The sequence below is a fragment of the Salmo salar genome, chromosome 17 (genome assembly GCF_965601325.2).
Source record: "Salmo salar chromosome 17, fSalSal1, whole genome shotgun sequence".
Classification (NCBI taxonomy): domain Eukaryota; kingdom Metazoa; phylum Chordata; class Actinopteri; order Salmoniformes; family Salmonidae; genus Salmo; species Salmo salar.
The window spans coordinates 60,183,295-60,255,383 of record NC_138307.1 but is presented as its reverse complement, the minus strand read 5'-3'; the positions used below and the strand labels follow the sequence as shown (position 1 = coordinate 60,255,383).

The window sequence follows — 72,089 nt, the reverse complement described above, 5'->3', positions numbered from 1 at the left end:
ATAGCCCACCTAGCCTGGCGAGGGTTCAGTCTCCTCGCTGCCCGAATATACTCCAGATTTCGGTGGTCAGTCCAAATGAGGAAAGGGTGTCTAGCCCCCTCAAGCCAATGTCTCCACGCTTTCAGAGCCCCGACAACAGCTAACAACTCCCTATCCCCCACGTCATAGTTTCGCTCCGCCGGGCTGAGCTTCTTCGAAAAGAAAGCACAGGGGCGGAGTTTTGGTGGGTTACCCGAGCGCTGAGATAGCACAGCCCCTATTCCAGCCTCGGATGCATCCACCTCAACTATGAACGCTAAGGAGGGATCAGGATGCGCCAGCACTGGAGCCGTGGTAAACAGAGCCTTCAGGTTACCAAAAGCTCTGTCCGCCTCAACCGACCACCGCAACCGCACCGGTCCCCCCTTCAGTAAGGAGGTAATGGGAGCCGCCACCTGGCCAAAGCCCCGGATAAACCTCCGGTAGTAGTTGGAAAACCCTAAAAACCGCTGCACCTCCTTTACCGTGGTTGGAGTCGGCCAATTACGCACGGCTGAAATGCGGTCAGTCTCCATCTCCACCCCTGACGCGGACAAACGGTACCCAAGGAAGGAGACGGATTGTTGAAAGAACAGACATTTCTCCGCCTTGACGTAAAGGTCATGCTCCAACAGTCGACCAAGCACCGTACGCACAAGGGACACATGCTCAGCGCGGGTGGTGGAGTATATGAGAATATCATCTATATACACCACTACACCCCACCCGTGCAGGTCCCTGAAGATCTCATCCACAAATGATTGGAAGACGGATGGCGCATTCATTAACCCATACGGCATGACAAGGTACTCATAGTGCCCAGATGTAGTGCTAAATGCCGTCTTCCACTCATCCCCTCCCCTGATACGCACCAGATTGTACGCGCTCCTGAGGTCCAATTTTGTGAAGAAGCGCGCCCCGAGCAATGACTCTGTCATACTGGCGATCAGAGGTAGCGGGTAACTGTATTTCACAGTAATCTGGTTCAAACCTCGATAGTCAATGCACGGGCGTAAACCTCCATCCTTCTTCTTCACAAAAAAGAAGCTCGAGGAGACAGGTGAAATGGAGGGCCGAATGTATCCCTGTCCCAGAGATTCAGCGACATATGTTTCCATAGCCGTCGTCTCCTCCTGTGACAGAGGATACACGTGACTCCTGGGAAGTGCAGCACCCTCCAGGAGATTTATCGCACAATCCCCTGGTCGATGGGGTGGTAATTGAGTCGCCTTCCTTTTACAGAAGGCGATTGCCAAATCGGCATACTCGGGGGGAATGTGCATGGTGGAAACCTGGTTTGGACTCTCCACCGTAGTGGCACCTAAGGAAACACCTAAACACCTCCCTGAACACTGACAGGACCATCCCTTGAGAACCCTCTGTTGCCACGAAATAATAGGATCATGAGAAGCCAACCAGGGAAGCCCCAATACAACGGGAAACGCAGGAGCGTCAATCAGAAAGAGACTAATACTCTCTTCATGACTCTCCTGCGTCACCATAGCAATGGGAACTGTGACCTCCCTAATCAGCCCAGACCCCAAAGGACGACTATCTAGGGCATGAATAGGGAAGGGAACATCAACGGGAACAATAGGAATCCCTAATCTATTGGCCAAAGACCGATCTATAAAGTTCCCAGCTGCGCCTGAATCTACTAGCGCCTTATGCTGGGAATGCGGGGAAAACCCCGGAAATCTTATAGATAACCACATGTGAGCAACAGGGGAGTCTGGGTGAGTCGTGTGCCTACTCACCTGAGATGAACCACCAGTGTTCCGCCTACCACCTCGACTACCTGGAAAACCTCCCCAGCACCGACCAGCAGTGTGTCCTCTGCGGTCACCTCGGGTGCATGGAACGGTTTCCCCTCCGGTCTCCCTAGTACCAGCCCCGCCTAACTCCATTGGTGTTGGGTCTAAGGGACTGGAGGATGGAACCAATGGACCCCGATCCGGACGTCCGCGGGAGGCCAGCAGGTTATCCAGCTGGATAGATAAGTCCATCAGCTGGTCCAGGTGGATGGTGGTGTCCCTGCAGGCTAGCTCCCTACGAACGTCCTCTCGCAAACCAAACCTGTAGTGATCGATCAGGGCCCGCTCATTCCATCCTGCACCAGCCGCCAGAGTTCTAAAATCCAGTGCAAACTCCCGAGCGCTCCTCATCTCCTGCTTTAAATGGAACAAGCGCTCTCCCGCCGCTTTTCCTTCTGCTGGATGATCAAACACTGCCCGAAAGCGGCGGGAGAAGTCCTCGTAGTTTTCCCGAGTCGGGTCTTCCACCTCCCAGATAGCGTTGGCCCACTCTAGGGCTTTACCAGTCAAACAGGAGATGAGGGCGCTCACTCTCTCGCGTCCGGAGGGCGGCGGCTGGACAGCCGCCAGGTAGACCTCTAGCTGGAGTAGGAACCCCTGACACCCGGCAGCTGCTCCGTCGAATCCCACCGGATCCAGACGGCGGTTGGATAGGATCCAGAGTTGTGCCGGGCGGTGGTGTGGCTGGGTCGACGGGACAGCCTTTCCTCTCCACTCTCTCCATGGTCAGCAGCACGCAATCCATGGCCGTCATTAGATCCTGGATCATTTTAGCCTGCAGCTGAACGTGCTCCTCTAGATGACTAGGAGAACTGGCTGCTCCTGCTGACTCCATTTGCTGGTCGGTGATTCTGTAACGGATTTTCTTAGAGAAGTGGAGGAGTCAGGCGCAGGACACAGGGATGAAGGTAAACAAAACGTCTTTACTAAAATGTATCAATCCATCTTCTCATAAAAAATACATAGTTAGGAGAAACACCTCCAACTACACAAAACAAACAAACAATCACCGACAAGACAAACAGGAAATGCAGAGGTTTAAATAATGAACATAATTAGGGAAACTCAAAACAGGTGTACACAATAAAGACAAAACCAAACGAACAGTGAAACATCGATCGGTGGCAACTAGTAAGCCGGTGACGTCGACCGCCGAACGTCGCCCGAAGAAGGAGAGGGGTCGACTTCGGCGGGAGTCGTGACAATCCCAGGTTCCCAGAACATTTCTTTATCAAAAGAACACATTTTTTATTAAAACTCAGAAAATAAAACTTTGAACATTCCATGTGTGTATAAACGTGACTCTAGGAAACATTCCAAAGAGAGACAATGAAACACTTGTTTTCCCAGAGAAAGAAACACAAACACTTGGTCAGCATTCATTATACTACACCGATTCAGAAACCCAAAAGTTAACTTTTAAACAATAAACAGTAAACAATAAACAAACCCATAACCCCTTTCCAGCAATCTAATCATTTCAACCTGTTGCATAAATTTGGTAAAAACAAACCTGTTGTTTAACAAATCTAAAACCTTTCAAAAGTTGGTGCTGTCTCATCAGTGTAAGAATCAAAACTAACTTTTTTCCACTCATAATATACAATGTTTTCATAACCCAAAGGTCAATGCTGTTCAGCTCGTACATTAATGATCTACCTTCTGTCTGTACAGGGTCTGAAGTTCCAATGTCTGCAGATGATACAGTGATAAATGCATGCAAATAACAAACAACAAGCTACACAAGAACTCACTACTGTAATAGTTAAGATGACAAAGTTGCTCAGAGACTCATCTTTGCATCTCAATAAAAATTGAAAAAACACACAGTCTGCATGTTCCTCACAAAGAAAACAACTGATGCCCCTAAGACAGATGTCTATGTATCAGGGGAAAAGCTCCAGGTGGTATCTGATTTTAAGTACCACGGCACCATACTTGATTCCAACCTCTCTTTTAAAAAGCAAATGAAAAAGGTAACTCAAATAACCAATTCAACCTAGCTAATTTCCAAAACATATGAAATTGTTTGACTACATAGTTAACAAAACTATACTTCAAATCTAAGATACTCCCCCACTTAACATACTACTTTACTAGTTTGGCCCAAGCTTGCTGTACAACATTAAAACCCATTCAGTATGTCAAACAGGCTCTCAAAGTGCTTGATAGGAAGCCCAATAGCTATAGAAAGCATAAACTCCTAAGTTGGAAAAAAAATCTTGTGCAATACACTGACACATATCTTGTATTCAAGATTCTAAATGTCCAGGCTCCCCCTCCACTCAGTACTTTTGTTAAACAGAAAACCCAAACCTTATGGCAGCAGATCCACAAGGTCCGCCATGAGATATGACTGTATAGTTCTCTTAAGGAAAAACACCTTTAATCAATCTGCTTTCAGTGTGAGAGCTTCCCATGTCTGGAATACCCTGCCATTAGACACACACACAACTGTGATTAATGTGCACTGTCCCTGTAAAATAAAATTAACTCAACCTGCAATTCACTTTACTGACCTGACATTGTTCCATGTAATGGAAACAGATTATAATGTTAGAATACATTAACTTCCTGTTCAAATTCACTGGTGTTACCTAAACATTCAAACCAAGAATCAATAACCAGAAACTATCACAAAATGTTTCCTTATTCACACCTGAATCCCTTACAGCCAAACATAGCCCAACATAGCCCAGCGCACATAACCAACTCTCCTATCCTTACCAGCAGGCAAAAATATAACCCCTACTCAAACAACGTTCTGCCTTACCTCTATCGTAAAATTAAAACCAAACTTTACAACTTTCTCTTCTCTTTTGGCTTCACACTTATGAAATGTCCAAGACTTTAAAAATAACATGTAAAGAGCCAAATGTATAAAATACATCAGTTAATCCATAAGAATAAAAAACACATTTCGGTGGGCTCAACTTTATCGCAATTACCTCTCCGCTATTATTATAATTCATTAGATTTAGGTAACTGTCTCTTCCTTGATTCAGTTATTTAAATACGACTCCTATTCGCAATATGTTATTTCAGCAGGCCATTTAGGCAACAGACAACGAATTATATCAAAATTATATCAAAACTATTTATGTTGAATGAATTCGTCTTTCAATTTGAACCAAACAAGCTATTAAAATGTTAAGTTTATATATTAAACAAACACTAGCGACCGTGTCTTTCCAGGCAAAACATATCAATAGTTGAATTACAATCAGAAACCCAGATTTCATTGGCCGGGAAACAAACCCAGACCTCCCGCGTGGCAGGCGAGAATTCTACCACTGAACCACCAATGCTATTTAAATGACTAAGACTCCCCGCAAATAAACCAATTTACAATTGTCTGTAGTCGTAAAATCAGGCACTTACTACCGAGACAATTCCCAGAAAATAACCCTAATTTAAAGGTCCAAGCGTTACTCCGGCAATGATTCTCACATGCCAAATTAATAGATTAGCAGTCAACGAGTAAAATCGACATTCATAGACTAGGAAACAGATCTTGCGCCTTATAATAAAAGTAGATTATGTTTTCTCATGCAACGTATTTCAATTACTTTACTACATCATATTAATCACGCAATGATAATTCGTTTGATGGATACCCTAGGCTTTGTACGACATTATAAATTACATCGAGATTCCATCTTAAAGACAAAACTCTCGTTAGTCTAACCACACTGTCCGATTTCAAAAAGGCTTTACAGCGAAAGCAAAACATTAGATTATGTCAGCAGAGTACCCAGCCAGAAATAATCAGACACCCATTTTTCAAGCTAGCATATAATGTCACAAAAAACAAAACCACAGCTAAATGCAGCACTAACCTTTGATGATCTTCATCAGATGACAACCCTAGGACATTATGTTATACAATGCATGCATGTTTTGTTCAATCAAGTTCATATTTATATCAAAAAACAGCTTTTTTACATTAGCATGTGACGTTCAGAACTAGCATACCCCCCGCAAACATCCGGTGAATTTACTAAATTACTCACGATAAACGTTCACAAAAAACATAACAATTATTTTAAGAATTATAGATACAGAACTCCTCTATGCACTCGATATGTCCGATTTTAAAATAGCTTTTTGGTGAAAGCACATTTTGCAATATTCTAAGTACATAGCCCAGCCATCACGGGCTAGCTATTTAGACACCCGGCATGTTTAGCCTTCACCAAAATCAGATTTACTATTATAAAAGTTTGATTACCTTTTGTTGTCTTCGTCAGAATGCACTCCCAGGACTGCTACTTCAATAACAAATGTTGGTTTGGTCCCAAATAATCCATCGTTATATCCGAATAGCGGCGTTTTGTTCGTGCGTTCCAGAAACTATCCGAAATGGTATATCAGGGTCGTGCGCATGGCGCAATTCGTGACAAAAAAATTCTAAATATTACATTACCGTACTTCGAAGCATGTCAACTGCTGTTTAAAATCAATTTTTATGCAATTTATCTCGTAAAAAAGCGATAATATTCCGACCGGGAATCTCCTTTTCGGCAAACAGAGGAAAAATCACAAAGACGGGGGCAGCCAGGGCACGCGCCTAAGCCCACAGTCCCTTGATCGGCCACTTGACAAAGGCGATAATGTGTTTCAGCCTGGGGCTGGGATGACGACATTCTGTTTTTTCCCGGGCTCTGAGAGCCTATGGAAGACATAGGAAGTGTCACGTTAGAGCAGAGATCCTTTGTAAAAGATAGAGATGGCAAAGAAGTTCAAGAAATGGTCAGACAGGCCACTTCCTGTAAAGGAATCTCTCAGGTTTTGACCTGCCATTTGAGTTCTGTTATACTCACAGACACCATTCAAACAGTTTTAGAAACTTTGGAGTGTTTTCTATCCAAAGCCAATAATTATATGCATATTCTAGTTACTGGGCAGGAGTAGTAACCAGATTAAATCGGGTACGTTTTTTATCCAGCCGTGAAAATACTGCCCCCTAGCCATAACAGGTTAAAATGCTGTAAAATAGTCATATGTTTGAAAAATGGAAGTTTTCGGATTTTAGAGGAGTTTGTATTTCGCGCCACGCCCATCATTGGATATTGGAGCAGGTGTTCCGCTAGCGGAACGTCTAGATGTAAGAGGTTAATTCGCTCTAACTTTATGGAAAACGGTTTATTCAATAAATCCAGCAACTCTTCTCATACTGGCAGGAAAAAATAAAACAGTTTCAGACCTTAAGGGGAGTTTTATTTCAACTGTTGTACCCAAACGGAGATAATCCAACATGCATTTATAGTTACATCGTTAAGGTAAGATAACCAAAAGTGGACACACTCCAATCAGTTTCTAGAGCACAATTTCCCAGACATTGTAGACAGTTTAATAATGCTTAAAACCTCATCTTTATCAAATTATCCATTAAAGATACCAACTAAAAACCTACGTACGTCTACGAATGTGTGGTTTAAATTGTATCTAATTATATTCTCAGCATTACTTTATCAAATCTCTAGTAATCGATTATACACACATACAATTGATCATATTTTCATATACTCACAGAATCCATATAAAACGTTAGAAATTCTTAGGCACTCACACAGAACTTTAAGGATCACCCACACAGGATTGGTCAGATGCTCACACAGAACTGGTCAGATGTCCACACATAACATCAGAACATAATTGAAAGGTGACCCACACAGAGTCAACCTACCGCGCACACACACAGAGATTACCTAGTGGTCCTAGTGGTCCCAAAACAAAATACTCACACAGAGTAACCCAGGGCATACCTGGCTAGCATATTTAAAATAATTGGAATTCACCACCTCTGAGGGTCACTTAGACAGTCACACAGACACTTTCAGAACGAGGTCTTTCTTCCAATAGGGTTTCACCAAGTACCGTGTTTCACACAGAACACACAGTCACCCTGGCCTCTCACCCCCACAGACCGCACCAATCCCCACTGTGATCAATTCAGTGTCAGGACGGCTCTAGGTCGCCCGCAACGACCAGTGGCAGAGTATCTTTGAGTCCGCAAACTCTCAGATTACTCTCCTCTAACTCGGCCCTGCTTACGCCTCCAAGGTGCCCCCCTCACAAAGGAATACACACTCAGTGCTCACGTAACAGAGGCTTTTCTAAAAACTCAACTTCAAGTGTGGTTTGCTCACCTCTTTCTAAAAAAAACCTAAGTTCGAGATGTGCTATCCACTCGGCTTGCTGCCTCTCAGATCAAAGGTGGGTCAATCTGCTTCGTTCCCGAAGTGTGGTTTCCTCGAAATCCCAAGTTTGAGGGATCCCTCGTGCACGATTTGCCCAGATCGTCGGGAGCGGTAACCAAGTGAAGATTCACATCCCATCCCCGTCGCCAAATGTGGTGGCTAATTTCTGCATTACTAAAGTTACACACTTCACACACCAGTCAGAGTTATACTTAAACTACATCTTTAATAATAAGAGCTTTGCAATAGCACTTGACTTTCAATGATGCGCCATTGAAAAGTGACAACAAAGAAGTACTAAGATCTTTTATAGCCAAGATACACCCCACTCAACGTACATGACGAACAACAGATACATAGAATGGTCACAAGGTTAAGATTTGTATGAAAGATATCTATAAAACATAGCAGACTGCAACTGCTGTGTCAACAGTTTTCATTGTATAGACCAGTGTCTGGTCCTCCTACTCTAAACTGGAACCGTCTCTCCCTGGTACGGTATAGAACAGAACCATTAGCTCATGTTCTCTGGAATGCTCTTTAGACTTTATTACCCAAAGACATCGTAAATCTCCTCTGTCAGTGCTATCTCGTAGAGGCCCATCCTTCGTAAAACACACACAATAGTCAACAGAATACTCTATTCTGTCAAATAAAACAGCCATTATAATACAATACAAGCATTATAACATAATCTTGCAATTTTCCACGACATTCCTCTGAACAGGGTATAATCGTAGGTGCCGGGGCACTGGTTCGTGTCAAGAACTGCAACGCTGCTGGGTTTTTCACTCTCAACAGTTTCCCGTGTGTATCAAGAATGGGCCACCACGCAAAGGACAAGCCTACATGACACAACTGTGGGGTGCATTGGAGTCAAAATGGGCCAGCGCCCCTGTGGAACGCTTTCGACACCTTGTACAGTCCATGCCCCGACAAATTGAGGCTGTTCTATAGGAAAAAGGGGTGCAACTCCATATTACAAAGGTGTTCCTAATGTTTTGTACACTCATATATTGTATTTAGTTCAGTGTACTTTAGTTCAGTTAGTGTTCCAGGTCAGTGGCCGTGTATAAATATATCCATACTAGCGTACTACATACTTAAACTATTACTACATACTTACACTATTTTCGGCATTTGATCTAGAAGAATTCACTACTCTTTTCTGACTCACATGTTTGGCAACAGCTGATAATCAGATAAATTGACGCGCTGTACCAAAATGAATGAATAACGGGAGTCAATGGAATATCGCATTAGATGACGCATATGGAGTAGGCCTGCTATTTTCCAAATTTCACATAGTATAAAACTATTACTATTTAGTATGCTAGTATTCGGACATGGCCAGTTTGGCCACTGTCTCTTCCCACTCAGCACGTCTCTTCCCACTCAGGAGTTTAGGATCTCCCGAGTGGCGCAGAGGTCTAAGGCACTGCATCTCAGCGCTAGAGGCATCACTACAGACCTTGGTTCGACTCCAGGCTGTATCACAACTTGCTGTGATTGGGAGTCCCATAGGGCGGTGCACAATTGACCCAGTGTCATCTGCGTTAGGGTTTGGCCGGGGTAGGCTGTCATTGTAAGAATTTGTTCTACACAGATTTGCCTAGTTACAAAGGTGAACTAAAAAAATAAACCTGCAGTCATACTCAACTAGTGAAGTCACTGTGAAATCTGAGGTATGTTTTTGTATGGCTCTATATCACTGTGTGAAACCCCAGACACTGTTGGGGTAGTGTTCACTCCAACAGTAGTAATCATCTGTAACAACGTTATGAGATGTTATCATCTTCTCCAGAAGAAATACTTTCAGGCTGTATCTTTTTAGAGATCTCTATGAACACCTTGGTAGATTGGTAAATGGCAGAGTCACCGAAGTGAGAGAATTGTTCACACACCACCAAGATTATCTGGCAATAATAACGTGCGATTAAAAAAATAAAAATACAATTCCTATATGGTATTTCCGCATGTCTTTGTAGACTTAGGGGCTGTTTGCCAGACACATTAAGCCTAGCCCTCCCCTCCCCTCCTAATACATTCCATTATACAATAGTAGTAGCTGACCCTGCTCTTCCATCTCTCCTCTTCTCCAGCTGGTCTCTCTGTCAGGCCCACAGTGTCTCTGCTCCCCCCGTCCTCTGAGCAGCTCTCTGGGGGCTCGGCCACACTGGCCTGCCTGCTGAGTGGCTACTCACCCCCAGGGGGCGATGGTGAGCTGGGAGGTGGACGGGGCGAAGGTGAAGGAGGGGGTCCTGACCACCACAGAAGAAGAGAAGGTGGTCGCTACAGCCGTAGCAGCACCCTGACCCTGAGCAAGGCACGCTGGGAAGAGGGGGAGGTGTACACCTGCAGGGTCGCCCATGATGACACCAATGATTCGTCTGCCTTCCGGTGAAATCCCTGTAGTGTCTAGAGACTGGAGAAGCCATTGTAGGGGGCTAGTGAGTCCCCACATGGTGCTAGTTCTGGAAACATTAGTATTTTGGAGCTGAATGTTACAGTATAATAGTGAATAATATCAGTAGTGCTGTGTGCTAAATGAACTATTTTGAGATTAAGTTGTATATGTCTTCTTGACTTCAAATAAAGTTCAAATAAAGCTTGTTTTGATTGAAAAATAACCCCAATAGTTGATTTTATCATGATTCCTGTGATCACTATCTTATGATTATGCAGCACATTTCATACTAATTTACATCAATCATCTTCTTCTATTATTTCAGCATTGTAGAATATAGCTACTCTCATGTTTTCAAACAGAATGAAAAAGGCATCTGATCCAACAAGAACTCTACAATCATTACTACAACTGAATGATCCTGTTATACTGTAGCTCCAATACAAGTGATAATAATTAGTGATATTTGATAATAAACCTCTAAGATCTGCTCTCAGAACTCACACTGCTAAACAGTTACTTTCCATAACATATATATATTTATTATGTTGAATTGCTAACATGGTGACAGTCCTGCTCTATTCTGGGACAAGCAGAACCAACAAGCCCTGTCTATCAAATCTCAGTTTCATTCTCACAGCTATCAGTCTAGCAGTTGAACAGTTTCACTGAGTGAAATACCCTGGACTGGGCCAGATGTGAGGGAGTGGACTGGTTTAATATCTATGGTGGATTCAGCATGTAATTAATGACAGATAAAATTGATATTATACTTTATGATAATAGTGTGTAGTGTATGTCTCTACATAAATGTCAAACACATCATGTCTCATTCACAGATCTAACAGCTCAAGAAAATGGTTAATACATGCTAGATGATCACATCAATAATTGGTTATCATCAATAACATCACTTTTCTTTTTACTTCTGTACATCTTACTCTACGTATGGACTGGTAATGTATTCCAAAACCACAAATAACTTTTATATACACTTTCAGTTCATGACCAATATAGCAAGTTACAGCCATGATGATGATGACGATGATGATAATGAAGATGAGGACGTTTATGACGATGTTGGAGAACGTGTGATTTGTATGATACTTTCTAACCATTTTCAAAGTTGACCTCCTCTACTGATCAGTCTTCCATGTCACTGTCTTCCCCTCAGCACCTGCAGTAAGTCCCAGCTGTAACAGTAGAGTGACTGCAGTCTGACTGAGTGAGGTTTTTGTACGGCTCTGTATCACTGTGTGAACACCCAGGCACTTAAGTAGTGGTCACTCTGACAGTAGTAATCTCCTGCATCTTCAGCCTGGACTCCACTGATGGTCAGAGTGAAGTCACTATGAGTTCCACTACCACTGAATCTAGATGGAGTCCCAGACTGAAGTGTTTTAGCATAGTAAATAAGGAGTTTAGGAGCTCCTCCAGGTTTCTGTTGATACCAGGCTAGACGGGGAATAGAGCTTCCTGCGCCATTCACATCACTGCTGGTTTTACAGTTCAGAGAGACTGTCTGTCCTGGGAGAACAGCTTTCACTGCAGGAGTCTGAGTCACAGTGACCTGTGCTCTGGATTCTGAAACAGATACATTTAAGATCTCATCATTATTTATGTAATAACAGTTGTTCATGTTGTCAACGTTTGGTCATGTCTCTCTTGAGTCAAATATGAGGCAAAATTAAGAATAAAGATTTCAATAAGAAAACATTTTTAGACCAACAATTTGTCAAATCTTACCTTGATTTAAGAACATCAATATCCACAGAAAGATCATGATCAAAGTCGTTGATGTTTTGAGTTCTGTTGTCATGAATGACAGCTCTCAGTCATGAAGTGTTAAACACAGAGATATAAACACTACCAGAGCACTGAAGCATGGGCTGCCAATGCAAAGTGTCTTATATGTAAATAGTCTTCCTGGACAGTCAGACCGATGTGATGTAGAAACCTGGTAGCTATGTAATCACTGACATGGTTTCTGATATAAGTGATGAATGGGAACTAATATTTTGATTATAGACACCTATAAATGGAGTAGATTGTAATCACTGTGTTATTAGACCAGATGGTATCTGCTTTCTGTCTCCCTCCAGTGGTCAGGGTCAGTAACTGCAGTATGTGTGTGGACTGCGTGATGCTGCTGACTGACTCTGATCTGAAGGGGAGATCTCCAGAGCTCTGACGACGCCAGTCTCCTGCTTCAGCTTATTTACATTACACCTTGCCAGCGTTATCAGAAAGCACAGCATTGATTTTCACTGCCTACACAGACGATACACAAGGATTTTCGCTACATGCATATATTATTAGACTGTACTAGTGATCTAAATACTTGGATGGCTCACAACTTCCTCCATCTAAATAAAGACTGAGGCACTTATTGTTGGAGCCAACGCCCAGAGAGAGAATCTAGCCACACATTTTAATTCACAGGCAATAAAGATAAAACACCAGGTAAAAAACCTAGGGTTTATTTTAGATTCTGAACTAAATTTCAAATCACACATTAGGAATGTGACCAAAATAGCTTTGTCTATCAAAGAAAGCCATTGGTCAACAGCAAAACAGTCAGAATGCTACAGCACAGGTATTGACCAAGACCAGACGGAGAGCACACATTACACCGGTTTTAAGGTCTCTGCACTGGCTGTCTGAGTTTGAAAATTCATTTTGAGATTAGTTTTAAAATCAATCCACGATGGTGCACCCCAATACATGTCAGACATGCTTTTAAGTTATGTACCCAGTAGGTCCTTCAGGTCCTCTGGTACTGGCCTTTTGACTATCCCAAAGCCTAGGACCAAGAGGCATGAAGAGGTAGCCTTTAGTTATTACACCCACAGCCTCTGGAATAGACTTCCAGAGAATGTGAGGGGGGCCGAAACTGTGGACATATTTAAACTGCATACTCATTTTGTGTTTGATCAAGTAGAATTCACTCATCTTTTCCGACTCATGTGTTTGGCAACAGCTGATAATCAGATAAATTGACGAGCTGTACCAAAATCAACGAATGGCTGGTCAACACAATCGTGCATTACCGGACGCATTCAGGTACTATGTTAGAAAATTCATATACTATAAAATGCAATTGAGATGGAAGGAAGTTCCATGCAATAAGGGCTATATATAATACGTTTTCTTGAATTTGTTCTGGATTTGGGGACTATGAAAAGACCCCTGGTGGCATATCTGGTGGGATAAGTGTGTGTGTCAGAGCTGTGTGTAAATTGACTATGCAAACAATTTGGGATTTTCAACACATGAATGTTTCTTATAAAAATAAAAAGTGATGCAGTCAGTCTCTCCTCAACTCTTAGCCAAGAGAGACTGACATGCATAGTATTAATATTAGCCCTCTGATTACAATTAAGAGCAAACGTGCCGCTCTGTTCTGGGCCAGTTGCAGCTTAACTAGGTCTTTCCTTGCCGCACTGGACCACACGACTGGACAATAATCAAGATTAGACAAAACTAGAGCCTGCAGAACTTGCTTTTTGGAGTGTGGTGTCAAAAAAGCAGAGCTTCTCTTTATTATGGCTAGACCTCTCCCCATCTTTGCAACCATTGAATCTATATGTTTTGACCATGACAGTTTACAATCTAAGGTAACACCAAGTAATTTAGTCTCCTCAACTTGTTCAACAGCCACACCATTCATTACCAGATTCAGCTGAGGTCTAGCACTTAAGGAATGATTTGTACCAAATAGAATGCTCTTAGTTTTAGAGATGTTCAGGACCAGTTTATTACTGGCCACCCATTCCAAAACAGACGGCAACTCTTTGTTAAGGGTTTCAGTGACTTCATTAGCTGTGTTTGCTGATGCGTATATGGTTGTATCATCAGCATACGTGGACACACATGCTTTGTTTAATGCCAGTGGCAGGTCATTGGTAAAAATAGAAAAGAGTAGAGGGCCTAGAGAGCTGTCTGGCGGTACACCACACTTTGCATGTTTGACATTAGAAACGCTTCCATTCAATAGTTCAAATAAAGCTTGTTTTAATTTAAATATAATCACAAGAGTTACTTTAATGATCATTCTGTTGATCACAATCTCATAAATAGGCAGCACATTTCATTCTAATTTAGATTAATCAGCTTTTATCATTTCAGCATTGTAGCGTATACAGTGAGGGGAAAAAAGTATTTGATCCCCTGCTGATTTTGTACATTTGCAAACTGACAAAGAAATTATCAGTTTATAATTTTAATGGTAGGTTTGTTTGAACAGTGAGAGACAGAATAACAACAACAAAAAAATCCACAAATCCACAAAAATGTTATAAAATTATTAGCATTTTAATGAGGGAAATAAGTATTTGACCCCCTCTCAATCAGAAGGATTTCTGGCTCCCAAGTGTCTTTTATACAGGTAACGAGCTGAGATTAGGAGCACACTCTTAAAGGGAGTGCTCCTAATCTCAGCTTGTTACCTGTATAAAAGACACCTGTCCACAGAAGCAATCAATCAATCAGATTCCATACTCTCCACCATGGCCAAGACCAAAGAGCTCACCAAGAATGTCAGGGACAAGATTGTAGACCTACACAAGGCTGGAATGGGCTACAAGACCATCGCCAAGCAGCTTGGTGAGAAGGTGACAACAGTTGGTGCGATTATTCGCAAATGGAAGAAACACAAAAAGAACTGTCAATCTCCCTCGGCCTGGGGCTCCATGCAAGATCTCACCTCATGGAGTTGCAATGATCATGAGAACGGTGAGGAATCAGCCCAGAACTACACGGGAGGATCTTGTCAATGATCTCAAGGCAGCTGGGACAATAGTCACCAAGAAAACAATTGGTAACACACTACGCCGTGAAGGACTGAAATCCTGCAGCGCCCGCAAGGTCCCCCTGCTCAAGAAAGCACATATACATGCCCGTCTGAAGTTTGCCAATGAACATCTGAATGATTCAGAGGACAACTGGGTGAAAGTGTTGTGGTCAGATGAGACCAAAATGGAGCTCTTTGGCATCAACTCAACTCGCCGTGTTTGGAGGAGGAGGAATGCTGCCTATGACCCCAAGAACACCATCCCCACCGTCAAACATGGAGGTGGAAACATTATGCTTTGGGGGTGTTTTTCTGCTAAGGGGACAGGACAACTTCACCGCATCAAAGGGACAATGGAATGTACCGTCAAATCTTGGGTGAGAACCTCCTTCCCTCAGCCAGGGCATTGAAAATGGGTCGTGGATGGGTATTCCAGCATGACAATGACCCAAAACACACGGCCAAGGCAACAAAGGAGTGGCTCAAGAAGAAGCACATTAAGGTACTGGAGTGGCCTAGCCAGTCTCCAGACCTTAATCCCATAGAAAATCTGTGGAGGGATCTGAAGGTTCGAGTTGCCAAACGTCAGCCTCGAAACCTTAATGACTTGGAGAAGATCTGCAAAGAGGAGTGGGACAAAATCCCTCCTGAGATGTGTGCAAACCTGGTGGCCAACTACAAGAAACATTTGACCTCTGTGATTGCCAACAAGGGTTTTGCCACCAAGTACTAAGTCATGTTTTGCAGAGGGGTCAAATACTTATTACCCTCATTAAAACGCAAATCATTTTATAACATTTTTGACATGCGTTTTTGTTGTTGTTATTCTGTCTCTCACTGTTCAAATAAACCTACCATTAAACTTATAGACTGATCATTTCTTTGTCAGTGGGCAACATACAAAATCAGCAGGGGATCAAATACTTTTTCCCCTCACTGTAAATTGTCCGGTGGCGATTTTTATGAATTGTTCAGCAGTCTAATGGCTTGGGGGTAGAAGCTGTTGAAGAGCCTTTTGGTCCTAGACTTGACGCTCTGGTACTGCTTGCTGTGCGGTAGCAGAGAAAACAGTCAATAACTTGGATGACTGGGGTCTCTGACAATTTTATGGGCTTTCCTCTGACACCGACTATTATATAGGTCTTGGATGGCAGGAAGCTCTGTGTTGTGTGTAGATTGATGAGGGAAATCATTTAATCAATTTTAAAATAAGACTGTAACGTAATATGATGTGGAATAACTCAAGGGGTCTGAATGCACTGTATTTATAATGTTTAATTCCTAATGTGATTTTATTATATTAGATGTTTTAGCAATGGTTTTCAACAATGTGTAATCTCTATTATTTTCCCCCTTGGTCTTCTCTACCTCCAACCCCCTGGGAACAGAGTGAACATCTGGTGACAGTGCTGCTCTATTCTGGAATAAGCAGAACCACCCAGCCCTGTCTATGCAAATCTCAGTTTCACTCTTACAGCTATCAGTTGAACAGTTTCACAGCCTGAAATACCCTGGACTGGGCCGGCTGTGAGGGAGTGGACTGGTTTTAACCTCTATGGTGGATTCAGGGAGGGAAACCATGTAATTAGTGAAAGATAAAACAGATATTATGCTTCATGATAATAGTGTGTAGCGTATGTCTCTACATAAATGTGTCTCATGTTTGAGCCCAGCATCATGTCTCATTCACAGATCTAACAGCTCAAGAAAAAGGTTAATACATGCTAGTTGATCACATCAATAATTGGTTGCATGAAGGGATTTGGTTTGAGGGGCTGATGATGATTCAACATATCATAACTCAAGGCGAGACCCAGACGCAGACACATTAACATTTTTACATTTTTTAGTCATTTAGCAGACGCTCTTATCCAGAGCGACTTACAATAGTGAATGCGTACATTTCATTTCATGCATTTTTTATTTTATTTATTTATTTAAAAAAAAATTGTACTGGCCCCCCGTGGGAATCAAACCCACAACACTGGCGTTGCACACACCATGCTGGCGTTGCCCGACACAGGAAGCAGATGGTTGGCGTCTTAGATGTTTAATAATCCAAAAAGGAGTAGGCAGGAGAATGGTTGTGAACAGGCAAAAGGTCAAAACCAGATCAGAGTCCAGGAGGTACAGAGTGGCAGGCAGGCTCGAGGTCAAGGCAGGCAGAATGGTCAGGCAGGCGGGTACAGAGTCCAGAAACAGGTAAGGGTCAAAACCGGGAGGACTAGAAAAAAGAGAAATAGAAAAAGCAGGAGAACGGAAAAAACGCTGGTTGACTTAGACAAACAAGACAAACAGGCACAGAGAGACAGGAAACACAGGGATAAATACACCGGGGATAATAAGCAACACCTGGAGGGGGTGGAGACAATCACAAGGACAGGTGAAACAGAACAGCGTGTGACACAAATCACTTTTCTTTTGACTTCTGTAGATCTTACTCTGCATATGGACTGATAATATGTTCCAAAACTTCAAATAACACTTTCAGTTCACAACCAATATAACAAGTTACAGCCATGATCTTGATGATGATAATAATGATGATGATGATGACGATGACAAAGACGTTGGAGAACATGTGATTTGTATGATACTTTCAACTGTTTTCAAAGTTGACCCCCTCAGAACCTGCAGTAGATCCCAGCTGTAGCAGTACAGTAACTGTACAGTCTGACTGAGGGAGGTTTTTGTATGGCTCTGTATCACTGTGTGAACACTCCACCACTGTGGTAACTCTGACAGTAGTAATCTCCTGCATCTTCAGCCTGGCCTCCACTGATGGTCAGAGTGAAGTCACTCCCAGATCCACTACCACTGAATCTAGATGGAGTCCCAGACTGAAGTGTTTTAGCATAGTAAATAAGGAGTTTAGGAGTTCCTCCAGCTTTTTGTTGGTACCAGTATAGTTGGTTATTGTTATAACTGATGGTTATAGTCCCAGACGGAAGGGTTTTAGCCCAGTATATTAGGAGTTTAGGAGCTCCTCCAGGTTTCTGTTGATACCAGTGCAAATTGTGTCCATTGCTGTAACTGTATACAGCACTGCTGGTCTTACAGCTGAGACTGACTGAGTGACCCAATGACACAGTTTTTACTGAAGGAGTCTGAGTCACAGTGACCTGGCCTCTGGACTCTGAAACAGAGATGCCATGTATATTTAGAATTTAATTGTTCATTAATTTGTCCAGTACAGTATAAAATAATGACTCTATATTGTCAGGGTAATTTTCTGTAAATGATATTACCTTGAAGGCAGAGAGCAAGTGTCCAGATGAAGATGGTGATAAAAGTCATGGTTGTTGTGGATTCTGTTGTCATGAGAGACAACTCTCAGTCATGAAGTGTTAAACTCACAGGGCTATAAACATGTGCTGCCAATGACATGTCCTCTATGCAAACAGACTTTCTTGGTCCCACAGGGAAACTGTAGAAACTTTAGGCTTGAACCTGGGATCTGTGAAGAGAGAGAGCAACAGATACATTAGTCATTTAGCAGACACTCTTCTTCAAAGCAATTTACAGTAGTGAGTGTATACATTTTTCATACTAGTCCCCCATAGTAATTGAACCCACAACCCTTGTGTTGGAAGCGCCATGCTCTACCAACTGAGCCACACAGGACCAGTTCATTTCTTCCTACATGGACAATCCCGGAACCAGAGGGTGGCTATTTAGTGTGCAGGTGATGTTTAGACTTGAGGGTCTTTGTACTCTGGTTTAAGGAGTTTATTACTAATTTATAACATCAATAAATATGGTTGAAATATTGCTTGAAATGCTCTATTCAGCAGGGGGACATGACTGGGGTATTTATTCTGAAACAATGTGAGACATTATTATTACACACATAATTATGCAGTCCATTCAATGTATTGCACATTCCTGCATGTAATGAAGTGTTTGCATTCAAAATAATCCAGATTTTTCAAAGCAGATGTGGAATAATCAATGATCAAATTGGTCAAATGTGTAGGATCTAGGGGAAAACGTTCAAGGTGGTTAATACTTTCAACAGATAATATAATTCCTAGACATGTATAAGTATGAATGGGAATGCTTTGGTGACAGTATATGGGTGGCCACCTCAGGAATGCTTTGGTGACAGTATGAGTTGCCATTTCAGGAATTCTTTGATAACAGTAAATGGGTTGACAGTGTCGTGTCTTTGGCTATGCCGGATTAAGTGATATGACATGCTAATTTATAAAATGATTTCTCTGTAATGAATATTACCTGATTAAGCTAATCATGTAAATGTAATTAACTAGAAAGTCGGGGCACCACGGAAGAACGTTTATAGAGCCGTTATCTTCCGAATAAACTCTTAAAATACTTTGTAATATTTTACATCGATAGCAGTCAATATTAACCCTTGTTTTATTTTCAGTCTCATAATGAAAGTTGTAAATTCTTGGTTATCTTCACGAACCCTGGCTAACAAGTTGAATCAGCAATACAAAATTGGGTTCAATTATTTATTTACTAAATACCTAACTAATCACACAGAATTACAAATACACAGAATACAATGATGTCATACAGTAAATGTCCTGGTGGACGGAACCTGTATGAAAGCTGGTTACACAAAGGAAAGGGGGTTGGGCTTGAATGAAAGAGCGGGAAGATTTAGGAACACAGAAACAGCAGCTATGCTATCGTAAATACATTATCTTATGCATTCTAAATTACCGCCCATTTGGAAAAGGAAAATGCAATAAATATTTACTCTGAGCTGCGCTTCGGTAGATTGGTCGTAGATGCTGGCCGGGTTGGCCAACAGACCTTCCTGTCCTCGCAAGAATGTCAATGGTGGTAAATTGGGTACGTGGTGGTATCTTCGTCCGTCTGTTAGACTGGATCCGTCGTCCGTCCTTTCCTAGCCCACGTTACAGCGGCCGCTGCTAACTCAACGGCTAGGAAGTACCACTTCTGTAGTGAATAAGCTCAAAGTTCATACCAGTTCATACCAGAGCTCACGCCGAGGTTGGCTTAGTTCTGTACTTGACATGTGTGTCCTTCTAACGTAGAGGCTGCAGACCTCCCGTACTGGAACAACACCTGGAGAGGGGGAGGGAGGTGTTTCATCGTTTATAACCCCTGTCTCTTCACAGGGTTGGGCCACTGATCGAGCAGGGCACTTTCCTTATGAAAACCCAAATCTCTCATTCGGAAGCTAAAATTACATTTCATCTCCTAACAAACATTTTCAATATCAAACATTTCAATTGCATAACAATTCCATGTGACTCTGATAACTAGAGGGCGTATACTTTCTCAGGTACAGTTTATGTTGTCCTGTCATCAGTCATAATGTCTCAGATGACAACCGAACTGACATACATACTCATTACGTTCCCAAGCATATTTCCAACTGGTTTTATTAACAAAATATGTGGTACCTTTCCCCATTTGTTTGATGTTCCCAGACTCTCTATATTTAACACAGGCTATTCAAGTCCTTCAGTAGATTCAGAGAGGGGAAGGGAGAAAGGTATTTATGGGGGGGGGGGTCATAAACCTTACCCACAGGCCAACGTCATGACAACAGATTAAGTTTCACTGATATATTTATCTCAGTTTATTTTAGTTCAGTCAGTGTTCCAAGTCACTGTCTCTTCCCCCTCAGCACCTGCAGTCACACTCAAATAGTACAGTCACTGAGAAATCTGAGGGAGACTTTTGTACGACTCTGTATCACTGTGTGAACACACATGGATTGCAGTTTAAACTCTGACAGTAGTAATCTCCTGCATCTTCAGCCTGGACTCCACTGATGGTCAGAGTGAAGTCACTCCCAGATCCACTGCCACTGAATCTAGATGGAATCCCAGACTGAAGGGTGCTTGTATAGTAAATGAGGAGTTTAGGAGCTCCTCCAGGTTTTTGTTGGTACCAAGCTAGACACTGTTTACCTGAACCACCACAATTCCCACCTGGATCAGTGCTAGTTTTACACCCCAGAGAGACCATCTGTCCTGGGAGAACAGCTTTCACAGCAGGAGTCTGAGTCAAAGTGTACTGCCCTCTGGATTCTGAAAAAAGACATCAAACAATTAGCAAGTACCTCATTTAATCGTTTAGCACGTCTTATTGTGTAAATCATATCATAATTTCACTATACCAAAATAATTTCACATAAAACTAAGCAAATACAATCATCACCTTGAAAGCAGTGTCCAGATGAAGATGGTGATAAAAATCATGGTTATTGTGGGTTCTGTTGTCATGAAGGACAGCTCTCAGTCATGAAGTGTTAAACTCACAGAGATATAAACACTCCCAGACCACTGAATCATGTGCTGCCAATAGAAAGTGTCCTCTCTATGCAAATGGTATTCCGAAGAACAACCAACACCATCAATGCTGAGAACAGGATTTGTTTCAACGGCTACCTTACTGTGTTATCTAAAAAATAACATATGCGTAAGCAAAAAGTAGGTGCTTGTGCTTCCAGAATTCTAATGGCTACTTACTGTGGTTCCAGACAATCTGTTGTGGATAAAAAAGGATTTTGTTTGTCTCCCCCGAGTGGTTAGAGCTGGTAACAACAGAAACCTCAGTGTTTCAGTGAACCTAGATGGAGATAAAAACCAATTGAGAGAAAGACATCCCACAGTAACCGAGATTATACAGTAGCATCACAGTCAGGCAATCAAACCCCACTCAAAGGAATTTAAATCTGAATTAGTTCATTTGAAAATAGGCCAAAAAGCACAGAGTTTGCTAAAACACAAATGTACATAAAATACACAAATATATGCATAATAGCAAGCCTTTTGTTTTGCAAATCTTAATGCAAAATCAAGATGTCCAGAATGTCATGTGATTTTGACCAATTCTCGTTAAAGGATTCACTCAAGCCAATCCCATTGAAAGGTTTTTTTTAAAGTTCAGTTCCCTTTGTCACAACACATGCACTTAGTGACATACATGACAAATGCATTCAGATAGTCCATTACTCTTAGATTTAAGCAGGTTAAATTAGTGTCTGATTTCAGACAAAAAAGTGGGATGGATTTTGAGTTTCTTAAAACCTCTTCGGGATAGGGGGCAGTATTTTCACGGCCGGATGTAAAACGTGCCCAAATGAAACTGCCTGCTACTCGGGCCCAGAAGGTAGGATATGCATGTTATTAGTAGATTTGGATAGAACACACTCTGACGTTTCTAAAACTGTTTGAATGATGTCTGTGAGTATAACAAAACTCACATGGCAGGCAAAAACCTGAGAAAAATCCAACCAGGAAGTGGGAAATCTGAGGTTGTAGTTTTTTTCAAGTGATTGCCTTTACAGTGTACAGTGACTTAGGATTCATTTTGCACTTCCTAAAGCTTCCACTAGATGTCAACAGTCTTTAGAACATTCTTTGAGGATTCTATGCTGAATTTGAAGGGAATAACAGCCCAAGGAAGTAGGTGTCCTTTTATAAGGCATGGGTTCATTCACGCGCGTCGCCTTTGGGAGCGAGCTGAGTTCATATTCATTCCTAAAGAGAACGGATAGGTCCGGTTGGAATTTTATTGAAGATATACGTTAAAAACAACCTAAAGATTGATTCTATACATCGATTGATATGTTTCTACAAACTGTAGTATAACTTTTTGACTTTTCGTCTGGACTAAGTAAGCACGCGCGTTGTGGATTTGGATAGTGAACCTAAAGCGCGAACAAAATGGATGTATTTGGACACAAAGATAAACTTTATCGAACATTTATTGTGGAGCTGGGATTCCTGTGAGTGCATTCTGATGAAGATCATCAAAGGTAAGTGAATATTTATAATGTAATTTCATAGTTTTATTGACTCCAAGATGGCGGGTTTCTGTTTGCTTGTTGTTGGTGTTTTCTGGGCTGTACTCAGATTATTGCAAATTGTGCTTTCACTGTGAACCTTTTTTGAAATCTGACAAAGCGGTTGCATTTAGGAGAAGGTTATCTATAATTCTGTGCATAACATTTGTATATTGATCAAAGTTTATGATGAGTATTTCTGTAATATGTGTGCTCATTGTGCCCATTCACCGGGAGGGTTAGAGGGAAAACATTTCTGAACATTACGCACCAATGTAAAATGGAGTTTTTGGATATAAATATGAACTTTATCGAGCAAAACATACATGTATTCTGTAACATGAAGTCCTGTGAGTGCCATCTGATGAAGATCATCAAAGGTTAGTGCTTAATTTTAGCTGTACTTCTGTTTTTTGTGACGTCTCTCCTTGCTGGGAAAATGGCTGTGTGGCTTTTCTTGTTTAGGTGGTGTCCTAACATAATCTAATGTTTTGTTTTCGCCGAAAAGCCTTTTTGAAATCGGACAATATGGTTAGATTAAGGAAAATCTTATCTTAAAAATGGTGTATAATACTTGTATGTGTGAGAAATTAGAATTATGACATTTTTGTTGTTTTGATTGCTCTGATTTTTCACTGGCTGTTGTCAAAATCAATCCCATTAACGGCATCCTATCTCGAAGGGGTCCTCAACAGGTTAACCTGTTGGGTCTAGGGGGCAGCATTTGCACGTCTGGATAAAAAAAATGTACCCGATTTAATCTGGTTACTAATCCTACCCAGTAACTAGAATATGCATATACTTATTATATATGGATAGAAAACACTCTAAAGTTTCCAAAACTGTTTGAATGGTGTCTGTGAGTATAACAGAACTCATTTGGCAGGCAAAACCCTGAGACATTTTCTGACAGGAAGTGGATACCTGATGTGTTGTATTGACTTTAAACCTATCCCATTGAAAAACACAGGGGTTTAGGAATATTTTGGCACTTCCTATTGCTTCCACTAGATGTCACCAGCCTTTACAAAGTGTTTTGAGTCTTCTGGAGGGAGATCTGACCGAACAAGAGCCATGGAACGATGATGTCCCATTAGACACCTGGCGCGCGAGTTCACGTTGGGTACCCTCGTTCCAATACGTTATAAAAGAGTATGCATTCGTCCACCTTGAATATTATTCATGTTCTGGTTAAAAAAGGCCCTAATGATTTATGCTATACAACGTTTGACATGTTTGAACGAACGGAAATATATTTTTTCCCCTCGTTCATGACGAGAAGTCCGGCTGGCTTACATCATGTGCTAACGAGACGGAGATTTTTGGACATAAATGATGAGCTTTTTTGAACAAAACTACATTCGTTATGGACCTGTGATACCTGGAAGTGACATCTGATGAAGAGAATCAAAGGTAATGGATTATTTACATAGTATTTTCGATTTTAGATCTCCCCAACATGACGTCTAGTCTGTATCGCAACGCGTATTTTTCTGGGCGCAGTGCTCAGATTATTGCAAAGTGTGATTTCCCAGTAAGGTTATTTTTAAATCTGGCAAGTTGATTGCGTTCAAGAGATGTAAATCTATAATTCTTTAAATGACAATATAATATTTTACCAATGTTTTCTAATTTTAATTATTTAATTTGTTACGCTGACTTGACTGCCGGTTATTGGAGGGAAACGATTTCCTCAACATCAATGCCATAGTAAAACGCTGTTTTTGGATATAAATATGAACTTGATAGAACTAAAAATGCATGCATTGTCTAACATAATGTCCTAGGAGTGTCATCTGATGGAGATTGTAAAAGGTTAGTGCATCATTTTAGCTGGTTTTATGGTTTTGGTGACCCTGTCTTTGACTTGACAAAACATTACACACAACTCTTGTAAATGTACTGTCCTAACATACTCTAAATTTATGCTTTCGCCGTAAAACCTTTTTGAAATCGTAAAACGTGGTTAGATTAAGGAGATGTTTATCTTTCAAATGGTGTAAAATAGTTGTATATTTGAAAAATTTGAATTTTGACATTTATTTGGATTCAAATTTGCCGCTCTTGAAATGCACCTGCTGTTGATGGAGTGCACCACGGGTGGCACGCTAGCGTCCCACCTAGCCCCAAGAGGTTAAAATCGATAAATGACAAAGTGGGCATAATTGAACTACCCAGTAATGATATAAATGAGTTGAAGGCGAGCCTCGAGATGAGTGACGAAAAAGCTGTGACAATGGAGAAAGAAACAAACAAGCTAAAAGGGACAGTCAATAAGATTGAAATGGACGTTAATGAAATTAAAAAGTAGAATATCTTTCAGTGAGAAGCCTTACTTGACATACAGACTAGAACTATGAGAGAAAATCTGGTACTTACTGGTATCCAAGAGAAAGAAGGAGAAACTCCTGAGGGTGTAGTGAGGGAGTTCCTCCTTACAGCGCTTCAGATCATGTAGCTCCCGTAGTCGATAAACTGTATATTGTTAACCAAATGTTCCGAGACACAAAGACTACTCCATGGCTAATAATAAACTACGCTACACCATTCTAGATAGGGGGAATGTTGGAAAATAATTAGTATTAGACTCTTTTTATAGTAGTTCATAAATTGATAAGACAGCATTAAAAGAAAGGATAACCAGCGAAATAATGCATTTTTAAATATAAGAAACTGGAACACAAAAGTACTCAATCAACATGGTAGAGATAAAACACAGCTAACAGAGGACATAGAAGGCACAGTATGTGGGTATGTGCAGATGTATTGTGATGGAAGGTGGGGTGTGTATTTTCGTGTTTGGAAAAGTGTTAATTGAGTGAAAAAGGATAAAGGTTGTAAATCCCAGAGCCCATGTGTGTTTGTGAGCAGAGGTTGTGCCAGAGAGCTTTCCATTTTGTGCATATATGAGATATACATTTGAAAATAAATTATAATATTGTTTATTTATTTATTCTTCTATCCTGATGGAATGAGCAACCCATACACTAAGGAAAAGTCCTTATCTGTTTTATGGGCCTGCTGTAAGTACCCTATTCACAGCCAAATCAGAAAGATGAATGTGGTCAGAGACCTACTAAAGCAACACCGCCCCCTCAAGATTCTGAGCCTGCCTGGCAGGGTTGGTCCTACAAAGCCAAAGCCCCTTGATGGGAGAGCATAATATACAAGGAAATTCTCAAAGCTGATAATGAGAACCTTTACGACCTTGTACCTAGCCGGTGGGGATTCCGGTGGGGTGCCCCCACCCAGGTAGTGGCAGTGCTGGCAACACTATCTGCAGTAACCCATGGGGAGGCTGTCACACTAGGACATTCAGAGAGGGGGCATATTTTTGTGGCCCTGGTGGCACAAAATAATCAAAGGCCTGACTGCACAGAGATGCTTGAGAAAATGGTCACAACAGGGGACTCTTGTGTGTGTGTGTGTTTCAGGGGACGAGGGTGTATCTGATCTCAGTTACCTAGGACTTGACAGTGGTTAATCAAATCTCCCAATTTTCTCCAGTTTTTGCTAAATTTTGCATGCCTTCTCAAACATCTGCCACTGTATATGCATTTGTAAATCAAGTCCTTTCTTGAGTTGGGCTCTCAAATGGAACAACTATTGAGCATCTGAGTTTATGGTTGTTTGTGGGGGAAAGGGGTTGAGTGTGTATGAGTGTTTGTGTGTGTGTATGTATCCCACAACTGTTGCTAGGGAGTAAAGATGTTAGGGACAATATAGGATGAATCACAATAATTGTTTGCTAAAATAATAATTTCTTGCCAAAAATTTAATTTTTGTAATGGCAATCCTGGTTACAAGTAATAATTCTTAGCATGAACTGCCTACATTATTACGAAAATTATTAGTTAATTATGGAAATTAAGATAAGCAGGATTTTTAATATTAATATATTTTTTTAATAGCTATATATAATACAAATCGATGTAAGGGCGATGGAAATTATTTTGGCGATTGATCTGCTTCTGTTCTGTGGGTGGCACTGTGTGCTCTTTTCGAAGGATGGGTCCCGGTCGCCAGTGGCGGGTCTAGACCATTTCAAGTGGAGGGGCCAAGCTGGGGCCAGGTGTACTGTTAGAGGGGCCTGTTACATTAGACGTTATTGTTGTCATATCATTTTCTTCACAGCATTGTAGGCATTAGCAGGCAAAAGACCATGTTCCACATTGCCACTGTCTGATAACGGATGTTAAAAAAGAATGATAGCAAAAATTAGTTATGTAAAAATTATTTCATCCACATTTAGGGGGGCCACAAAGGGGTCCAAAATTGTTGTCACAGGGGCATTGCCCCCCCCTCAGAACCGTTAGTGCCGGTCGCTAAGGGGGCCCTGGGACCCGGGGGAATGGGGGTGGTCTGCTGGTCACTGGGATGACAACCCAACTTAGAATGGGGAGGGGTTTTAGTGGGTGGAATAGTGGGGAACAATTGTAGGTTTACTTAGTAGCAATGCAAATATCATGGTATAGCTGATACTCAATCACTATGCTACTTTTTAATGGTGAGTTTACAAACATATGTTATGATAAATAGATTTCAAACGTGTGTCTCATTATGGTAAATGGTGAAATAAGTATAGCCAGTTGTAATTGTAATGGCTTAGCAGATAATAAGAAAAGACGATCAGTATTTACCTGGCTAAAAGAGAAGGAATATAATATCTGTTGTTTACAGGAAACACATTCAACAATTTTAAATAAAGTTCTGTGGAAAAAAGACTGGAGGGGCAAAATATATTTCTCCCATCGGCAAAGAAATTCAAAAGCAATCAATCAATCAAATGTCAGCTGATGTCACAAAGTCCTTTACAGAAACCCAGCCTAAAAACCTAAACAGCAAGCAATGCAGGTGTAGAAGCACGGTGGCTAGGAAAAACTCCCTAGAAAGGCCAAAACCTAGAAAGAAACCTAGAGAGGAACCAGGCTATGAGGGGTGGCCAGTCTTCTTCTGGCTGTGCCGGGTGGAGATTATAACAGAACATGGCCAAGATCATAGATGACCAGCATGGTCAGATAATAATAATCACAATGGTTGTAGAGGGTGCAACAGGTCAGCACCTCAGGAGTAAATGTCAAGTGGCTTTTCATAGCCGATCATTCAGAGTATCTCTACCACACATGCTGTCTCTAAAGAGTTGAATCAGCAGGTCTGGGACAAGGTAGCACGTCCGGTGAACAGGTCAGGGTTCCATAGCCGCAGGCAGAACAGTTGAACCTGGAGCAGCAGCACGACCAGGTGGACTGGGGACAGCAAGGAGTCATCAAGCAAGGTAGTCCTGAGGTATGGTCCTAAAGCTTAGGTCCTCCGAGAGAAAGAGAGAGCGAGAAAGAGAGAGAGAAAGAGAGAGAGAATTAGAGAGAGCATACTTAAATTCACACAGGACACCGGATAAGACAGGAGAAATACTCCAGATATAACAGTGATGATAGGAGTGATGATGTTAATTAACAGTAATTTTGATTCGAATGTCAAAATTGTCCAAACAGATCCTCAAGGTAGATGGATGATTGTAAATATGTTATTGGACCATAAACAGATATGGCTCATTAACTTGTTATGGATAGGGGGCAGTATTTTCACGGCCGGATAAAAAACGTACCCGATTTAATCTGGTTATTACTCCTGCCCAGAAACTAGAATATGCATATAATTAGTAGCTTTGGATAGAAAACACTCTAAAGTTTCTAAAAGTATTTGAATGGTGTCTGTGAGTATAACAGAACTCAAATGGCAGGCCAAAACCTGAGAAGATTCTGTACAGGAAGTACCCTGTCTGACCATTTCTTGGCCTTCTTTGTCATCTCTATCCAAAACAAAGGATCTCTCACAAGACTCCCATTTACTCAATAAATGTTTGTTTTGTTTGATGAAGTCCCTCTTTATATCCAAAAACCTCCGTTTTGTTCGCACGTTTTGTTCAGTAATCCACAGGCTGAAAGGCAGTCACAACAGGCAGACGAAAAATCAGAAAAGTATCAGTAAAGTTCGTAGAAACATGTCAAACAAAATGTAAACAATGTTTATAATCAATCCTCAGGTTGTTTTTAGTCATAATAATCAATAATATTTCAACTGGACAAAAGCTTCGTCAATATAAAAGGAAAACAAGAAAGGCGTGCTCTCGGTCATGCACATGAAAAACCTCTGGGACACTGCAGTGTCCACTCATTCAGAGTGGTCTTACTCTCTCATTTTTCAGAATACAAGCCTGAAACAATTTCTAAAGACTGTTGACATCTAGTGGAAGCCATAGGAAGTGCAATTTGAGTCCTAAGTCAATGGAATCTGTACAGGCTGAATGGAAAACTACAAACATAAAAAGATCCCACTTCCTGGATGGATTTTCTCAGATTTTCACCTGCCATTTCAGTTCTGTTATACTCACAGACATTATTTTAACTTTTTAGGGTATAGGGAGCAGTATTTTCGATTTCGGATGAAAAGCGTGCCCAGAGTAAACTGCCTAATACTCGGGCCCAGAGTCAAATATTTGCATATTATTAGTAGATTTGGATAGAAAACACTCTGAAGTTTCTAAAACTGTTTGAATGATGTCTGGGTATAACAGAACTCATATGGCAGGCAAAAACCTGAGAAAAATCCAACCAGGAAGTGGGAAATCTGATGCTTGTAGTCTTTTCAAGTCATTGCCTACCTAACACACAGTGACTTAGGGTTCATTTTGCACTTCCTAAGGATTCCACTAGATGTCAACAGTCTTTAGAACCTTGTTTCAGGCTTATGCAGTGAACAGAGAGCAAACAAGAAGGCCGGGAAGTTGGTGACTCAGAAAATGACATGAGTTCATTGGCACACATTCACGTGATGAGGTAGCTGTGTTCAATAACGTTTTTCAAGACATTGGAATCGTCCAGTTGGAATATTATTGACGTTTTATGTTTAAAAGTCCCTAAAGATTGATGCTATACAACGTTTGACATGTTTCTACGAACGTAAATCTAACTTTTTTGACTTTTTGTCATGACATTTTCGGCGCGCTTCCTACATTTGGAGTAGCTTACTGGACGTGCAAACAACAAGGAGGTATTTGGACATAAATTATGGACTTTATCGAACAAAACAACATTTATTGTTGACCTGGGATTCCTGGAAGTGCCTTCTGATGAAGTTCATCAAAGGTAAGTGAATATTTATAATGCTATTTATGATTTTAGATGACTTCAAAATGGCGGGTATCTGTATTGCCTGATGTTTTTTTCCTAGCGCCGTACTCAGATTATTGCCAAGTGTGCTTTCCCCGTGAAGCTTTTTTGAAATCTGTCACAGCGGTTGCATTAAGGAGATGTTTATCTATAATTCTTTGAATAACATTTTAATATTTTATCAACGTTTATGATAAGTATTTTTGTAAATTGTTGTGCTGATCCACCGGCAGTTTTGGAGGCAAAATATTTTCTGAACATCACGCGCCAATGTAAAATGGTTTTTTTGGATATAAATATGAACTTTATCGAACAAAACATACATCTATTGTGTAACATTGAGTCCTAGGAGTGTCATCTGTTGAAGATCGTCAAAGATTAGTGAATATTTTAGCTGTATTTTTGGTTTTTGTGATGCATGTCCTTGCTTGGAAAATGGCTGTGTGGTTTTTCTTGTGAAGTTTATGTCCTAACATAATCTAATTTTATGCTTTCGCCGTAAAGCCTTTTTGAAATCGGACAATGTGGTTAGATTAACGAGAAGTTTGTCTTTAAATGGTGTAAAATAGTTGATTGTTTGAGAAAATTAAATTATTAGATTTTTGCTGTTTTGTATTTCGCGCCATGCTATTTCACTGGCTGTTGAATAGTGTCCCCCGCAGGTGGGACGGTCACGTCCCACTAGCCCAGAGAAGTTAAACTAATAACACACCAATTATTGTATTTTTATTGTCTATATTGAGTACATCATTTAAACATTCACAGTGTAGGTAGGAAAAAGTATGTGAACCCCTAGGCTAATGACTTCTCCAAAAGCTAATTGGAGTCAGGAGTCAGCTAACCTGGTGTACAATCAATGAGACAAGATTGGAGATGTTGGTTAGAGCTGCCCTGCCCTATAATAAACACTCACAAAATTTGAGTTTTCTATTCACAAGAAGCATTGCCTGATGTGAACCATGTCTCGAACAAAAGAGATCTCAGAAGACCTAAGATTAAAAAGTGTTGACTTGCATACGACACGTAAAACACTAAACAACAATGGTGTTCATGGGAGGACACCACGGAGAAGACACTGCTGTCCAAAAAAACCATTGCTGCACGTTTGATGTTCGCAAAAGAGCACCTGGATGTTCCATAGCGCTACTGCGAAATATTATGTGGAGAGATGAAACTAAAGTTGAGTTGTTTGGAAGGAGAAATGTGTGGAGAAAAAAAGGCACAGAACACCAACATCAAAACCTCATCCCAAATGTAAAATATGGGAGTGTCATGATTTGGGGATGCACTGCTGCCTCAGTGCCTGGACAGCTTGCTATCATCAATGGAAAAATGAATACCCAAGTTTATCAAGACATTTTGCAGGAGAATGTAAGGCTATCTGTCCTCCAATTTAAGCTCAACAGAAGTTTGGTGATGCAACAGGGCAACTACCCAAAACACAGAAGTAAATCAACAACAGAAGGGCTTCAACAGAAGAAAATACGCCTTCTGGAGTGGCCGAGTCAGAGTCCTGACCTCAACCTGATTGAGATGCTGTGGCATGATCTCAAGAGACCGGTTCACACCAGACACCCCAAGAATATTGCTGAACAGAAAGAGTTTGTAAAGAGGAATGGTCCAAAATTCCTCCTGACCGTTGTGCAGGTCTGATCCGCAACGACAGAAAACATTTGGTTATTGCTTCCAAAGAAGGGTCAACTAGTTCACATACAAAGGGTTCACATACTTTTCCCACCCATGCAAGTGAATGTTTTCACGGTGTGTTCAATAAAGACATGAAAACGTATAATTGTTTGTGTGTTATTAGTTTAAGCAGACTGTGTTTGTCTATTGTTGTGACTTAGATGAAGATCAGATCAAAATGTATGACCAATTTATGCAGAAATCCAGGTAATTCCAAAGGGTTCACATACTTTTTCTTGACACTGTATATGTATATATTCAATTCCATCCCTTTACTTAGATTTGTGTGTATTAGGTAGTTGTTGTGGAATTGTTATATTACTTGTTAGATATTACTGCACTGCCGGAACTAGAAGAACAAGCATTTTGCTACACTCACAATAACATCTGCTAACCATGTGTATGTGACCAATAACATGTGATTTGATGATGTGATTTGATCATCTACAGACGGATTATCTAAATAAAGTTTTACCTCACTTTATAATGAGCATTTTTTATTTGGTATTTACATATTGGAGCATTATGAACATAATAACTATGTGATTACACTTTAAAAAATATTTAAAATAAAGAACTAAAATGGTATTTGACGAGTATTCATAAAGTATGAGTTTAGTCTAAAGAAATTAAAGTATTTAACTGGGTGGGAGGTTTATGTACATTATGAGCAGTAATAAGGATTGTATCACTGTGGGACACTTTTGGCAGCGGCACCAGATTTGATGTTGGAAAAATTGGATCACAAGCTCTCTTGATATTCATGTAAATGTAAATGTAAATGTCTCATTACAGTTTTAGTATTTCACTTTCTTAAACTCTGTCCCTATTAAAATATTACTATTTGAGATATATATATTTCCCCAAAAATATTGTTCTAAATTGCTGTTGACTGAGCCTTCTTTCAAATAACCGTTTATTGAATCAAAATGTTAAATTATAGTTCTTTATCTGTATGATTGCAGACTATATAACTCTTATTCTGGTATGATAACTATGGTAATGTATCTGTTACTGTAGTCATCATTGCACTGAATTTATGATAGCCACATTGTTAATGTGAAGACAAAGGGTCTCCGTTATGTTTGTATCAAGCCTATTAGATTCAGCTAATACTATAAATATGAGAATTCTGATCAGATACGTTCCTAAAAAAGATATCACAGTGTAATGCTGAAGTTAAACATGTCATAATGGTATGCTTTCTGCTTGTTTACTTTATACTTGTAATCTGTTTTATATCATATTACTGTTTGTGCTTTCTTCACATCTTTTAGCAATCTAACTTTGGTATTCATATACAGTTTTATAAGTCATTTCCAAAGTACATTGTTTTGATGTAGTTAATGTGTTGTGTTTCTTCCAGGTAACAGTTCCCCTACCCTGACTGTCCTGCCCCCTCTAGTGAGGAGCTGTCCAGTAAGAACACAGCCACACTGACATGTCTGGCCAACAAGGGCTTCCCCTCAGACTGGATTATGAGCTGGAAAGTGGACGAGACCAGCAAGAAGCAGGTCAGTCCTGTACAGCTGGAGCAGCACCCTGACTCTGACTGCCCAGGAGTGTATTTCAAAACACTGTCACACCCTGATCTGTTTCACCTGTCTTTGTGATTGTCTCCACCCACCTCCAGGTGTCTCCTGTTTTCCACATTAGTCCCCGGTGTATTTATCCCTGTGTTTCCTGTCTCTCTGTGCCAGTTCGTCTTGTTTTGCCAAGTCAACCAGCGTTTCTTCTAGCTCCTATTTTTTCCCAGTCTCTGTTTTCCCCTAGCCCTCCTGGTTTTGAACCTTGCCTGTCCTGACTGAATCCGCCTGCCTGACCACTCTGCCTGTTCTGACCTCAAGCCTGCCTATCCCCTTGTACTGTTTGGACTGACCTGTTCACTGAACCCCTGCCTGTCCTGACCTCGAGCCTGCCTATCGCCTGGTACTGTTTGGACTCTGACCTGGTTTTTGAACAATTGCTTGTCCCCGACCTGCCTTTTGCCAACCCCTTTGGTGTAATAAATATCAGAGATCAACCATCTGCCTCCTGAGTCAGCATTTGGGTCTCGCCTTGTGCCCTTATAAACACAGGTAATCTTTAGGGGTTTTGATCATTGCATCATCTCTATTCAGATTTCTTGATGGTTTTCCTTGAGTTACTCAACAGAGTCAACATGTAGTTAATGATCAGGAGAAACATTTAGTGATCAGTTATGATCTAAGGTCTGTACTGGATCATCTCCTCCCCTCAGCACCTGCAGTAGGTCCCAGCTGTAGCAGTACAGTCACTGTGCAGTCTGACTGAGGGAGGTTTTTGTACGGCTCTGTATCACTGTGTGAACACATATTTACTATTGGGATAGTGTAAACTCTGACAGTAGTAATCTCCTGCATCTTCAGCCTGGACTCCACTGATGGTCAGAGTGAAGTCACTATGAGTTCCACTACCACTGAATCTAGATGGAGTCGCAGACTGAAGTGTTTTAGCATAGTAAATAAGGAGTTTAGGAGTTCCTCCAGGTTTCTGTTGATACCAGGCTAGGAAGTTATTATCATACACATTACTGCTGGTTTTACAGTTCAGAGAGACTGACTGTCCTGGGAGAACAGCTCTCACTGCAGGAGTCTGAGTTACACTTATCTGTCCTCCGGATTCTGAAAAATGTATTAAAAACACAATGAATTATTAAATACATATTGTAATAAATAGTTCTGAATATACATATTAAAGCCATATATATTAACATTGTAACCTTGAAAGCAGAGTGCCAGTGTCCAGATGAAGATGGTGATAAAAGTCATGGTTGTTGTGGGTTCTGTTGTCATGAAGGACAGCTCTCAGTCATAAAGTATTAAACTCACAGGGATATAAACACTCCCAGACCACTGAAGCATGTGCTGACAATGCAAAGTGTTTTATGTAAATAATATTCCTGTTAAGGCCCCACAGTCATAACTGTTAACCATGTAACTATTTACAGATTATACAGACAGACTATTTTATACTGTTGTAAATACCTTATACTGTAAATCAGTGATCCAAGATGAAAATTTAATTATCTTCAGTAGATTATACTCCTAACCCAGGACTGTCAATCCCTATTGTATTATACTGGTACTTCAGTACTATCAATCCCTATTGTATTATACTAGTACTTCAGTACAATCAGTCCCTATTGTATTATACTAGTACTTCAGGACGATCAGTCCCTATTGTATTATACTAGTACTTCAGTACTATCAATCCCTATTGTATTATACTAGTACTTCAGGACGATCAGTCCCTATTGTATTATACTGGTACTTCAGTACTATCAATCCCTATTGTATTATACTAGTACTTCAGTACTATAAGTCTTTATTATATTATTCTAGTACTTCAGAACTATTAGGGTGGTACTGCGAGTGCTCTGTGTGTGAAGGTGCTCACTCTTGTGTGAAAGAGGTTTTGGTACGGCGAATTCACCAGAATGTATCACCGTGGTGGACTTTTGGAAGCGGCACAAAACTGGTGCTGAAAAGTAAGTACATTTTTTGTCTTCTATCATACAACAAAATGTAATCTTGCTATTGAACAACGTTATGAAAAGTTATGTTCGCCAGAGGAAATACTTTTAGGCTATATCTTTTTAGAAATGTCTGTGGACAGATTGGTAGAGGGCAGAGAAGTGAGAGAATTGTTCACATATCACCAAGTTTATTTGGCAATAAAGTTTTCTGACATACGATTTAAAAAGAGCACATTTTGATATACAGTATTGCTTAAATATCACATCACTGTTCTGTCAAGACATAGCAACTACTATTTCTATAATAAAAGCAACAATTTGTGTTGTCATCATAGTCGATGTTAACACTGACATGGTTTAAAGTTGAACGTCATCTATAGTTTTGAATAGTATTTTGAGGTCATTGTGGCTTGTGTCTCAGAGTAGACCTGACGAACTTGATATGGAGATTTACACAGTGAATAGTCAATCTGATTATTAAATCTGAATATGTGATATCTGTTTACTGCATGTCTCTGTAGAAATAGGGGCCGTTTGCCAGACACATTAAAACTAGTCCTGAACTAAAAAGTAAGCTCAATGGAAAATCTTAATTGAAAGTGCTTTTTAGTCTTGGATAAGGCTTCATCTGTGTCCTCGAAACCCCCTCCTAGTGTTTTGTTTCTCTTGATGGGCTATACTGTAGAGCATGAATGTAACATAGATTCCTTGTTTTGTTGTTGTCAGTTGTTCTCGGTACTGTATCTAATTGTTTATCCTGTGTGTATTGCCTCTCCTTACTCTCTCTCTCTCTCTCTCTCTCTCTCTCTCTCTCTCTCTCTCTCTCTCTCTCCTCTCTCTCTCTCTCTCTCTCTCTCTCTCTCTCTCTCCTCTCTCTCTCATATCCTCTCATCTCCTCTCCTAATATATTCCATTATGGAGTAGTACTAGCTGACCCTGCTCTCTCCTCTCTTCTCCAGCTGGTCCCTCTGTCAGGCCCACAGTGTCTCTGCTCCCCCCGTCCTCTGAGCAGCTCTCTGGGGGCTCGGCCACACTGGCCTGCCTGCTGAGTGGCTACTCCCCCCAGGGGGCGATGGTGAGCTGGGAGGTGGACGGAGCAGAGGTGAAGGAGGGGATCCTGACCACCACAGAAGAAGAGAAGGGTGGCCGCTACAGCCGCAGCAGCACCCTGACCCTAAGCAAGGCATCCTGGGAAGAGGGAGAGGTGTACACCTGTAGGGTCGCCCATGATGACACCAGTGATGCGGCAGACTTACGTAAAAGTCACTGTAGTGTCTAGAGACCGGAGAAGCCATTGTAAGGGGTTAGAGAGTCCCCACATAGTTCTGGAAACATTAGTATTTTAGAGCTGAATGTTACAGTATAATAGTGAATAATATCAGTAGTGCTGTATGATAAATGAACTATTTTGAGACTCAGTTGTTCATGTCTTCTTGCCTATGAATTAAAATAAAGCTTGTTTTGATTGAAAACTAACCCCAATAGTTCATTTAATCATCACTCCAGTGATCACTATCTCATGAATATGCAGCACATTTCATACTAATTTAGATCAATCAGGTTCTATCATTTCAGCATTGTAGCATATAGCTACTCTCATGTTTTCAAACAGAATAAAAAAGGCATCTGATCCAACAAGAACTCTGCAATCATTACTACAACTGAATGATCCTGTTATACTGTAGCACCAATACCAGTGATGATAATTAGTGATATTTGATAATAAACCTCTAAGATCTGCTCTCAGAACTCACACTGCCAAACAGTTACTTTCCATAACATATATATTTGTCATGTTTTATTCCTAATATGATTTTACTAAATTCAATGTTTTTGCTATGGTTTTCAACAATGGGGGGTCTTCTCTACCTCCAAGCCCCTGGGAGCAGAATGAACATCTGGTGACAGTGCTGCTCTATTCTGGGACATGCAGAACCACCGAGCCCAGTCTATGCAAATCTGTTTCACTCCCACAGCTCCCAGTCTAGTTTCAGTTTCACTGCCTGGACTGGGCCAGATGTGAGTGGGTGAACTAGTTTTACTGTAACCTCTGAGGTGGATTCAAGGAAGGGGACTTTCTTACACTGAATAAACCACCATTTAATAGATGACATAAGATTGGTATTACTAAGGACAGGCATTGACAGTTACTGACATGAGTCTAATGTCTGAGCTCCACATCTTTTTATTTCATACACGGAGGGAAGTGGAGGCTGAAATGTTTCACATTTTTTGGACTTCTGCGACTCGGTGGGGTTACTTTTTATATTTACACTGAGGTGTCATGACAATATAGCAATAATCATCTGTAATTTAATCAGGATACTGATGATGATGATAATGATAACAGAGAACATTTTGTCCGAATTATTGCTTTCTAATCACATTGTCAAATGCCAGAGTTGATCTCCTCTACAGTACGTCCCAGCTGTAGCAGTACAGTTGCTGTGCAGTCTGACTGAGGGAGGTTTTTGTCAGGTTATTTATCACTGTGTGAATACTGGACCATTGTGGTAACTCTGACAGTAGTAATCTCCTGCATATTCAGCCTGCAATCCACTGATGGTCAGAGTGAAGTCACTATGAGTTCCACTACCACTGAATCTAGATGGGGTCGCAGACTGAAGTGTTGTAGCATAGTAAATAAGGAGTTTAGGAGCTCCTCCAGGTTTATGTTGGTACCAGTATAGATGGTTATTGTTATACACATTACTGCTGGTTTTACAGTTAGAGAGACTGACTGTCCTGGGAGAACAGCTTTCACTGCAGGAGTCTGAGTCACAGCGTACTGTCCACTTGAAAATGAATTAAAAACACATTTAATTATTAACTACATATTGTAATAAATAGTTTGGAATATACATATTAAAGCCATATATATATTAATATTTTGTGCATCTTGAATGATTTCTTTCTACGATATAAAACAATATCTTAACACTGTAACCTTGAAAGCAGAGGGCAAGTGTCCAGATGAAGATGGTGAAAAAAGTCATGGTTGTTGTGGGTTCTGTTGTCATGAAGGACAGCTCTCAGTCATGAAGTGTTCAACTCCCAGAGATATAAACACTACCAGAGCACTGAAGCATGTGCTGCCAATGCAAAGTGTCTTATATGTAAATAGTCTTCCTGGACAGTCAGACTGATGTGATGTAGAAACCTGGTAGCTATGTAATCACTGAAATGGTTTCTGATATAGGTGCTGAATGGGGACTGATATATTGATTATAGACATCTACAAATGGAACGTATTGTTATTACTGTGTTATTAGACAAGATAGTATCTGCTTTCTGCCTTCCTCAGTTGGTCAGGGTGAGTAACTGCAGTCTGTGTGTGGACTGTGTGATGCTGCTGACTGACCGTTCTAAAGGGGAGATCTCCAGAGCTCTGATGTATCCAGTCTCCTGCTTCACCTGCTGATCTCTGGAACTACCACAGTGGTGTGAGGGAGGATGTCTGGGTAATGTTTAGGGGCTTTATTGTATGTGTTTGAATCATGTTGATTCAATTCTAGCTATTCAAAATACAATCCTGAGGGGTTTTAAAGCTGAGATCGCATAGGGTGAAACTGCCACTAGTCACCCCAGGCGCATATGTGATTGTTTTTGTTTGTTTTTATAAACGGGGCCAGGACCATCCTGCATCATGGTAAAAAATTATCTTTGAACATACTCTGCTGTTCTATCACTCATGCAATGATGTCCAAGGGAAAAAAACAGTGTTGGATGTTTGAAGTAAAGTCTTTGTTGTTGTAATGTTGCAAACAAACTTGAAAGTTTCACCGCTATGGATTCCAGCTTTAACCATTTCACATCATCTCTATTCAGATTGGTTGGTGGTTTTCCTTGAGTTACTCAACAGAGTCAACATGTAGTTAATGATCAGGAGAAACATTTAGTGATCAGTTATGATCTAAGGTCTTCTAGACATAGCTCTAGTTTGACTCTATTGTTGTTCAGCTCTACTACACACTGTGTCATTGTACTGGATCATCTCCTCCCCTCAGCACCTGCATTAGGTCTAGTATGGGAATTCTGCCCTATGTGCACATAAGAGACTACATGAAACTTTTTGATCAGTGGTTAGTTTGTTTAATAATAATTGCAACCTGGAGTATACACTTACAGTAATTTGCAAGCAAGACATTCAGTTCTAAAGATGGTGTTTTCCCTTTTTATCCCCTACTGAGGATCACCCCGCCCAGGGTGATGTCCCTTAACTTTAATACCATATAAGCTCATAATTATCAGTTGCTAATACAAAGTTGTCTCTGTTAGGCGGAGTTTAGCTTATGTTGTCATTGGCAGTTAGTTTCCCAATCCTTCTTATTGCTATCATGTGCTAGCAGAAGTAAGACTGGAACATAGCATCAACAGGAACTGGCTTAGTTCTCTTTATCCATCTGTTACCAACAGTATAGTTCAACACACAGGCATATGAATTAGACAATTGACCTCTTAATGCACTTGTAATGTGTTTAACACTGATCCTTAATCGCAAGCTAAAGCAAAACATCAAGCATTGTACTTTTGTAATTACAGGTGTTCCTAAGTAACAGTTCATGCATACTATGTCTTTTCATTTAACATTTAACATTTAAGTCATTTAGCAGACGCTCTTATCCAGAGCGACTTACAAATTGGTGCATTCACCTTATGATATCCAGTGGAACAACCACTTTACAATAGTGCATCTAAATCTTTTAAAGGGGGGGGGGGGGGTTAGAAGGATTACTTTATCCTATCCTAGGTATTCCTTAAAGAGGTGGGGTTTCAGGTGTCTCCGGAAGGTGGTGATTGACTCCGCTGTCCTGGCGTCGTGAGGGAGCTTGTTCCACCATTGGGGTGCCAGAGCAGCGAACAGTTTTGACTGGGCTGAGCGGGAACTGTGCTTCCTCAGAGGTAGGGAGGCGAGCAGGCCAGAGGTGGATGAACGCAGTGCCCTTGTTTGAGTGTAGGGCCTGATCAGAGCCTGAAGGTACGGAGGTGCCGTTCCCCTCACAGCTCCGTAGGCAAGCACCATGGTCTTGTAGCGGATGCGAGCTTCGACTGGAAGCCAGTGGAGAGAGCGGAGGAGCGGGGTGACGTGAGAGTTTTCCATGCACAAGCGTCTTCCTGTAATGTACATATATGATAAAAATCCTTACACTCCCCCCTTTGGAGGTACAACCTCCAATACCATTGATTACACCTTTAGTTATTGTGGCTCGCATGGGAATGTGGAACAAATACAACAATCATTCTTTTGGCACATAGCACACAAGCTTCATTACAACACACAGGACAATCGTCACACTAGCACAATAATAAGGGTCAGCATGGTGGAAATGACCATCGACTCACGTCTTCCCTTTGAACACCATCTGCAGTTGCAACTCTTAGGACAACGTTTACAAACCAAAAAGGGCCGTCAGATCAATTTGGGCCCTCTACTCAGGGTTTGGATCAATATTATCAAAACGTAATTTGGTAATGGATGTAGGTCAAATAGATTAGGATCAGTTTCACTCTCAGGATCAGAGTTCACCCTCTCCATTCACCAGGGAATGCTGAGAATAGTGTCAACATCTTTATTACACAACTTCTTTCCCATGTCACAATTAGCATAACAATCAAAACAACCCATGATACATGAATTGCTTCATTCATATAGTTATTAACATACTAAGAACTTACTCAAATCAATTGGTCAGTTTTCAAAAAATCATTCCGTTTCCAAATCATAATAAAAATCAAATTAATTATCCAACCCAAAATTAGAATGACAATGCTTCAGTGATTTACATTGGTCCTAGCACTCAAAGTTAAAACCCTCAACTTAGTACACATCAACACTGGCAGAATGTACATTTATATCAACATATGGTATTAACTTTCTCATCACGATTATAACTACAGATCAGTATCTTAATCAAATCAAATCAAATGTATTTATATAGCCCTTCGTACATCAGCTGATATCTCAAAGTGCTGTACAGAAACCCAGCCTAAAACCCCAAACAGCAAGCAATGCATGTGAAAGAAGCACGGTGGCTAGGAAAAACTCCCTAGGAAAAACTCCCTAGAAAGGCCAAAAACCTAGGAAGAAACCTAGAGAGGAACCAGGCTTTGAGGGGTGGCCAGTCCTCTTCTGGCTGTGCCGGGTGGATATTATAACAGAACATGGTCAAGATGTTAAAATGTTCATAAATGACCAGCATGGTCAAATAATAATAATCATAGTAGTTGTCGAGGGTGCAACAAGCACGTCCGGTGAACAGGTCAGGGTTCCATAGCCGCAGGCAGAACAGATGAAACTGGAGCAGCAGCACTTCCAGGTGGACTGGGGACAGCAAGGCGTCATCATGCCAGGTAGTCCTGAGGCATGGTCTTAGGGCGCAGGTCCTCCGAGAGAAAGAAAGAAAGAGAGAAGAGAGAATTAGAGAGAGCATATTTAAATTCACACAGGACACCGGATAAGACAAGAGAAATACTCCAGATGTAACAGACTGACCCTAGCCCCCCGACACATAAACTACTGCAGCATAAATACTGGAGGCTGAGACAGGAGGGGTCAGGAGACACTGTGGCCCCATCCGATGAAACCCCCGGACAGGGCCAAACAGGCAGGATATAACCCCACCCACTTTGCCAAAGCACAGCCCCCACACCACTAGAGGGATGTCTCCAACCACCAACTTACCGTCCTAAGACAAGGCCGAGTATAGCCCACAAAGATCTGCGCCACGGCACAACCCAAGAGGGAGGGGCGCCAACCCAGATAGGAAGACCACGTCAGTGACTCAGCCCACTCAAGTGACACACCCCTCCCATGGACGGCATGGAAGAACACCAGTTCGCCAGTGACTCAGCCCCTGTAATAGGGTTAGAGGCAGAGAATCCCAGTGGAGAGAGGGGAACCGGCAAGGCAGAGACAGCAAGGGCGGTTCGTTGCTCCACCCTTTCCGTTCACCTTCACACTCCTGGGCCAGACTATACTTAATCATAGGACCTACTGAAGAGATAAGTCTTCAGTAAAGACTTAAAGGTTGAGACTGAGTCTGCGTCTCTCACATGGGTAGGCAGACCATTCCATAAAAATGGAGCTCTATAGGAGAAAGCCCTACCTCCAGCCGTTTGCTTAGAAATTCTAGGGACAATTAGGAGGCCTGCGTCTTGTGACCGTAGCGTACGTGTAGGTATGTACGGCAGGATCAAATCGGAAAGATAGGTAGGAGCAAGCCCATGTAATGCTTTGTAGGTTAGCAGTAAAACCTTGAAATCAGCCCTTGCCTTAACAGGAAGCTAGTGTAGGGAGGCTAGCACTGGAGTAATATGATCACATTTTTTGGTTCTAGTCAGGATTCTAGCAGCCGTATTTAGCACTAACTGAAGTTTATTTAGTGCTTTATCCGGGTAGCCGGAAAGTAGAGCATTGCAGTAGTCCAGCCTAGAAGTAACAAAAGCATGGATGAATTTTTCTGCGTCATTTTTGGACAGAAAGTTTCAGATTTTTTGCAATGTTACGTAGATGGAAAAAAGCTGTCCTTGAAATAGTCTTGATATGTTCTTCAAAAGAGAGATCAGGGTCCAGAGTAACGCCGAGGTCCTTCACAGTTTTATTTGAGACGACTGTACAACCATCCAGATTAATTGTCAGATTCAACAGAAGATCTCTTTGTTTCTTGGGACCTAGAACAAGCATCTCTGTTTTGTCCGAGTTTAAAAGTAGAAAGTTTGCAGCCATCCACGTCTTTATTGCTGAAACACAGGCTTCTGGCTTCTAATGTACAGCTGTGTGTCGTCCGCATAGCAGTGAAATTTAACATTATGTTTTCGAATGACATCCCCAAGAGGTAAAATATATAGTGAAAACAATAGTGGTCCTAAAACGGAACCTTGAGGAACACCGAAATTTACAATTGATTTCTCAGAGGACAAACCATTCACAGAGACAAACTGATATCTTTCCGACAGATAAGATCTAAACCAGGCCAGAACTTGTCCATGTAGACCAATTTGGGTTTACAATCTCTCCAAAAGAATGTGGTGATCGATGGTATCAAAAGCGGCACTAAGATCTAGGAGCACGAGGACAGATGCAGAGCCTCGGTCTGACGTCATTAAAAGGTCATTTACCACCTTCACAAGTGCAGTCTCAGAGCTATGATGGGGTCTAAAACCAGACTGAAGCGTTTCGTATACATTGTTTGTCTTCAGGAAGGCAGTGAGTTGCTGTGCAACAGCTTTTTCTAACATTTTTGAGAGGAATGGAAGATTCGATATAGGCCGATAGTTTTTTATAATTTCTGGGTCAAGATTCGGCTTTTTCAAGAGAGGCTTTATTACTGCCACTTTTAGTGAGCTTGGTACACATCCGGTGGATAGAGAGCCGTTTATTATGTTCAACATAGGAGGGCCAAGCACAGGAAGCAGCTCTTTCAGTAGTTTAGTTGGAATAGGGTCCAGTATGCAGCTTGAGGGTTTGGAGGCCATGATTATTTTCATCATTGTGTCTAGAGATATAATACTAAAACACTTTAGTATCCCCCTTGATCCTAGGTCCTGGCAGAGTTGTGTAGACTCAGGACAATGGAGCTTTGGAGGAATACCCAGATTTAAAGAGGAGTCCGTAATTTGCTTTCTAATGATCATGATCTTTTCCTCAAAGAAGTTCATAAATGTATTACTGCTGAAGTGAAAGCCATCCTCCATTTGCGAATGCTGCTTTTTAGTTAGCTTTGCGACACTATCAAAAAGAAATTTCGGATTGTTCTTATTTTCCTCAATTAAGTTGGAAAAATAGGATGATCGAGCAGCAGTGAGGGCTCTTCGATACTGCACGGTACTGTCTTTCCAAGCTAGTCGGAAGACTTCCAGTTTGGTGTGGCGCCATTTCCGTTCCAATTTTCTGGAAGCTTGCTTCAGAGCTCGTGTATTTTCTGTATATAATGGATTCTTAATCTAAATTGCTATGAAGATGGTGATACAAGTCATGGTTGTTGTGGGTTGTGCTGTCATGAAGGACAGCTCTCAGTCATGAAGTATTAAACTCACAGGGATATAAACACTCCCAGAGCACTGAAGCATGTGCTGTCTATGCAAAGTGTCCTCTCTATGCAAATAGTCTTCCTATGAACAACGAACACCATCAATGCTGAGAGCAGGATTTGTTGCAACGGCTATTTCACCGTGGTATATAACAATAACGTATGACTAAGGAATAATTAGGTGCCTGTGCTTCCAGAATTCTAGTGGTTTATCCTCAAGACATGTTGAGGATAAAAATAGGATTTGTTCACAGTCTCCCCCAGTGGTTAAAGCTGGTAACAACACAAACCTCAGTGTTTCGGTGAACCAAGATATTGGTTAAAACACATTGAGAGAAAGATATCCCACAGTAACAGAGATGATACAGTACCCAAACAGTCAGGCAATCAAACTCCACTCAAAGGAATTTTATCTAAATTAGTTCACTTGAAAATAGCCCTAAAAGTACAGTGAGTTTGCTAAAACACAAATGTACATAAAATACACAAATATATACATAATAGCCAGCCTTTTGTTTGGTAAATCATAATGCAAGATGTTCATAACGTCATGAGGTTTTGAACAATTCTCGTTAGAGGATTCACTCAAGCCAATCCCTTTAAAAAGGTTTTGTTACGTTTAGTGAAAAGGACCTTATGTCACAACACATGTGCACTTACTGTGACATACATGACAAAGAACATTCAGATAGTCCATTTCACTTAGATTTAAGCATCTATACAAAGGTTAAATACATGTGTCTGATTTCCAACAGAAAACGTAGGATGGATGTTGAGTCCCTTCAGCAATATCCAACAAAGCAACAGTGCCTCTTTGATAGAATACAGTACCTCTCTTAAAACAACGCAGGAGACAGGTCTTTGTAATTGTTAATAAACCTCTTTTCCAAAGTCATTGTTGAGTCATTGCAGCTTTCCTGTGGCGCTACAAAACTGTCTTTCAGATGATCCCTAATCCAGGCTGCATCACATCCGGACGTGACTGGGAGTCCCATAAGGTGGCACACAATTGGCCCAGCCTCGTCCTGGTCCTCAATAAGAATTTGTTCTTAACTGACTTGCCTAGTTACATAAAGGTTGAATAAAAAATGTAAAACAAATGCTTCCTCGTCGTAAGAATGAAATAATACTCAGGTTCAGTTGCGTTGACCTTGTCTGGCACTGCTCTGCTGTTTTCATGAAGCCCTGGTCAGCCATCATTTGAGAGATCTCTGTATGAATGTGTTCCAGTTCAGTGTTTCCCCTCAGGTCCACTTGGATTCTGTCACTGACCAATATGTCGAGGAGGGCTTCAGTCTCCTCAATGCTCCAGGGGAGATCTAGTTCCCATGGTGATGGACAGCTGCCTGATTCTGGAGAGCCTGAAATAAATACAAAAAAAACAAAGGCCCAACGTTTATAGTATAATGAAAGATTAGGAGATTGTTTCCTTACCTGTTTCTTGGACTTGGCCACCTGGGACCTCTCCCACGTCTGTGGCGTCATTTGGTTCCTCAGCCAGAGAGTCACAGGATATATACTTGTTCCCGAATATTTGCACAAACTGATCGTAGAATTTGCACTCCACCTTTTCCCCTCCAATCCTGGGAAAATAAAACAGAATATTTGGTTGTTGACACAATGCTTATTCCTCATATCTGGTTAGTTAATTAGCTTTGTTTTACTAACATGAGCATGGCAAACCTCTAACCTTGAATACAAAACTGATCCATCAGTATGGAGTCATCATAATCAATTCACAATTATAAATAGTGGTTATCAATTTCAGATCCATATCTTATCCCCCACGGCTTACTGTTTGCTCTCACAGAGCTGGCGGAAGTTGCCTTTAGCAGCTCACTCTAGACTGGCACTGTTCGGCTGTCCTCAGGTAGCCCTCGTTGGCCATTGCCTGAGAGATCTCGGTGAAAATGTGTCTGTTTTTGGTTCAGCCCTTCAGACCCTCCTGTACCTCGTCACTCCCCCAGATACTGAGGATGACCTGGGTTACTGTCGCTCCAGTTGAACTTGGAGCCGTCAGTTAAAATAGGGCTAGCTGAAGACAGACACCCAATGAAGACATTGTTTAGAGTGGGAAGGGGGTTAGTTTAGTTGAAATAAGACAACTCATAGAACGTTTCATGAACATTTCAAGGTATGGTATGGCTTTGCTTTACCTTTCCTTTGGTCAACTTCATGTGTAGACTCCCAGACAGCAGCTTCCTCATTGTCTAACGAATCTTCGGCCAAACTGTCGACGTTGAGCTCCCTCGAGAAAATCTCCTCCATCTGGTCGTAGAACTTACATTCCCTTCTGAGGAAACGAAAGATTAGACACACTGTTCAGAGGGAATTTCAGTTGGATCATTATATCCTCTGACCACATGTACTATGTAACAATAACAGTGACAAAAGCAAGACTGCAATTACATAATTTCTTCACATTAATAAACTAAGTAAAGCATTGATTTGATGAATTAAAGACATTGCATCTCAATTTATACCCGATGTTGCGGTGTAATTTATAAAGTAAATAATTAGACGTGAAATAGTAGTTATAAATCTTTTTCACTCACTTGTCATGGTGGAAGCTTGGCTTAAATCGTTTGATGGGGGTGTGGCAGTGCTCAGCCGTCCTGATGAACCCCTGTGCCGTCATCCTCTGTGAGATGTACTCAAACACGTGTCTGTTCTTCAAGCAGCCGCGGAGGAAGAGCTACACATAGTCCTCACCCCAGACCTCCAGCAGAGCCTGGGTCTCCCGATCAGACCAGGGCATCTTTCTGCTGGACTCTGTCACAGCGTAACTGGCTGGAAAAAAAAGAAACGTCCCTTTTTCAGGACCCTGTCTTTCAAAGATAATTCGTAAAAATCCAAATAACTTCACAAATCTTCATTGTAAAGGTTTTAAACACAGTTTCCCATGCTTGTTCAATGAACCATAAACAATTAAAGAACATGCACCTGTGGAACGGTCGTTAAGACACTAACAGCTTACAGACGGTAGGCAATTAAGGTCACAGTTCTGAAAACTTAGGACACTAACGAGGTCTTTCTACTGACTCTGAAAAACACCAAAAGAAAGATGCCAAGGGTCCCTGCTCATCTGCGTGAACGTGCCTTAGGCATGCTGCAAGGAGGCATCAGGACTGCAGATGTGGCCAGGGCAATAAATTGCAATGTTCGTGCTGTGAGACGCCTAAGACAGCGCTACAGGGAGACAGGATGGACAGCTGATCATCCTCGCAGTGGCAGACCACATGTAACAACACCTGCACAGGATCGGTACATCCGAACATCACACCTGCGGGACAGGTACAGAATGGCAACAACAACTGCCCGAGTTACACCAGGAACGCACAATCCCTTCATCAGTGCTCACACTGCCCGCAATAGGCTGAGAGAGACTGGACTGAGGGCATGTAGGCCTGTTGTAAGGCAGGTCCTCACCAGACCTCTTCACTGACAAGTCGCGGTTTTGTCTCACCAGGGGTGATGGTCGGATTCGCGTTTATCGTCGAAGGAATGAGCGTTACACCGAGGCCTGTACTCTGGAGCGGGAACGATTTGGAGGTGGAGGGTCCTTTATGGTCTGGGGCGGTGTGTCACAGCATCATCGGACAGAGCTTGTTGTCATTCCAGTCAATCTCAAAGCTGTGCGTTACAGGGTACCCTTTCTGCAGGCTCTTCCTGACATGACCCTCCAGCTTGACAATGCCACCAGCCATACTGCTCGTTCTGTTCTTGATTTCCTGCAGGACAGGAATGTCAGTATTCTGCCATGGCCAGCGAAGAGCCCGGATCTCAATCCAATTGACCACGTCTGGGACCTGTTGGATCGGAGGGTGAGGGCTAGGTCCATTCCCCCCAGAAATGTCCAGGAACTTTCAGGTGCCTTGGTGGAAGAGTGGGGTAGCATCTCTCAGCAAGAACTGGCAAATCTGGTGTAGTCCATGTGGAAAAGATGCACTGCAGTACTTAATGCAGCTGGTGGCCACACCAGATACTGACTGTTACTAGATTTTGACCGCCCCTTCGTTCAGGGACACATTATTCCATTTCTGTTAGTCACATGTCTGTGGAACCTGTTCAGTTTATATCTCAGTTGTTGAATCGTGTTATGTTCATACAAATATTTACACATGTTAAGTTTGCTGAAAATAAACACAGTTGACAGTGTGAGAGGCCATATCTTTTTTTGCTAAGTTTATATGTTTTTGGGAGGCTTTAGGTGGCTACTAAGTACATTTTTGAAGATTGATTATGACTAGGGTTCTTATTTTACCTGACCAGGACAAAGAACTGTTGTCACTGACACAGGAAAAACACAGGACCCTAACTACATTAGACTTACATAGAGGGTAAGGATGATGAGGAGGCACCATACATGTTTCCTGATCTGCTCCTTCAGTGGGATCTGGATTGAAGTCATCACACAAATAAGCAATCTCTGCATCGAGGTAGAGAGTGTCATTGCTTAGCACCGGCTCCAGGAACCTGTAGTATCTGAAGAGTAAGGGCTCCCCTCCATTTCCGTAGGTACGAGCAGAGATAGAGGGAGGTGGAGAACAGTGGGAGATGAAGGATTCATTTGTAACAATTCTCAATTTAGGCACCATGACTCGCCTTACCCACAAATGATCTGTGCTTTCCACTTACGTCCTGCTGTGGAGACACCGTCGATAGGTTATTCTCAGCCGCTTAACCCTCGAGTGGCACTGCTCAGCCGTTTTGAAATGCCCCATGGAGGCCAGCTTCTCCGCGATGTCGGCGAAAATGTGCCCATTGCGGACGCAACCTCGGTGGCTCGTCTGGACCCCTCATTCCCCCACAGCTCATTGAGGCCCAGCGTCTCTGGCTCTGACCACGGGGTGTATCACATCCCATCAGCACCTGCTCCGGGAGACATATACATTGGAAACCTCCAGATCGTAGGTACGACTCTGCTGATTGGATGGACTGAGTCTTCAGTGTAAACAGATAACCGTCTGTACTACCACTGTACCTGTGTCCTGGTCTACTGTTTGATCATCTCTTTCATCATACTCATCAATGGAGACCGCTTCATGACCAAGTATTCGCTCCAACTGATTGTAGAACTTATATTCCAATCCCTTTCTTCCACATCTGAGAATAGCAGACGGAAAAGGAAGCCATTTTGAAGAGATAAAAAATTGTGGGCCGAAAATGTTTTGGGATACAGTAGTATGGCTAGGGGTTAGATTAGAGTACACTTATTTCTATGTTTCTCTAAGTTAATATCAGTTAGGCAGGTAGTGTCACGGTTGTTGTCGGTGAATGAGGACCAAAATGCAGCAGGTACGTGAATGCTCATCTTGATTTTTAATTATCTTTCAAAACGAACATACAAAATAACAAAAACACGAACGATCAACAAAAACAGTCTGGTAAGGCACAAGGCGAAACACAGAACAATCACCCACAAATCACACATACAAACACACCCTAATATATGGAACTCTCAATCAAAGGCAGATAGACAACACCTGCCTTCAACTGAGAGTCCCAACCCCAATCAACCAAACATAGAAACACACAACCTAGACTAACCATAGAATTACTAAACATAAACCAAAACCCGGAATTACTAAATTAAACACCCTTTACACAAACACACCACCCCGAACCACAGAAAACAAATACCCCCTGCCACGCCCTGACCAAACTACAAAACAATTAACCTTATATACTGGCCAGGACGTGACAGTACCCCCCCCTTAAAGGTGCTACCCCAGAAGCACCTTAACAAAAAATAACCCCAAGCAACACCAACAAAAAGTCCCCTTTTCTAAAGGGAGGGAAGGGAGGGTGGCTGCCGTCAACGACGGCACTGTGCTACACCCCCCCCTCCCCAACCCACCTATTTCTGGAGGTGGCTCTGGCTCCGGCCGTTCCAGGCTGTCGGGCCACTCTGGCTTCGCCGGGGGGCAGTCGGGGCAGTCTGGCAATTCGGGAGAGTCTGGGCAGTCTGGCAATTCGGGACAGTCTGGGCAGTCTGGCAATTCGGGACAGTCTGGGCAGTCTGGCAATTCGGGACAGTCTGGGCAGTCTGGCAATTCGGGACAGTCTGGGCAGTCTGGCAATTCGGGGCAGTTCAGGGCAGTCTGGCAATTCGGGGCAGTTCAGGGCAGTCTGGCCACTCCGGCAGTTCAGGGCAGTCTGGCCACTCCGGCAGTTCAGGGCAGTCTGGCCACTCCGGCAGTTCAGGGCAGTCTGGCCACTCCGGCAGTTCAGGGCAGTCTGGCCACTCCGGCAGTTCAGGGCAGTCTGGCCACTCCGGCAGTTCAGGGCAGTCTGGCCACTCCGGCAGTTCAGGGCAGTCTGGCCACTCCGGCAGTTCAGGGCAGTCTGGCCACTCCGGCAGTTCAGGGCAGTCTGGCCACTCCGGCAGTTCAGGGCAGTCTGGCCACTCCGGCAGTTCAGGGCAGTCTGGCCACTCCGGCAGTTCAGGGCAGTCTGGCCACTCCGGCAGTTCAGGGCAGTCTGGCCACTCCGGCAGTTCAGGGCAGTCTGGCCACTCCGGCAGTTCAGCGCAGTCTGGCCACTCCGGCAGTTCAGCGCAGTCTGGCCACTCCGGCAGTTCAGCGCAGTCTGGCCACTCCGGCAGTTCAGCGCAGTCTGGCCACTCCGGCAGTTCAGCGCAGTCTGGCCACTCCGGCAGTTCAGCGCAGTCTGGCCACTCCGGCAGTTCAGCGCAGTCTGGCCACTCCGGCAGTTCAGGGCAGTCTGGCCACTCCGGCAGTTCAGGGCAGTCTGGCAATTCGGGGCAGTTCAGGGCAGTCTGGCCACTCCGGCAGTTCAGGGCAGTCTGGCCACTCCGGCAGTTCAGGGCAGTCTGGCCACTCCGGCAGTTCAGGGCAGTCTGGCCACTCCGGCAGTTCAGGGCAGTCTGGCCACTCCGGCAGTTCAGGGCAGTCTGGCCACTCCGGCAGTTCAGGGCAGTCTGGCCACTCCGGCAGTTCAGGGCAGTCTGGCCACTCCGGCAGTTCAGGGCAGTCTGGCCACTCCGGCAGTTCAGGGCAGTCTGGCCACTCCGGCAGTTCAGGGCAGTCTGGCCACTCCGGCAGTTCAGGGCAGTCTGGCCACTCCGGCAGTTCAGGGCAGTCTGGCCACTCCGGCAGTTCAGGGCAGTCTGGCCACTCCGGCAGTTCAGGGCAGTCTGGCCACTCCGGCAGTTCAGGGCAGTCTGGCCACTCCGGCAGTTCAGGGCAGTCTGGCCACTCCGGCAGTTCAGGGCAGTCTGGCCACTCCGGCAGTTCAGGGCAGTCTGGCCACTCCGGCAGTTCAGGGCAGTCTGGCCACTCCGGCAGTTCAGGGCAGTCTGGCCACTCCGGCAGTTCAGGGCAGTCTGGCCACTCCGGCAGTTCAGGGCAGTCTGGCCACTCCGGCAGTTCAGGGCAGTCTGGCCACTCCGGCAGTTCAGGGCAGTCTGGCCACTCCGGCAGTTCAGGGCAGTCTGGCCACTCCGGCAGTTCAGGGCAGTCTGGCCACTCCGGCAGTTCAGGGCAGTCTGGCCACTCCGGCAGTTCAGGGCAGTCTGGCCACTCCGGCAGTTCAGGGCAGTCTGGCCACTCCGGCAGTTCAGGGCAGTCTGGCCACTCCGGCAGTTCAGGGCAGTCTGGCCACTCCGGCAGTTCAGGGCAGTCTGGCCACTCCGGCAGTTCAGGGCAGTCTGGCCACTCCGGCAGTTCAGGGCAGTCTGGCCACTCCGGCAGTTCAGGGCAGTCTGGCCACTCCGGCAGTTCAGGGCAGTCTGGCCACTCCGGCAGTTCAGCGCAGTCTGGCCACTCCGGCAGTTCAGCGCAGTCTGGCCACTCCGGCAGTTCAGCGCAGTCTGGCGACTGTTGACTGGCGGGCAGCTCTGACGACTGTTGACTGGCGGGCAGCTCTGACGACTGTTGACTGGCGGGCAGCTCTGACGACTGTTGACTGGCGGGCAGCTCTGACGACTGTTGACTGGCGGGCAGCTCTGACGACTGTTGACTGGCGGGCAGCTCTGACGACTGTTGACTGGCGGGCAGCTCTGACGACTGTTGACTGGCGGGCAGCTCTGACGACTGTTGACTGGCGGGCAGCTCTGACGATGACTGTTGACTGGCGGGCAGCTCTGACGATGACTGTTGACTGGCGGGCAGCTCTGACGATGACTGTTGACTGGCGGGCAGCTCTGACGATGACTGTTGACTGGCGGGCAGCTCTGACGATGACTGTTGACTGGCGGGCAGCTCTGACGATGACTGTTGACTGGCGGGCAGCTCTGACGATGACTGTTGACTGGCGGGCAGCTCTGACGATGACTGTTGACTGGCGGGCAGCTCTGACGATGACTGTTGACTGGCGGGCAGCTCTGACGATGACTGTTGACTGGCGGGCAGCTCTGACGATGACTGTTGACTGGCGGGCAGCTCTGACGATGACTGTTGACTGACGGGCAGCTCTGATGATGACTGTTGACTGGCGGGCAGCTCTGATGATGACTGTTGACTGGCGGGCAGCTCTGATGATGACTGTTGACTGGCGAGGCAGGGTTGACGCACTTGTAGCCTGGTGCGTGGTGCTGGTACTGGGATTACCAGATTATGTACACGCACCTCCAGGCTAGTGCGGGGAGCGGGAACAGGACGAGTCGGACTGGGTTGACGCACTTCCGGGTCCGCACGAGAGACAGGAGCTGGAAACCCAGGGCTATGGAGGCGCACAGCCGGTCTAGATCTTACCTCCTGCACAACCCGCCTTGGCTGGATGGAACTAGTAGCCCTGTACGAGCGGGGTGCTCGTACAGGGCAGACTGGGCTGTGCAGGCCTTGTGTTTAGAGCGTTGGACTAGTAACCAAAAGATTGCAAGATCGAATCCCCTTGACAAGGAAAAAATGTGTCATTCTACCCCTGAACAAGGCAGTTAACCCACTGTTCCTGGGCTGTCATTGAAAATAAGAATTTGTTCTTAACTGACTTGCCTAGTTAAATATAAAATAAACATTGGAAAGTGTCAAATTTAAACCTGTGGGGCACAGTCATACATTTTCCTGTCGTAGCACTGATGAAAAATGTTCCTCATGGACTTGACTTTCCAACGACACTGATCTGGGGTCTTGGAGTACCCTTGGTCATAAATCTTTTCTGATATGTCCATGTAGACGGGGCCGTTGTGGATAAAGTCTCTCAGCACCCTCTGAACCTCGTCCTCCCCCCAGATGTCAATGAGGGCCAGGGTCTCAGGATCCGACCATGAGCCTGGTGTGATCCTCTCAGAAGTGGTGTTGTTGTCCAGTTCTGTAGACTCTAAATACAAAACAGCTCAATAACAAGAACGTTTCCCTGTTTAGACTTGGCAAAGGTACTTGTTTTGAGGGGACGGCACCTACAGTAGAACCCGTAGATAAATTTGATATAACAAACAGGGTTCAATCTGACATACCCATGCAGGGTGTCATTAGAAAGTTTGCATAGTTTGAAATTAGCTGAACTTTTACCTTTTACCTGTTTGATTCCTCTGATATGTAATTTGTCAAGTCTATCACCACTGTGCTGGAGGGAGGCTGCCTCTCAAGTATTTGCTTCAAAATATCGTATAACTTCAAATCAACCTGCTCAGACCCAGATGAACTAGGAAGAGCACAGGTAGAGAAAGATCACAAAAGTATAATCAATCTGTAATCCAATTCACATTAGCTAAGTTACAAATGTATCAATAACAGAAACTGAAACGCAATGATTACCAGATTGTTTCCTGACACTGCCGATAGCTGGCTTTCAAGCGCTTTATCCTGGTGTGGCACTGCTCTGCAGTTCTGTAATAACCATGGAAGTTGAGCTTTTCCTGAAATCTCTGAGTATATGTGACTGTTGTATGGGCAGTGCTTCAAGTCCTGCTGCACTGAGTCGTCTCCCCAGAGCTCCAGGAGGATCATCGTCTCGCCGTCCACCCAGGGGATCTTCTTCCTGTCCTCTGGCAGGCCCACCGCAGCCTCTGGATGGATCAGAGTCAAGGGGAAAGAGTATGTGAGAAAGATTGGCCCAATCCCAAACCATCCACTCACCCGTATCCCTAAACCATTGTTGACTCCTCCTTACAAATATCAAAGAATAAATCAGATATGCTAGGTTGAGTTTCTTCCCAGTCCTTTCTTACTCATACAGTGGTCTTGAAGTCTTTTTTAAAAGTTTTTATTTTCTTTAACCTTTCTTTAACTAGGCAAGTCAGTTAAGAACAAATTCTTATTTACAATGATGGCCTACCAAAAGGCCTCCTGCGGGGACAGGGGCCTCGGATAAAAAATATAAACACTCCCAGACCACTGAAGCATGTGCTGTCTATGCAGAGCATCATCACTATGCAAATAAGCTTCTGGTATTTTCCAGAATAATCAAAAAAGTAAATCATCTTCCTGGTTAGCACCCACATTTATAACTGTTAACTATGATACAGATTATACACATTATTTTATCATGTTTTAAATACCTTTTACTGTAAACCATTGGTCCAAAATGAAAACTTTATTATCTGCGTTCTTCATTGGATTATACTCATAAACCAGGACTATCAGTCCATATTGTATTATACTAGTACTTCAGTACTATCAGTCCCTATTGCCTTATACTAGTATTTCAGTGATATCGTCCCTATTGTATTATACTAGTACTTCAGTACTATCAGTCCCTATTTTACTATACTAGTACTTCAGAACTGTCAGTCCCTATTGTACTGTACTAGTACACCTGGTCTATATCAGTCTCTATTGATTTATACTATCAGTCCCTATTGTATTATACTAATACTTCAATAGTATCAGTCCCTATTGTATTGTACTAGTACTATCAGTTCCTATTGTAATATACTTGTACTTCAATACTATCAATCCCTATTGTATTATACTAGTACTTCAGTATTATCAGTCCCTATTGTATTATACTCGTATTTCAGAACTATTAGGGTGGTACTGAGAGTGCTCTGTGAGTGAAGGTGCTCACTCTTATGTGAAGGACTTGAATGAATCCTTGTGGTACACTTTTGGAAGTGCCACAAAACTGGTGCTGAAATATAAGTATATTTGTATATTCTCTCATAAAAAATGTTTTAAAAAATGAATCTTAGAATATCTGACAGGTACATTACATTCTAAAACAGATCAGTTTTACAAAGTGTGGGAACCTTATTTAAATGACCTAGAACCTGATATATCAGCAGTTATGCTGGATTTATTTAGAATAGTGGTTGTTTACTCAGGATTACTCTGTGCGTTCCATGTGTTGGACCTAGTTCTTTCATTTAAACTGAGCTTTTGTTATTCATTTCTGTACGCTTTTTTGTTTCTTTGTTATTCTTATTTTATCTTTGTTACTGTATCACTTAATATGGGAGAAAATTGTGAAATTCCAATAAAGATACTGTTACAAAAAAAAAAGTAATCTATTGAACAACATCATGAGATGTTATCATCTTCTCCAGAGGAAAGACTTTCAGGCTATGTCTTTTCTAGAGATTTATGTGGACAGATTGGTAGATTAGTAGAGGACAGAGTCATCGAAGTGAGAGAATACCACCAAGCTTATGTAGCAATAATAAACAATACACCTCTAAGATCTGCTCTCAGAACTCACACTGCTAAACAGTTGCTTTCCATAACATATATATATTTATCATGTTTAATTTCTAATATGATTTTATTAAATTAGATAGTTTTGCAATGGTTTTCAACAATGTGTTGTCTACACTTCATTATATTTCCCCTGGTGAATATCTGGTGACAGTGCTGCTCTATTCTGGAACAAGCAGAACCACCCAGCCCTGTCTATGAAAATCTCAAATTTCACTCCGAAATCTACCAGTCTAGAAGTTCAACAGTTTCGCTGCCAGAAATACCCTGGACTGGGCCAGATATGAGGGAGTGGACTGGTTTAACCTCTATGGGGGATTCAGAGAGGGAGACATAACAGATATGCAACCATGTAATTAATGAAAGATAAAACAGATATTATACATTATGATAATAGTGCGTAGCGTATGTCTCTAGGTAAATGCGTCTCAGGTTTGAGCCCAACATCATGTCCATTCACAGATCTAACAGCTCATGAAAAGGGTTAAAACATGCTAGATGATGACCAGTAATTGGTTGTGAAGTGCAGGTAGGGATTTGGTTTGGGGGGGGGGGGGGGGCTGATGCAGATTTAACATCAGTAGATCTTACTCTACATATGGACTGGTAATGTGTTCCAAAACTACAAATAACTTTTATATACACTTTCAGTTCATGACCAATATAACAAGTTACAGCCATGATGATGATGGAGAACATGTGATCTGAATGATGCTTTCTAACCCTATTCTAAGTTGACCTCCTCTACTGATCAGTGTTCCATGTCACTGTCTTCTCCCTCAGCACCTGGAGTAAGTCCCAGCTCTAACAGTAGAGTGACTGCGCAGTCTGAGGGAGGTTTTTGTACGGCTCTGTATCACTGTGTGAACACCCAGGGACTTAAGTAGTGTACACTCTGACAGTAGTAATCTCCTGCATCTTCAGCCTGGACTCCACTGATGGTCAGAGTGAAGTCACTCCGAGTTCCACTGCCACTGAATCTAGATGGAATCCCAGACTGAAGTGTTTTAGCATAGTAAATAAGGAGTTGAGGAGCTCCTCCAGGTTTCTGTTGATACCAGGCTAGAAAATGTCCATTGCTGTTACTGAATACAGCACTGCTGGTCTTACAGCTGAGACTGACTGAGTGACCCACTGAAACAGTTTTCACTGCAGGAGTCTGAGTTACAGTGATCTGGCCTCTGGACTCTGAAACAGAGATGGCATGTAGTATTAGCATTCAATTGTTCATTGATTTGTCCTCAGAGCATATTAACAAACTGTAATGAGGTTATATAGCCTAATATTGCAATGGTCGATTTAATTGTCTATGAAAATATGTTACCTTGGAGACAGAGGGTGAATATCCAGATGAAGATGGTGATAGAAGTCATGGTTGTTGTGGGTTCTGTTGTCATGAAGGACAGCTCTCAGTCATGAAGTGTTAAACTCAGGGCTATAAACACTCCCAGACCACTGAAGCATGTGTTACCAATGCAAAGTGTTCTATATGGAAATAGTCCAATATGTAAATAGTCTTCCTGGACAGTCAGACTGATGTGATGTAGAAACATGATAGCTATGTAATCACTGAAATGGTTTCTGATATGAGTGCTGAATGGGGACTGATATATTGATTATAGACATCTACAAATGGAGCATATAATTAATAGTGTTATCAGACCAGATAATATCTTCTTTCTGTCTCCCTCCATTGGTCAGGGTCAGTAACTGCAGTCTGTCTGTGGCCTGTGATGCTGACGACTTTTTTTTTCTTTCTGTTTTTATTTTACCTTTATTTTACTAGGCAAGTCAGTTAAGAACAAATTCTTATTTTCAATGACGGCCTAGGAACAGTGGGTTAACTGCCTTGTTCAGGGGCAGAACGACAGATTTGTACCTTGTCAGCTCGGGGATTTGAACTTGCAACCTTTCAGTTACTAGCCCAACGCTCTAAACACTAGGCTACCCTGCCGCCCCGACTCTGTTATAAGTGGGAGATCTCCAGAGCTCAGAAATAATAATTAGTAACATTTTAAAAGGGTGAGCCTTACCATGTCCTTGATTGGTAAAAGACTGACGAACCTCAGCAGAGCTCAATTAAAGGCTGGGAAGGTGCTGGACGGTTCTATCATGGCGTGGCATGCAGGAGAGAGATTTTACATTGACAAAACCTCAGGACCTTTTAGGGGGTTATAATCATGTTATATCTACTATTATAGTTAACAGGCAGTTAACCCACTGTTCCTAGGCCGTCATTGAAAATAAGAATTTGTTTTTAACTGACTTGCCTAGTTAAAGGTAAAATAAATAAAAAATAAACTGGATGGTTAGAGCCCTAAATGCTGATTGGCTGACAGCCGTGGTATATCAGATCGTATACCACAGGTATGACAAAACAGTTATTTTTACTGCTTAATTACATTGATAACACGTTTATAATAGCAATAAGGAACCTCAGGGGTTTGTGGTATATGGCCAATATACCATGGCTAAGTTCTGTCCAGGCACACCGCTATGCGTTGTGCCTAAGAACAGGGTTTAGCCGTGGTATATTGGCCATATACCACACCCCCTCGTGCCTTATTGCTTAATTAAACAGATGGAGTTCATTCAACTTATTGTGTGACATGCTAAGGCAGTATTTGCATTCAAAGCAATTAAAATAATGATGCAATTATTAATAAAGTCTAACTGTCCAGGACATCTTTTCACTTTAGGAGTGCTTTGACATAAGGGTGGATGACTTGACATATTGTCAGCATCACTGCTATAGAGCCTATAGAAAGTCTACCTCCCGTTGACGTGTCACATTTTGTTGCATTACAAAGTGAGATTGAAATATACTGAACAGATATATAAACGCAACAGGTAAAGTGTTGGTTCCCGTGTTTCATGAGCTGAAATATGCATTTATTTATCCCTTATTTTACCAGGTAAGTCCACTGTGAACACATTCTCATTTACAGCAACTACCTGGGGAAATAAATAAAAGATCCCAGAAATGTTCCACATGCAGAAAAAGCTTATTTCTATCAAATGTTTTGTACAAATTCATTTACCTCCCTGTTTGTGAGCATTTCTCCTTTTCCAAGATAACGGATTACGTACGCCTCTTGGTGGAGGGAACACAACACCCCACTACAACTCAACTCCCTGTGGAGTGAAAAAGGTATGGGATTGAAGGTGCGGGTAAGAATGACAGAGGTAGAGAATATTACCGTTAATTAACAGGGAATTCATTCCCTTAACACGGTAAAGGTTGGGAAAAGGCTCTGGACAGAACCAAAGCAAAGAAAGTAAAAGTTAGAGTCCCCCCTCCTACCTACCCACTACTTATTCTTAACGCCACCTGGCACGCTAACCAAAATACAGTGGGTGACCCGCCCAGGTCTTACCTAGGGTGCATAGACAGAGTACATACTACGGGTATATGTATGCCCGCAGGCCTCTTCCCTAAACACTCCCAAGGTGCCTTCCCCTTCCCCCCTGGGAACAAATGAAACAGAATAAGTCAAACTCCGTGAACAATTTGAATAAACCAAAAACACTAGGTACTATAGCAAACACATACCTCTGCAGGAGAGGCTACAAAATACTTTACAACAACTTTACCAGATCAACAACCAACACAGGACATACAAAGAAGCTCTCTCTCTCCTAACAAAGGAACACAGGCTTTTAAAGCTACAGAAGGAGTCTGTAATTGCAGACAGCTGTATCTCCTGACGAGAGGGCGGGGTCAGAGCTCCAATCTGCAATGGGGCTGACCAATCAGCTGCTTGGAATCCAGGAAGTCATCCTGAAACATATACACATCCAAACACATACAAACCCAAAACAACACAGAAACTGGGGAACGTAACATTCATCCACCTGACAGGTGTGGCATATCAAGAAGCTGTGCTAGGGACAATAAAAGGCCACTCCAAAATCTGCAGTTATGTCACACAACACAATGCCACAGATGCGTCAAGTTTTGAGGGAGCTTACAATTGAAATGCTGACTGCAGAAATGTCCACCAGAGCTGTTGCCCGAGAATTTAATGTTAATTTCTCTATAAGCTGCCTCCATTGTCATTTTAGAGAATTTGGTAGTACGTCCAACCGGCCACACAACTGCAGACAATGTGAATGGCGTTGTGTGGGTGAGCAGTTTGTTGATGTCAACGTTGTGAACAGAGTGCCGTGGGGTTATGGTATGCAGGCAGGCATAAGGTACGGACAACTAACACAATTGCATTTTATTGATGGCAATTTGAATGCACAGAGATACCGTGATTAGATCCTGAGGCCAATTGGCGTGCCATACATCCACCGCCATCACTTCATGTTTCAGCATGATAATGCACGGCCCTATGTCGCAAGGATCTGTACAGAATTACTGGAAGCTAAAAAAGTCCCAGTTCTTCCTGGCCTGCATACTCACCAGACATGTCATCCATTGAGCATGTTTGGAATGCTCTGGATCAATGTGTACGATAGTGTGTTCCAGTTCCCGCCAATATCCAACAACTTTGCACAGTCATTGAAGAGGAGTGGGACAACCTTCCACAGGCTACAATCAACAGCCTGATCAACTTTATGCAAAGGAGATGTGTCGCACAGCATGAGGCAAGTGATGGTCACACCAGATACTGACTGGTTTTCTGATCCACGCCCCTATCTTTTTTAAAGAATTTTGCACAGACTGTCTGGGAGTGGTCTGAGTTGAGAGGGGAAAATGAAAAACTAGCTGTTATTGGCAGAGAGACTTGGAACTCTGTTATCGGTCTATTAACCAATTTGCCACATGGTAATGTCACCAAACTCCCTCCGATGCAAACCTTATAACGACACAGGGCGAGCCTAAGATGCAGACACGGGAGGCAGATGGTTTGAGTCTCTGATATTTATTGTACAACAAGGGGCAGGCAAGAGGCAGGTCAAGGACAGGCAAAAGTTCATAGACCAGGTCAGAGTCCAAATTGTACAGGGCTGCAGCCAGGCTCGAGGTCAGGGCAGGCTGAATGGTCAGGCAGGCGGGCTTCGTGTCAGGGCAGGCAAGAGGTCAAATCCAGGAGGACAAGAAAAAAACAGAGACTAGGAAAAACAGGAACTCAGAAAACTCTGGTAATCTTGACAAGACGAACTGGCAACAGACAAACAGAGAACACAGGTATAAATACACTGGGGAAAATAGGGAAGATGGGAGACACCTGGAGGGGGTAGCTTTTTGCATTAGCATGTGATGTTCAGAACTAGCATACACACCAAAAACTTCCGGTGAATTTACTAAATTACTCAGCATAAACGTTCACAAAATACATAACAATTATCTTAATGTGAAAGGAGACTTGTTCTGTAGCAGCATGGAGTCAAGGATTCTGTGTGCCACTCCAATCATGCTCTCCTTGGCACCTCCCATGTTTGAAGAGTGAGGAGGGTTGAATTCCCATGTGCAACCTTGTTCACTTAGGTAGCTCTGGACTCTAGACCTCTGACACTGCTCGTTTCCGAGTTCCAACTCCTTACAGGCTCCTATGAAGTTTGTTCCACAATCTGATCTTAGCTTTTTTGCTGGTCCACGAATGGCGACGATCCTCCTGATGCAGCTGGAGGTGTCCATGGACTTTATGACTTCAATGTGCACTGCCCGAGTGCTCATGTAGATGAAGAGCACTGCCGAGCATTTGCTTTGAGCTTGACCTCCTCTGGTATGGCGAGTACTGACTGTCCAAGGGCCAAAGATATCCAAGCCCACATACGTGAAGGGAGGGGAATGTGCTGAGGCGTTCGGGTGGCATGTCTGCCATTTTCTGTTCTTCCTGTTTCCCACAGATTTTCTGGCATGTGAAGCACATGTGTAGGACAGAGCTGATGAGCGGCTCCTTCTGTGAAGTGGCGGCCTTGGTGTTTCACCTGCTCGTGGTAGGATAAGTGGATTATTCTCGCCACTGTTCAGCCATGCATGCTTTAGACGGCCTCCTATTTTAATGAGACCTTCATTCGAGATGCGATTCAGCTTTGAAAATGAACTGCTCTTAGAAATGTTTATTTTCACTTTGTGTGCAGTGAACACCTCAGGATAGGCTTCTCTTTGAACTGACCTGATGATTAGATTATTGGTTTGAGACAGCTCTGTTGGAGTGTGGAGTTTGCTGCACTGATACCAACCTCTGCGTTTGTTCGGCTGGCCCGTGGGGTCTGGCTTGAGAGTGCAAGCAACTTGGATGATGAATGCGACAGCTCTCAGTAGGGATTTCCAGGAGGAGAAGCGTTTGAAGTGCTCTGAGGTAAGTGGTGTGTCTTTGACTTGAGGGATGTAGCTTGTCACCTGCGGGACGGGTTTCACAATCCAAGTCTGGACTGACCATTTCGAAGGGAACTTGCATCTCTGGGTGAGCTTGGTTAGGTTTGTCACAGAACGCTGGTCCCGTAAACATTGATGTACTGGTGAGCTGGGAAACTGAACCAACCTTGGTCGGCGTGCTGTGTTCTGTGGGCAGAGACTTGAGCCCATCATCCACATAGAAATCTCTCTCCACAAACTGTTAAGTGTCTGCTCTGTGGTATTGCTCACCTTCTTGAGTGGCTCGACTGAGCCTGTAGATGGCGACGGCAGGAGATGGGCTGTTACCGAAGACGTGGACCTTCATCCATTACTCAATTATGCCTTTTGGCATGTCATTGTCTCTGATCTGTTATTGAGGATCTCATTGCACTCAATGAGTGAAGGAAGGGTAGGTTTACTACCCCATTCACTGCATCGATCTGGAAGTCGTCCACCTTTCTTCCTGACGTTTCCGTGACTCCAGCGCAGGTTCTCAGAGAGTAGGGAGATGGGTTGCCCTGAATACTGAACAGATTGAAGAAGTCTGGTCTTGCCAATGAGCGGTTGCTCTGGTTGTCTAGTATAGCGTACAGCTTGACAGTGCTTTCACGTTGCCCCTTGGGGTGTACTTTCACTAGGCAAATCTTTGAGCATGAATGAACGGGCTGTACGACCCTTACCACATACAGTACTAGTCAAAAGTTTGGACACACCTACTCATTCAAGGGTTTTTCTTTATTTTTACTATTTTCTACGTTGGAGAATAATAGTGAAGACATCAAAACTATGAAATAACACATATGGAATCACGTAGTAACCACAAAAGTGTTAAACAAATCCAAAAATATTTTATATTTGAGATTCTTCAAGTAGCCACCCTTTGCCTTGATGACAGCTTTGCACACTCTTGGCATTCTCTCAACCAGCTTCACCTGGAATGTTTTTCCAACAGTCTTGAAGAAGTTGCTGAGCACTTGTTGGATGCTTTTCCTTCACTCTGCAATCCAACTCATCCCAAAACATCTCAATTGGGTTGAGGTCAGGTGATTGTGGAGGCCAGGTAATCTGATGCAGCAATCCATCACTCTCCTTCTTTGTCAAATAGTCCTTACACAGCCTGTGTAACGCTGTTTAAAATGCAAATGAATTACTTAAAAATCATACAATGTGATTTTCTGGATTTTTATTTTAGATTCCGTCTCTCACAGTTGAAGTGTACCTATGATAAAAATTACAGACCTCTACATGCTTTGTAAGTAGGAAAACCTGCAAAATCGTCAGTGTATCATATACTTGTTCTCCCCACTGTATATACATATCTTAAAAATATATATATTTTCCCTTATTGCTTTCTAACCCTACCACCCTTCCCCTAATTGGAGTAAACTAGTGAACAACATATTTTATTTTATCCTGCACATGTTAGCTTTTATAACAACAAACAGGAAAAAGCTGTCAAAAAGACATGAAATGTATGCATTCACTACTGTAAGTCGCTCTGGATAAGAGCGTCTGCTAAATGACTAAACTGTAAACTGAAATAAACGCCCCTTTTTCAGGACCCTGTCTTTCAAAGATAATTCGTAAAAATCCAAATAACTTCACAGATCTTCATTGTAAAGGGTTGTAAAACCTCTAAACACTGTTTCCCATGCTTGTTCAATGAACCATAAACAATTAATGAACATGCACCTGTGGAACGGTCGTTAAGACACTAACAGCTTACAGACGGGAGGCAATTAAGGTCACAGTTATGAAAACTTAGGACACTAAAGAGGCCTTTCTACTGACTTTGAAAAACACCAAAAGAAAGATGCCCAGGGTCCCTGCTCATCTGCGTGAACGATGTTGCAATGAGGCATGAGGACTGCAGATGTGGCCAGAGCAATAAATTGCAATGTGCGTGCTGTGAGACGCCTAAGACAGCGCTGCAGGGAGACAGGACGGACAGCTGATAGTCCTTGCAGTGGCAGACCACGTGTAACAACAGCTGCACAGGATCGGTACATCCGAACATCACACCTGCGGAACAGGTACAGGATGGCAACAACAACTGCCCAAGTTACACCAGGAACCCACAATCCCTCCATCAGTGCTCAGACTGTCCACAATAGGCTGAGAGAGGCTGGACTGAGGGCTTGTAGGCCTGTTGTAAGGCAGGTCCCTCACCAGACATCACCGGCAACAACGTCGCCTATGGACACAAACCCACCATCTCTGGACAAGACAGTACTGGCAAAAAGTGCTCTTCACTGACGAATCGCGGTTTTGTCTCACCAGGGGTGATGGTCGGATTTGCGTTTATCGTTGAAGGAATGAGCGTCACATCGAGGCCTGTACACTGGAGCGGGATCGATTTGGAGGTGGAGGGTCCGTCATGGTCTGGGGCGGTGTGTTACAGCATCATCGGACTGAGCTTGTTGTCATTGCAGGCAATCTCAATGCTGTTCGTTACAGGGAAGACATCCTCCTCCCTCATGTGGTACCCTTCCTGCAGGCTCATCCTGACATGACAGACCAGCATGACAATGCCACCAGCCATACTGCTCGTTCTGTGTTTGATTTCCTGCAAGACAGGAATGTCAGTGTTCTGCCATGGCCAGCGAAGATCCCGGATCTCAATCCCATTGAGCACGTCTGGGACCTGTTGGATCGGAGGGTGAGGGCTAAGTCCATTCCCCCCAGAAATGTCCGGGAACTTTCAGATGCCTTGTTGGAAGAGTGCGGTAACATCTCACAACAAGAACTGTCAAATCTGGTGCAGTCCATGAGGAGGAAATGCACTGGTGTAGCTGGTGTAGCTGGTGGCTACACCAGATACTGACTGTTACTTTTGATTTTGACCCTCGTTTGTTCAGGGACACATTATTCAATTTCTGTTAGTCACATGTCTGTGAAACTTGTTCAGTTTGTCTCAGTTGTTGAATCTTATGTTTATACAAATATTTACACATGTTAAGTTTGCTGAAAATAAATGCAGTTGACAGTGAGAGGACGTTTCTTTTTTTGCTGAGTTTATATTGTATATGACAATATTTAGGCCACACCATTCCGAATTTTATATCAGATCAAGGGCTCTATTCAATCCGTATTGCTGAAGTTCAGCGCAAAAGCCCAAATAAAATGTAAAGTCTTCAGCGATACAGATTGAATACAGCCCTAACTGTCAGTTCAATCATGCTTGGACTCGTATGTAAGTTCCTCAAATCATTTAGTGAACACTTCTCTAAACTAAAGCTGGTAGGATTCCTCTGGTAGTGGTGTCTGTTCTCTGTGACTTTACAACCAGAGATATATCTGAGATAAACAAGGAATATACACAACATGAATCAATATTACTGCTGTTGCTTTTGCTCCTCTATTTCACATGGACAAAATGGAGGAACACAAATGTAAGATTTAATGTTGAACACTGACTGTTCTGTTCCTAAGAGGATAACTGACACCCAGAAGAAATATAAAAGACAAATATCTTTATTTAAAATGCAATTCATATGTTTTATGAATTGTATAAACAGCTCATATGAAGTGTTTCTTCTACCTTGTTAAATGGTATTTGTGTTGTTAAATGGTATTTGTGTTGATTATGATTCTGAATGAGTGATCTTTACTGTTACAGCTGCAGCATCACATCACAGAGAGGTTTTTGTATGAGTGGTAAAAGGGATTGTATCACTGTGGTGGACTTTTGGTAGCGGCACCAGACTAGATGTTGCAAGTAAGTAAACACCAAAATTAAGAACTTTTTTCACTTTTTGATATTACTCAAATGTATCTGTAAATTGTGTGACATGTTGAACAATTCTTATTTTTAATAAATTAATATTTTATTATAAAACTATTTGTTTTTAATTTAATCAAAAAACTATTTAAAATAAAGAATCTAATGTTATATTTGGCAAGTATTCATACGAGTTCATGATTTATAAAAAAATTCATTAAGTGTTCAACTTGCCCAATGAGTAGGAGGTTTTGTACGAGCAGTAATAGGGATTGTATCACTGTGGTGCACTTTTGGTAGTGGCACCAGACTAGATGTTGGAAGTAAGTAAACACCAAAATTAAGAACTTTTTTCACTTTTTGTTATTACTCAAATGTATCTGTAAATTGTGTGACATGTTGAACAATTCTTATTTTTAATAAATTAATATTTTATTATAATACTATTTGTTTTTAATTTAATCAAAAAACTATTTAAAATAAAGAATCTAATGTTATATTTGGCAAGTATTCATACGAGTTCATGATTTATAAAAAAATTCATTAAGTGTTCAACTTGCCCAATGAGTAGGAGGTTTTGTACGAGCAGTAATAGGGATTGTATCACTGTGGTGCACTTTTGGTAGTGGCACCAGACTAGATGTTGGAAGTAAGTTTCTTGATGTTTGTCTGATTCCAATTTTTTTTACTCTTTCATCGCCATTTAAAAGATTTATATTTGAGATATTTTACTTTCCCCAAAATATTGTTCTATATTGCTTTGACTGTGCCTTGTTTCAACAGTTTATTGAATCAAATTGTTAAATTGTAGCCATTTATTTGCATGTTTGATTTGAATGATTGCAGACTATATAACTCTTATTCTGGTATAATAACTATAGTATGAAGTAATGATGTATTGTAGTCGTCTCATGATAGCCTACACTATTAATGTGGATTCTGTAAAATACTATAAATATGAGGTTATTCTGATCAGATACATTCCTAAAATTATCTGTATGACTTGTAACGGTAGAGTTAAACATTTCCCACTGGGTACAGACGTCAGTTCAACGTTTAGTTTTGATATACATTTGTTTGAGTTGTAAACTAAAGAAAAATCTATGTGAAATCAACCAAAAATGTCATTGGATTTAAGTTAAAAGTCTGGTTAAAAAAAACGAACTGCCTTTACGTTGACGACTTTTGGCAAAGCCAATCAGTTTTCCATGTTAATTCAATGTCATCACATAGATTTTTGGGGTTGAAATGATGTGGAAACAACGTTGATTCAACCAGTTTTGCCCAGTAGGTGCATACTTGAATGCTTTCTACTTGTATACTTGTACTCTGCATTATATAATATTACTGTTTGTGTTTTCTTCAAATCTTTTAGAAATCTAACTTTTATATTCATATACAGTTTTAGAAGTAATTTCCAAAGTGTTTTCTTTGATGTAATTGATGTGTTCTGTTTGTTCCAGGTAACAGTGTCCCCACCCTCACCGTCCTGCCCCCCTCTAGTGAGGAGCTGTCCAGTACAACAACACCCACACTGACGTGTCTGGCCAACAAGGGCTTCCCCTCAGACTGGACCATGAGCTGGAAAGTGGACGGGACTAGCAAGATCCAGGAGGCCAGTCCCAGGGTTCTGGAGAACGACGGTTTGTACAGCTGGAGCAGCACCCTGACTCTCACTGCCCAAGAGTGGACCAAGGCGGTGTCGGTGACCTGTGAGGCCCACCAGAGCTCCCAGCCTCCAGTCACCAAGAACCTGAGGAGGGCTGACTGTTCTGGGTAGGACCCATCAGTCACACACCCTGTAGAGATAGGATGCTGGTTCCTCTGCTTTGACTTGCTTTGTTCTAAGATCAGTCATTCTCTGATTTAGTGATCACTCTCATATAGACAAACAGGGGGCTTGGCTTGAGGTCATGTATCAATCCATTCTGTAGACTGAGATTTTGTTCTTTTGGGATTTGATGTGATCTGCTTTTATTCACTATCATGTTTGCTTTGATGCTTCTATTATGTAATAATGGATTAAAATAAAGATTTATTTGGGGAATTTATATGTGTGTTGTTTCTATTAATTAACTGGATCATAGATATATTTGGAATATTTGGAAAAATAAATGCATTCAGTAAGGCTGATTCATGGTGTCTTCGAAAACTGTCAGGCTGTCACGTCCTGGCCAGTATAAGGGTTAATTCGTATTGTAGTTTGGTCAGGACGTGGCAGAGGGTATTCGTTTTATGTGGTTCGGGGTGGTGTGTTTGTTAAAAGGGGTGTTTGATTTAGTATTTCCGGGTTTTGGTTTATGTTTAGGTATTTCTATGTTTAGTCTAGGGTGTCTGGTTCTATGTTGAGTTAATTGGGGTTGGACTTCCAATTGAAGGCAGCTGTTTGGTGTTGCCTTTGATTGGAAGTCCTATATTAGTTGGGTGTGTTTGTCTTGTATTTTGTGGGAGATTGTTCTGTGTTTCGCCTTGTGCCTTACTAGACTGTTTTTGTTGATCGTTCGTGGTTTGTTATTTTTGTACGTTCATTTTGAAAGTAAATAAACAGCAAGATGAGCATACACATACCTGCTGCGTTTTGGTCCTCCTTCACCGACGACAACCGTGACAGAATCTCCCACCAACAATGGACCAAGCAGCAGAGGAGGGAGCAGAGGGACTTCGAGTTGGACTGGCGGGAGAAGTGGACCTGGGAGGAAGTTCTGGACGGGGCCGGACCCTGGCACCAGGCTGGGGATTATCGCCGCCCGCAGTGGGAAATTGAGGCAGCCAAGGCAGAGAGGCGGAGGTACGAGGCCATGGACGCGCTGAGGGTGAAGCACGAGAGGCACTCCCAATAAATATTTTTTGGGGGGCACACGGGTAGTTTGGCTAGGCATAGGAAGAGCCGGAAGCCAGCTACCCGTGGTTATATGGAGGAGCGTATGGGGTGGAGAGCGCCATGTTTCGCTGAGGAGCGAACTATCTCACCCATACGCACGCACAGTCCGGTGCGCGTTGTTCCAGCCCCTCGCAGGTGCCGTGCTAGAGCGGGCATCCAGCCTGGTAGGAGGATGCCTGCGCAGCGCATCTGGCCGCCGGTACGCCTCCGAGGACCAGGCTACCCAACTCCCACTCTACGCACGGCTACCATCAGGCCCCTGCACAGCCCAGTCTGCCCTGTACCAGCACCCCGCTCGTACAGGGCTACTAGTTCCATCCAGCCAAGACGGGTTGTGCAGGAGGTAAGATCAAGACCGACTGTGCGCCTCCATAGCCCTGGGTTTCCAGCTCATGTCTCTCGTGCGGACCCGGAAGTGCGTCAACCCAGTCCGACTCGTCCTGTTCCCGCTCCCCGCACTAGCCTTCAAGTGCGTCAGCCACGCCAGTCAACAGTCACCGGAGCTGCCCGCCAGTCAACAGTCACCGGAGCTGCCCGCCAGTCAACAGTCGTCGCCGGAGCTGCCCGCCAGTCAACAGTCGTCGCCGGAGCTGCCCGCCAGTCAACAGTCGTCGCCGGAGCTGCCCGCCAGTCAACAGTCGTCGCCGGAGCTGCCCGCCAGTCAACAGTCGTCGCCGGAGCTGCCCGCCAGTCAACAGTCGTCGCCGGAGCTGCCCGCCAGACTGTCCCGAACTGCCGGACTGGCCAGACTGCCCCCCGGCGATGCCAGAGTGGCCCGACAGCCTGGAACGGCCGGAACCAGAGCCACCTCCAGATATAGGTGGGTTGGGGAGGGGGGTGTAGCACAGTGCCGTCGTTGACGGCAGCCACCCTCCCTTCCCTCCCTTTAGTAGGGGGGAATTTTAGTTTTGTTGTTTGGGGTTGTTGTTTTTTTTTTTTGTTTTTATGGTGCTTCCGGGGTTAGCACCTTTAAGGGGGGGGGTACTGTCACGTCCTGGCCAGTATAAGGGTTAATTAGTATTGTAGTTTGGTCAGGACGTGGCAGAGGGTATTCGTTTTATGTGGTTCGGGGTGGTGTGTTTGTTAAAAGGGGTGTTTGATTTAGTATTTCCGGGTTTTGGTTTATGTTTAGGTATTTCTATGTTTAGTCTAGGGTGTCTGGTTCTATGTTGAGTTAATTGGGGTTGGACTTCCAATTGAAGGCAGCTGTTTGGTGTTGCCTTTGATTGGAAGTCCTATATTAGTTGGGTGTGTTTGTCTTGTATTTTGTGGGAGATTGTTCTGTGTTTCGCCTTGTGCCTTACCAGACTGTTTTTGTTGATCGTTCGTGTTTTGTTATTTTTGTACGTTCATTTTGAAAGTAAATAAACAGCAAGATGAGCATACACATACCTGCTGCGTTTTGGTCCTCCTTCACCGACGACAACCGTGACACAGGCCTAAACCTCATTCTCACATATCATCATTGACCAGTAATTAACACTACCACAATATACTATGATATAATAGAAGAGGTTCTGCCATGGAAGTAGTTGATGACTGTCTGTATTCATCAGGATACTGAGTCTGTGTCAGACCTGTTTAACTTGACAGACTTTACAAAAATAAAATAAGAACTATCACACAGTCTACCGGTATCTTGGACGTGTGTTATAGGCTGTGATTCGAAGCTAAATACATTTTTAAAAATTACAAATATTACAAGTGCCACTACTTCAAGATGTAGCAGCATTTTGCAAACTCAGTTATTGGGATCCCAATGGGTGCATGTTCAGTTTTTTTCCCTAACACTACACTGCTGATTATCAAAGCTCGATTAGTTGATTATTTTTATCAGCTGTGTAAGGATAAGGCAAAAAACAAAAAAGTGCACCCCTTGGGATCCCAAGGAATGAGTTTAGGAAACGCTGCAATATAGTATAGTGACATTCATCTCTACCTCCAACCCCCTGGGACAAAGTGAACATCTGACAGTGCTGCTCTATTCTGGGACAAGCATAACCACCCAGCCCTGTCTATGTAAATCTGTTTCACTCCCACAGCTACCAGTCTAGTTTCAGTTTCACTGCCTGGACTGGGCCAGATGTTAGTGGGTGGACTAGTTTTACTGTAACCTCTATGGTGGATTCAAGGAGGGGGACTTTCTTACAATGAACAAACCAGCATATAATAGATGACATAAAAGATGGGTATTACTAAAGACAGTTACTGACATCAAATTCTAATTCCTAATGTCTGAGCTCAAAATATTTTTCCTGAAAGCTGAGGGAAAGTGTCCAGATGAAGATGGTGATAAAAGTAATTGTTGATGTGGGTTCTGTTGTCATGAATGACAGCTCTCAGTCAGGAAGTGTTAAACTCACAGACTTTCATGGTCCTACAGGGAGAGATCTTCTTTGGTATAAGGCCCTGCAGCCCCCAGCATCACTCCCATTCCCCAGGTGCTCTCATTTGTTGACTTGTTGACAACCGTAAAAGCATTGGTTTCATGCATGTTAACATTAGAGGCCTCCTCCCTAAGTTTGTTTTATTCACTGCTTTAGCACACTCCGCCAACCCAGATGTCCTAGCTGTGTCTGAATCCTGGCTTAGGAAGGCCACCAAAATTCCTGAAATTTCCATCCCTAACTATAACATTTTCCGACGAGATAGAACTGCCAAAGGGGGCGGAGTTGCAATCTACTACAGAGATAGCCTGCAGAGTTCTGTCATACTATCCAGGTCTGTGCCCAAACAATTCAAGCTTCTACTTTAAAATATCCACCAACCCAGAAACAAGTCTCTCACCGTTGCCGCTTGTAATAGACCCCCCCCAGCCTCCAGATGTACCCTGGACACCATATGTGAATTGATCGCCCCCCATCTATCTTCAGAGTTTGTACTGTTAGGTGACCTAACTGGAAAATGCTTAACATTTTTGCTTAAGATGGAGAGGAAAACACTTTTGAAGAGCAACCTGGCATTCTCTACTGACGGGATGAGGTCAATATCCTTCCAGGATACCCGGGCCAGGTCGATTAGAAAGGCCTGCTCGCTGAAGTGTTTTAGGGAGCGTTTGACAGTGATGAGAGGTGGTCGTTTGACCGCGGACCCAGTACTCACACAGGCAATGAGGTAGTAATCCCTGAGATTCTGGTTGAAGACAGCAGAGGTGTATTAGAGGGCAGGTTGGTCAGGATGATATCTAAG

At 42.8% G+C, this 72,089-nt stretch overlaps 3 long non-coding RNA genes and 2 pseudogenes across 5 annotated transcripts; 2 read left to right on the top strand and 3 right to left on the bottom strand.

Annotated features, from left to right (window-relative positions):
* Positions 1-17,939: 17,939 nt before the first annotated feature.
* LOC123728242 (Ig kappa chain V region K29-213 pseudogene) lies at positions 17,940-34,697 on the bottom strand (annotated as a pseudogene). The gene is made up of 3 exons (XR_014381063.1): positions 34,625-34,697; positions 34,430-34,526; positions 17,940-18,159 (listed from the first exon to the last, which is right to left on the bottom strand). The product of XR_014381063.1 is annotated as an Ig kappa chain V region K29-213 pseudogene (transcript).
* Positions 34,698-34,860: 163 nt separating this feature from the next.
* Positions 34,861-36,856, top strand: LOC106576339 (uncharacterized). Its single transcript, XR_006760149.2, has 2 exons — positions 34,861-35,392; positions 36,340-36,856. It is a non-coding gene; the product is annotated as an uncharacterized LOC106576339 (long non-coding RNA).
* Positions 36,857-45,013: 8,157 nt separating this feature from the next.
* LOC106576303 (uncharacterized) lies at positions 45,014-46,705 on the bottom strand. The gene is made up of 3 exons (XR_006760147.2): positions 46,566-46,705; positions 46,205-46,444; positions 45,014-45,992 (listed from the first exon to the last, which is right to left on the bottom strand). It is a non-coding gene; the product is annotated as an uncharacterized LOC106576303 (long non-coding RNA).
* A 9,317-nt stretch (positions 46,706-56,022) lies between these two features.
* LOC145861408 (uncharacterized) lies at positions 56,023-57,419 on the bottom strand. The gene is made up of 2 exons (XR_014381193.1): positions 57,331-57,419; positions 56,023-57,194 (listed from the first exon to the last, which is right to left on the bottom strand). It is a non-coding gene; the product is annotated as an uncharacterized LOC145861408 (long non-coding RNA).
* Positions 57,420-65,674: 8,255 nt separating this feature from the next.
* On the top strand, positions 65,675-68,070 carry LOC106576337 (Ig kappa-b4 chain C region pseudogene; annotated as a pseudogene). Its single transcript, XR_014381062.1, has 3 exons — positions 65,675-65,690; positions 65,963-66,016; positions 67,483-68,070. The product of XR_014381062.1 is annotated as an Ig kappa-b4 chain C region pseudogene (transcript).
* Positions 68,071-72,089: the final 4,019 nt, after the last annotated feature.